This window comes from Marmota monax, unplaced genomic scaffold (assembly GCF_021218885.2).
Source record: "Marmota monax isolate L192 unplaced genomic scaffold, Marmota_monax_Labrador192_F-V1.1 WCK01_AAM20220418_F8-fsc00056, whole genome shotgun sequence".
Classification (NCBI taxonomy): domain Eukaryota; kingdom Metazoa; phylum Chordata; class Mammalia; order Rodentia; family Sciuridae; genus Marmota; species Marmota monax.
In genome coordinates, this window is record NW_026695212.1 from 6629605 (window position 1) to 6701693 (window position 72089).

The 72089-nt window shown below is 37.3% G+C and overlaps 1 protein-coding gene across 2 annotated transcripts; it reads right to left on the reverse strand.

Annotated features, from left to right (window-relative positions):
• Positions 1 to 1458: 1458 nt before the first annotated feature.
• Positions 1459 to 38097, reverse strand: Best3 (bestrophin 3). Of its 2 annotated transcripts, XM_046430656.2 has the most exons (9): positions 37946 to 38097; positions 34521 to 34615; positions 33832 to 34065; positions 24520 to 24674; positions 23155 to 23232; positions 22896 to 23048; positions 17554 to 17634; positions 16166 to 16317; positions 1459 to 3450 (listed from the first exon to the last, which is right to left on the reverse strand). In XM_046430656.2, exons 1-9 carry the CDS (start codon positions 38095 to 38097, stop codon positions 2538 to 2540), a joined length of 2013 nt encoding a protein of 670 aa, XP_046286612.1. In that variant the 3' UTR covers positions 1459 to 2537. The 2 variants fall into 2 exon arrangements, with proteins under 2 accessions (XP_046286612.1, XP_058430598.1); XM_058574615.1 differs by lacking the exons at positions 22896 to 23048; positions 33832 to 34065; positions 34521 to 34615; positions 37946 to 38097 and having other exon boundaries at positions 24520 to 24692.
• Positions 38098 to 72089: the final 33992 nt, after the last annotated feature.

The following is a 72089-nucleotide window of genomic DNA, read 5'->3' on the forward strand; positions in this document are numbered from 1 at the left end:
TGATTATATTTCAAAAGCAGCTAAGTGGAAATTTATTTGAATTTGAATACATGGAGCCAAAGAGAAGGAAAGGACATAAGTTAAAACACTCAAGAAAATTGCATGAAGAGGCTAATGACTGGAAGGAGCATAGGGTTCTGGCCTTTTAGAAGTCTCACATTGGGGCTTGATCCCATAGTTTGTAAGTAATGTTTTGGGAATGTCAGTGCTCTCTCAATGCTCTATCAACTGATATAGAGAACCATCAATGTGTAGCATTTCTTCTAATATTATTTCCATTAAGTGCTTTGAGAAAAGCTAGTTAAAGTAAAATCATTGCTCTCATGTAGCTTAAAAGGCCCACTGAGATTGGATGTCTTATGGAAACATGCTAATTATAACACTGCACATTAGGAGGAGTGGGGCAAGGGAAAGAAGGATCCTGCCAACTTTCTTCTGTCATGAAAAATGAAGAGGCCTGTGGCTAAGGTTCAAAATTGGAGTGTTGCTCTCCTCTTAGAATGCATGAAAAGATGCAGGTAGACTTAGGCAGGCAGGACCCACAGAGTCCTCCAAGGCTGGAGAGATTCAGCATGAACTGAATTTGGGCAAAGTTCCTGTTTTAGTCAGCTTTTCATTGCTGGGAACAAAAGACCTGACAGAACAATTTTAGAGGTGGAAAAGTTTATTTAGCGCTCATGATTCCAGAGATCTCAGTCCATAGAGGACTGACTCCATTTCTCTGTGTACAGGATGAGGCAGAACATCATGGTGAAGGGTGTGGTGGAGGAAAGCAAATCAAGAGGAAAGCAATCAGGAAGCAGAGAGTTCTCCACTCACCAGACAAATTATAAACCCCAAAGCCATGCCTCTAGTGACTACTTCCTCCAGCCACACCCTACCTACTTACAATTACCTCCCAATTAAGGGTTAATGTGTTGATAAGGTTAAGAGTCTCATAGCCCAATCATTTCACCTCTAAACTTTCTTACATTGTCTCACACATGAGCTCTTGGGGGATACCTCATATCTAAACCATAATAGCTCCCTTGGAGTAGAACACCAGGCAAACTGCAGGCAGATTCAGGGCTTTACAGACAGCACAGGGTAGTGAGGAAGCACAATGGTTAAGAGTGTGTGCTTTTGAGCCAGATCCTCCTGGATGTGAGATTTAGACACATTACTTCACTTCTTCAACCTCTTCTTCATCTTCAAAATGAATATAATAGTATATTGATCCCACAGGATTCCTATGGGGATTAGAGACATTATCTGTGAACTTTACATGCCACTGCCTGGAACACTGTGAGCACCCAGTAAGTTTCAGCTTAGGATGATTTTATTTCTTAAACCATAGGTAGCCAGGCTTTATCAGACAACAAATACTGAGAGTGGTAAGCCTCAGGAAGTCCTTGCAGATATGGGAGGTTCAACAAATGGTCACCTAAAAGAGGGACTCAGTCAATATCCAATCCCCATCATGCAGTCCTGGACCCCATTATCTACCCAGCTCCAATATCCTCTTTCATTTCAAATGACCTATTAGACACAGTAACTGGTCCCACATTGTAACACAATTGGGATTTTTGTTTCAGAGTTCAAGTTAAACAGATTTGAGCCATGTTATACTTTGGTTCCACAGCAATTGATTATGCAAGTTTCATATCCTCTTGGCTTTAGTTTCTCCAGTGTCCAAGATCAAAGAGTAGAAAAAGAAAGAAACAGCAATGGCTTTGAGAGAATGGTCACCATCAACTCCAACACCCCTTCTACAATGAGACTGGAAGAGTGGGAGATCTGTTAACATCATTGATTAATTGGTAGGATGTTTTGCCAGTTCCTCATATTTTGAATACCATAGCAAGAAGCAAGCAAGCAACAGAGCTGGAAAGAGAAAATACTATAAAATACTCTCACCTGTAAAACAGGTGAGTCACTGGAGAAGGAGCAAGACAAGGAAAAGGGAAAGGAAAAAACAGAATAACAGAATAAAAGGGAAAGAAAAAAAGGAAGATTGAAGAGAAATGAAGCTTTCTAACATGGATGGAGCTTAAGAATTGGAAAACGTTAATAATAACAGTTATAGAAAAGTGGGAGTGAGGTCAATGGAAAGCCCCAAAATATTGTAAATACAAAAGAGCCTTTGGCATTCTGATACATCTCCCATCTTTAAAGAAAAGAAGGGAAAAAAGGAAGAAAGAAAAAAGAAAGAGAAAAGAAAGAGAGAATCCTGCCTTGGATTTTGTATCTAGGGGATTGGACTGTGATCTATAAGGCCCTTCCAAAGATAATAATCTGTGAATTTCTAAGTCATATATATTTATACAAGACTCCTTATTGGTTAGGATAATTCAATATGGTGTGCATAACTTCCATGATAGCAATTTGGGGATGATGTGAATTTGTTTGATTTTCATGGTTTTCAAAAAGGATCCTAATGCCCTTCAATGTTCTAAGTAGCTTATTGTGTGATTAAAAAAAAAAAAAAAAAAGACCAGCCCCTTGGGTATTCTGGGACTAATGCTGAGCTTTTGGTAAAGTACGAATCTAGGCTAGAACTAGGTCCTAGAACTTTGTGGCATTCCCTCTGTTTGCTCGTTGTTAAATTCTAGGATATCAGTTTCCTGGGTGTCCAGGTTTTCCATCAAGTACAGCATATCAGGAGAGACTCCAGAGCCGACCCCATAGTTGGTTCCACTGGTCTCCGAGGACGTTTCCGTGTCGATCAACAGGGCGGGCACGGGGCTCAGGGGATCTGGACCTAGGTTTGCCAGGGAGGTGTGGTTAGACTCGCGGAACTCTGGGAGACTCCACCTTTTGGGGAACCTATCCTCAATTGGGTCTTCCTCGAACAGAAAAAGGTGTCTCTCGTCGCTGTCTGGACCAGTCTGAGGACTAGGCCCCAGAGGAGGTGTCCCCTTTTCGGAGGGGGCCAGGAGTCCCGCTGGGTCCTCCTGCTGCCCAGTCCTGCTGGGTTGAACCCCAGTGAACTCTAAGCTCAAGATGGAGGTAGCGGAGTCGTGGTGGTGGCCCTCGTAAGAGGGCTCTGGAGCTTCAGCATCGGTGACCAGTACCTCGGGGACCTGTGGCATTTTGGTGGGGGAGGCCCGCACACTGGACTGCGGGGTCAGGCTCTGCAGAGTGCTGGTCCGGCTGGTCTCCCTGATTGTGGACAGCTCTCCCATGCTGGAGTGCACCTTGGGACTGCTCTCGAGGGAGTGGGACTGTTTCCGAGTCGGCGAAGCTCTATGGGGGTTTCTTGAGGGCACGTCCAGCAGGTCGCGAGCTGGGCTGAGCGGGAATAACATGGAGCTGTCGCTGGCCTGCCTCCCAAAGCTCCTCCTCTTGGGGCTGGCGGGGTGCTCGTGGGTACTCAGGAACCGCTTGACTCTCCTGATCACCGAATGCCGTTGGCCGTGCTTCTCATAGTCCCACAGCCACTCCTCGCCAGGGAAGTCAGACTCAGAGTGCCTGAAACAATGACAGAAGGCATTGGGGGCAGAATCTGACGTTAGGAGATGGGTTTGACATTTTTGCATTACAGATTTTGGAGATAGGGAAGGGAGACTTTAACTTGAGATAGTCTAGCCAAGGTTCTCCAACTGTTTAGTCTGAGGCCCTTTCATTATTTTATCTATCTATCTATCTATTTATTTATTATTTATTTGTTGTTGGGTACTGGGGATTGGACTCAGGGACACTCGACCACTGAGCCACATCCCCAGCCCTATTTTGTATTTTATTTAGGGGGAGGGTCTCACTGAGTTGTCTAGCACCTCACTTTTGCTGAGGCTACCTTTGAACTCAAGATCCTCTTGCCTTAGCCTCCCAAGCTGCTGGAATTACAGGCCTGTGCCACTGCACCAGGCTCTGAGGACCCTTTAAACTTTCAAATATTATTGAGTACCCCAAAGAGACCTGTTTATTTAGGTTATGTCTATTGTTCTTTACTGTATCTGAAATTATAACTGAGGAATGTTAAAAACACAAGGAAGTAGAACACATGTTCTATTTAGTGGTTAAGTGATGACATCATCACCTATCTTATAGTTTCTGGAAAAATTCCACTTTATAGTAGCCCCACTCCCTTATCTGTGGAGACATATTCCAAGACCACCAGTGGATGCTGAAACTGCAGATACTGACCCATACACATACATTGTAATGCTTTTTCCATCTTACCTAAGCACTTGCACACTACGTCAGTAACTTTTGCAATGTGAAGTGTAAGAGCAAATCTAGCATGAAATTTCTTTTTCCTTCTTCACAATTTCATAAGTTCAAGATTCATTCTTATTGTAGATCTTAGAAACCTTATTGTAAATCAAAAACTTTCACCTTTCACTTAAAGGATGTACTTGGCAGTTTCTCTTTGGCATATCCAAATTGCCAACATCTCTATTCTTGTGTTCTGTGATCATTATTAAGTAAAATAAGAGTTACTTGAACACAATTACTGTAGTAGATACTGTACTATCTGATAACTGAGTTGGCTAATCTGTGACTAAAGGCAGGGACCACATACTGCTTGGATGGACAGGCTGGACAAAGGGATGATTCATGTCCCAGGAAAATTGGTGTGTGGTGCTCAGAATGGCATGCAATTTAAATTCTATAAATTGTCTATTTCTGGAATTTTCCATTTAATATTTTTGGACTACAGTTGACTGTGGGAAATTGAAACCTCAGAAAGTGAAATGGTGGATAAGTAGGGATTTCTATACACTTATGAAAGACTGAGAATGAGAAAAGGCAAATAACTTTTTGTTTTTTTGAGTGGGGGGAGAACGGTTACCAGGGATTAACTCAGTGGCATTCAACCACCGAGCCACATCCCCAGCCTTACTTTGTATTTTATTTAGAGACAGGGTTTCACTGAGTTGCTTAGTGCCTCGCTTTTTGCTAAGGCTGGCTTTGAACTTTCGAACCTCCTGCTTCAGCCTCCCAAGCTGCTGGGATTACAGGTGTGTGCCACCGTGCCTGGCTGGCAAATAACATTTTAGTGTTATTATGAAAATAGTTTTGATCTTAAGGACACCTTAAAAAGGTCTTGGTGAGGCTGGGGTTGTGGCTCAGTGGTGGAGCGCTCGCCTAGCATGTGTGAAGTTCTGGGTTCAATCCTCAGTACCACATAAAAATAAATAAATAAAATAAAGGTATTGTGTCCATCTTAAAAGAAAAAAAAAAAATATATATATATATTTACAAACCTTCAAAAGTAGAGTAGAAAAAGAAATATATATATATATATATATATATATATATATATATATATATATATATATGTCTTGGTGATCCCTAGGTGTCCCCAGAATATACTTTGAGAATCACTGATTTAGAGACTTGAATATATATTGCATAGATATATTTTAAATAAGGTCATGTTTCCCCAGGACTCATAAAACATACCAAAATAATTAATCATAGCCAAATTCAAGAGAGTAAAATTAAGAGCTGACATTCATTTAATTATCACAATAATCATGTGAGTTGTTATTGTTATTCACATTTTACAGAGGAGGAAACTGAGGCCCAGAGAGATTCATTAATGGTAACAGCCAGTAAGAGCCAAACAAGAAGTCTGACTCCAAAGCATTTGTTCCTATTTGATGAAAAGCCTGCCACACAGATGTCAAGGCATGAGCCAGAGCCCAGGGCAGTCCTTTCCCAAAAGTAATCCATAAACATTTCTGGTGAAGGCTTTGCATTTCTGTCTGTTCAACAAGGAAAAGTGTGGAAAGAAGCTCTTTATCAAGGTGATTGTGATTAGGTCCTTCTTTGGAGTGAGTTTGATGGTTTTTCTATGGTCAAGAATTTCTTGTTGAATTTTTAACATTTTAAAAAATAAAACAAACAATCCTACCATTCTTAGTCATGTTCAAGGCTGAAATAAAATGAGTAATTGAGATAATGATAAGCCTGTTTGGTACTAAGGTCTACTCCTGTCTTGGATTACATGGTTGTCTCACATCTCTGTGTGCATTTTTAGTCTTAGTGGGGCTCAAGGAACTACTTAAATCCTTGCCCTTAAAAGACAAACACTCATGCTGTCTCTGAGATCAACAGTAATCATGCTGTCCCAGTCCAGTGTTGGTATAGACAAGATGCTTTATGCCAGCTACATTTTATGTGACGTAACAGAAAAATATACCATGGTATAATGTAGGTATAACCTGAAAGGGCAAAAGGAGCAACCAAAGAAAATGTATTCCCTGTGTTTATGAATAAAAGATGGATGATTGAGATGATTAGCAGGGTAAGTGTCCTGGGATGGTGTTCGATTACAGCCTCGTGCTGTTACTCTAAAGCCCCAGCAGCGCTCTTGGCTACCAGATAGCCTCCTGACCCACCCTCTGCTGTGCAGATGCAGATTCTGTTACAGCGACTTGGGAAACGCAGACTCATGCTTCAGTGGCCCCGGTGACCCTATTCGTTGGATTTCATTAGGTCACATCTCCAGTCACACTTCACAGGAATCCATTTAGCTTTACAGGGCATCAGAGGAGGGACAGCACAGTTGGTTATGAAGATTGCCACATTGGATGTGCTCTGGGATTTGAGGTCAAGCTGGCAATCTCTCTTTATAGGACACACATCTGTCCTCCATTTGGGATCTTGACTACTTATTTGGGATTTATTTTCCTTAACTACTTCTTGTTTTTAAATTTAGGACAATCATATTTATTTTTTTAATTTTTATTTTTTTTTCAAATATTTATTTTTTGGTTAGACACAATGCCTTTGTTTATTTATTTTATGTGGTGTTGAGGATTGAACCCAGGGCCTTGTGCACGCTAGGCGAGCGCTGTACAGCTGAGCCAAAACCCAAGCCCAAGCATAATGTTTATACATAATGTGATGAGTTGGAGATTAAGTAATTGGAATATAAGACAGATAAATATACTAATTACACCAGTCCATCTGAGCCAAAACCCCAGCAAAGTGGTCTCTCAAGCATGGCAGACAGTGTTCTATGTTAAATTGGTGGGGAAACAGAGCAGTACTACTTTTATTCTTGACTGTGATCCTTAAACATTTTCTATGCTCTATGATATATATTGGCACCAGTCTCTCTAGTCACACTTGCCAAGAATCCAGAGTCTGTTGAAGATCTAAAATGCGCGGCAAGCAGAGCAGTGAGAACAATGTTTATACTGGGCCTAGACTAGAAGATTCTAATGTCTGCAGGTGATGGGAGTTCTGTTGCTTTTGAGATAACATTCATGAGTTCCTCCAATCTGTGTATACTTTGGGCTATCTCCCTTGCCAGGGTGTAGGCACATGATCCAGACTGGGTTTAGATCAAGTGCACCCATCATAGATCCAGTTACTCAGGAGGCTGAGGCAGGAGAATCACTTGAGCTCAGGAGTTTGAGGTCAGCCTCAACACATATGGCAATTCCACAGCTAACATCATACCGAGGTAAAGGGGAATATTTTTTCCTATAAGATCAGGAACAAGACAAGGTTGCCCACTCTTACTGGAGCAGTGGTCCACTTTGTGCTTTGAACATAGCCCTTCCATATTTATTTTTTAATTATAGGTGGACACAATATTTTATTTTATGTGGTGCTGAGGATTGAACCCAGTGCTTCATGCATGTTAGGCAAGTGATCTACCTCTGAGCCACAACTTCAGTCCTTCCTTAACTACTTAGACACAATCTTCTAGGAAAAATAATTTATATTATTACTACTTCAAAACTTTGTGACTCAAAAGGAAAAAAAACTTTCAAATTGGTATAGTGGATATGTACATTCAACTACAGTGAGAGAAATACTTTCCTAATTCATAGACTGAAGAAAAATTAAGTGCAATGGACAAATGGCAAAGAGGCTAGTGTTCTCGCTAATGATCTACTGATTGACATGGGGTAGACCTTCTAGGGAAAACCTCTTGCACCTTCCTGCCTCAGGAGAGTGTGCTGTGGATGCATGATATTTATCTGCTTATTTCACATCCCCCCTAATTTACTGATCATCTACCATCAACAATTTGTTGCACTAGATGCCTAGTGTGCTAGATACTAGATAATTATAATTTAAAAGGAGGCAGAAGGCATGCATATGAATTACATTTGGGGCAAAGTAAGTTTTTGAGCTGGACTTTGCCATTAAATCAGAATAGGATAAATGGAGAAGGAAGGACAGTGGACCAGGTGGAAGTGATGATGAGCAAATAAGGCAGGAATTAGCGTATTAGTAAGGAAGAAGAAGAAGAAGAAAAAGAAGTTTTTTGAGACACAGGGGACAGTATCAAGCATAGGCTGGAAAGATTGTCCTGGAGTGTGTTGTGAAGAGCCATCTGCCAGGCCGATGGATTTGGACTTTCTTCCAGAGGCAGTGGGTGGCCACGGATTGTCTTGGAGAATGGAGGGCACAGAGTTGCATGGTATTAGTGTCCAAACTGGAAAGGCTACATGAAAAGCATGTAGCTTGATTAATGCTTAGGATAAGAAATACGACTTGAAAACTTTCTATACTTTTAGTCTGGATCTTTGGAAGAACACTTGGTGTCCAATGTATCTCAAGAAGTGACAAGTGGTGTCCTTCAGGTATTTATGCCATGTGGGAGCAATAGTCAAACTCTCCAGCATGATGACCAAAGGACCTTTCTTTTTAATACTTCCCTGTAAGATCTCTAACACATCATGCCCACCTCTTAATTTTTCTAAAAGTTATGATTTTCACTATAACTGTGGTTGATAACAAAATGGTTTAAAGCTTAGAGCACATAATAGAATACTTTAAAAGAATCTTTATTTAGAGAGCAACTAAGAACAGAACAGGGAGGAAGAGCATGAGGAAAAGATTAACATTAAACAAAGACGAGTGGGGGGAGAGAAAGGGAGAGAGAAGGGAAAGCATATGGAAATGGTAGGAGACCCTCAATGTTACACAAAATTACATATAAGAGGTTGTGAGGGGAAAGGGGGGGAAACAAGGGAGAGAATTGAACAACAGCAGATGAGGTAGAGAGCGAAGATGGGAGGGGAGGGGAGGGGGGATAGTAGGGGATAGGAAAAGTAGCAGAATACAACAGTCACTAGTATGCCATTATGTAAAAATGTGAGTGTGTAACCGATGTGATTCTGCAATTTGTATTTGGGGTAAAAATGGGAGTTCATAACCCAATTGAGTCAAATGTATGAAAGATGATATATCATGAGCTTTGTAATGTTTTGAACAACCAATAATAAAATAAAATAAGAATCTTTATTTCATTAGGTATGGTGGCACATGCCTGTAATCCCATCTATTTGGGAGCCTGAGGTTGGAGGATAGCAAGTATGAGAAAACTCAGTGAGACCCTGTCTAAAAAATAAAAAGGGTTTGGGATGTAGCTCAGTGGCAAAGTGCCCCTGGGTTAAATCCTCAGTACTTGGCTGGGGGTCAGGGGCAGTCTTCATTTCCCATTTGAGGGGCTTGGGTGTGTCTTTTAGGTTTTTTTTATACTTTCTGCTTATTCTTATTTGATTTAAAAATGTACCCTTAGTTTATATAAAGGTTAGTTCAATTCTGAGATCCAAATATAATTCCATTTAAACAACTATAGCAGAAACATTATATGATGGAATGTAAGCACCCTCATTATATTACTATATACTATAGATGGTCAGCTAAAAAGGTGAGGTTTTATGTTTTGGAACTCATTTGGATTGAGATAGGTAGGTAATTAGAGATAGAAAGACAAATGGAAAATGCCTCGTAGCCATTGTGTTTTAGAGATGGAATAGGAAAATTGTCTCTGGTGAGACAGAAAGATTCATTTTGAGAGCTTAGGGAGCCAGGATCGCTGTTACCCTGGCTGACACTTACTGTGTAACCTTTGGAGACTCATGTAACCTCTCTGTGACTTAGTATTATAGTTTATAAACTGGTGATCATCGTACTTTATTTGCCTTTCAGGTTGTTTGGGAGTTTAAAGAGGGTAACCTCTGCCAAAAAGCTTTGGACAGTAGAAGATATAAAGAGGACTCTTGCCAATGACTGGCAAACTTTCAGAAGTGGTTTTTAAATCATTATTGACTTCTTGCAGGGTTGAAGGAAATGACAGTGTCTGCCTGAAGGTCACTCCATTTTCTCCGGTTAAAGTGTCCTTTAGCCAGGTGTGGTGGTGCGTGTCTGTAACTCCATGACTCAGGAGGCTTAGGCCAGAGAATCACAAGTTTGAGACCAGCCTGAGCAATTAATGAGGCTCTGTCTCAAAGTAAAAAATAAGAAAGGGCTGGAGATGTAGCTCAGTGACACAGCACCCCTGTGTTCAATCCTCAGTGCCCCCCAAAAAAATCACTGTACATTTAAAATCTTACAAGGGATGACTTAACAGCAATTTCATAGTAAGTTGGGGGCCCTGGGTAAATGGAGAGGAATATAAGGACTGGCAGAAGCTGAGATATTTGAGGAAAGGAAGATAGGGTTGACTAAATAGTGGACCTTCACCACTTGCCAGACATTGCCAACCCTGTTATGTACATTTATTGTACACTGTAAATCATCACTTCAGACATACAGGACACATGAGAATAAGAAAGGCTGTGTAATATATTGGGCTGTTTTTGAAAAGGAGGAGAAGAGTCAGAGAAGGAGAGAAAGAAAAGGTAATGTTAAGCCAGTCAGACTTGTTGCTTTGGGTTGGGTTTAGGAGGGACAGTGTGCATTATTTCTACAGGACAGATAGATGTCTAGATTGTATTTTTTTTTCCCCTGATGTTTAAGGAAAAACTCAAACCCAGCATTTCAAAATACACACTGAGCTCCCAATAAAACCGTCATCCCCACAGACCCCCTTGCCAGTGACAAACAGCTGAAGGCATAAGCAGCAGTGGTTTAGTGAAGGGCTCTTTAAGAAGTTTGGGCTGGTCAGGGTGCAGGAAATTTCCCACCGCAGAGATTGGCTCCTGAGGATATTCAGCACATTTCCACACTTCTTGGTGTGTGTCAGATACAGAAAGACCAAAATAGTACTGATGACTTAGAGAGTTAATGCATTTGTTTAGAGATTTTTTTTTTTTAGTTGTAGATGGTCATAATACCTTTATTCTACTTGTTTATTTTTATGCGGTTCCGGGAATCAAACCCAGTGCCTCACACATGCTAGGCAAGCTCTCTACTGCTAAATCACAACCCCAGCCCTCAAAGTGAGCCTTTTGCAAAACAACTTCCTTTTCTCTAGTGTGATTAGGTAAATATAGAGCTTCAAAAAGATTGAAGGTTTGATGAAACCTTATGATGCTTGCCTTTCTTTTTCTACTCTACTTTTGAAGGTTTGTTTTGACAATTTAAATTCAAACAATAATATTGAGGTCATTTTAAAAAAAGTGAAATGAGGAATTTAGGAAAAAGATATTTAATATGGTGAGTTCTCATATCAGGTTTATTATTTTAAAATTGCTAGTGTACTTAATATTGTGCAACTACATTAGAGAGAGAGCTGATAATTTTTGCCTGAGAATCTATCTGGGCAGAGACACAGGCAGAGGAGCATTTAAACACTGGCAAAGCAAAATGTACTCTTCAAACACATTAGAGGTGAACACTGTTATTTTTGACCTTCTGTAGTGCAGAATCACCATCAAAGCTGTTGTCTAGTATTTATCAAATGGTCAAGGTGAGGTGCTGAGGATCAACCCAGTGCCTCACGCATGCAAGGCAAGAGCTTTACCACTAAGCTATAACCCCAGCCCCCAATTGTGCTTTTGAAAAGGCATATCTAGCTTCATGCTACCACCTTGGTTATACTGTTCTGGCCCTTGCTGGCTGACAAACAAAGAAAAGTGGAGGTTTACTTACCCTCACCCTAATACTATTATATTCTATGGTAGTTTCATTAGAAAATGAAATAAAGCTATGTTCACCTCTGATTCCATTTAAAAAGTAAAAACTGAGCACCAGTGGTGACCCCAGATCAGCCTGGGAAAGACTCCGAGGAGTTCTACAATTGTGAGCCGAGTGCACATTCCTCTCTTTGGAAGGTGTCTCCTTCCTTTTTGGTGTGTTAAGGGGAAAAAAACCCAAATCAATTTTCTAAGAATACATTTTTGTTGAAGCTGGTGATTCAGAGTTTGAGATATTTTTAGTAGTTTATAACACAATCCTTCACTAATATATATCAGACTGTATTTTCTTATAAAGCTAAAATGTTTTAATATAGTTGGCTAAGAAAGGATTACTGAAGAAAAAAATCAACCTAAAAGTATATTAAACCAAATTTTAATATGATCTTTGCTTGCTGCAACATATATATTCATATATTTAAACCAATATCACCTACGGTACAATTCTAAAAACTCTGTGTACCCTAGGTACATCTATGTATAATTACAAGAAAGTAATTATACTACTGCTACATATGCTTAGAAGTTTTGGAATAAGCAGATAAGTAAATGACATTATTTCCAATAGTTATAGTTTTACAATAACAAGTAAGCTTTAAATAAATTCTTCAACTCCTAACTAGAAGGAACTCTTAAAATTTTGAATATTTCTTCTTTTTACTAACTAAGTGGATCCTTAATTGACCTCAAGGAGCCCTTCCATAAGATTACTGTAAATGTGAGGAGGTTTTGATATATATTTGAGTAGTGATTGAAAAGTTCAATAAAGCAATGTTCTTTAAATGGGATTGTAGTAAACAGACAGTTTACAGGCTTGAGCATGCTTTTAGATTAACAGGCAGTTAGTTACAGCAAGCACCTCAAGACACACTTAAGTGATCCATTTCATAAGCACCTCCCGCTGTCTTTTCTAGGATTTGGAATCCTCTGTTATGGATGGAGAGTTTGTTGGTGTTCTTCTAATGCTTTTTAGGGATTATTGCTCCTTTACTGTTGGCTGTTTTGAATTTCAAGACAGGATTAAAGGGAGTTATGAGAATTCAGGTCTTTAATTTCCACGTACTCTATTTCTCAGTGTTATATTAATGAGTAATTGCTAGTAAATAAAAAACTGTATGAATTTTGAAGTGACTTATGATGATCTGGATTAGATCCTGACTGTATTTTTTTAGCAATGATGGCTGAGGCTGGCCTGGGACTTGTGATCCTCCTGCCTCAGCCTCCGCAGTTGCTGGGATTATAGGCCTGTACCACCATGCCTAGCAAGAGGTGCTTTTTTCTGTTCTTTCATTTTTTTTAAGCCTATCTGTAGCATCTGGCATAAAACTTACCACAGAGTAGAACTCTGAAAAACAATTGAAGGTATGAGCAAAAACATATTTTAAATTTGTAATTAAGATTAGAAAAAGGGGGCATAACTTTATTTCAGTTACATATATCTATTAAATATATAGAAAATAGTGCCATGCTTTGAACATGTTCTTAATATTGAGAACAAAAGAATTTCCTTTTTAAGTAGAAATGGATAGTGTGCTGAATGTGAAAGTCACTTCTGAGTGTGCAGAATATGAGGCAGAATAACTTCTCAGGTTGTCCTTGGATAGTACTTTTGCTAGATTTTTGAAGGGCATTGCCTTGATTTTAGAATTTTTGGGTCATGGGAATTGTGACTACAAATCTGAAGTGTTGATATAAAAAGATAAAGGGACTTTGATTTCTGAATTAAGTATGTTGGGAAAATATACTCTAAACAGAATAATAAAATAAAAATTTACTCATCCAAAAATAAAAAAGAAGCAGGGGTGTTTTATATGCTTATCAAGTATGAACATATAACCAGCCTTGGCTAATCAGTTGTGCCTCCCTATCAGTAGTGGTTAGTTTGGGAATAGATATGTCAGCCAAACTCAGTAATCACAGCAAATTCAGTACTGCAGCTTTAAGAGTTGGAAGGAGTTGTGCCCTTTGCACAGGGTCTGCTGAACCACAAGCTTGGAGCTGCTGGCTACCATTTTGCTGTTTTGCCCCCTGAAGGGAAGAACCTGCCTGAGAACTGAGCCAGAGGAGAGAAATGCACAACTGAAAGACAGGAGTGGTCAGCTGGGTTACATTAGGGAGCCTCTGGATCCAGCTTTTTTTTTTTTACTGTATTTTTTTAGCAAAGCCCAAAGCGAGCCTGTCCTCTGAGTATGACCCCAAAAAACCCCTTTTTGCTTTTAAGTTAGTTTAAGGTTGGTTTTACTGTCACAGGTGATGAGAAAGTTTTCTTGAGTACCTGAATCATGAATTCAAAAGGCCTTTCTGGGAAGGCTTGGCTTTTCCTACTTGTGCTCCTGCAGGGCTTTCTCTGAAGTGTGAGCCTCCCTCCCATTTTATGTTCCTCATTCATAGAAAAATCAAGACCAACTGAGCTTTTGCCTAACTGCTTCTTTGGTCAGTTGGTTCTAGCAGAGTCCTGCTAGGCATCTCATACAAAACCTCTTCACAGACCCTGGCCTTCACCTGGGCTCTTCCCTGTCATCCTGGTAAATAGGCCTATCTCATAGCTAATGTATTTTTGCTGCAGTCTTAATGTATCTTCTGGTTCTGTCTCAACTGTTTTATTTTCTGTCCCAGATTTCCAGGTTACTTTAACATGAAAAAGCTTAGGTTTATTCAATCTTTCTATGCCTCAGTTTGAAATCAACAAATAAAAGACCTGAATAGCTGATAATAATAATGCTCTATGGTTATATTAGATTGTTTTATGTTTATAATATCGTTTAATCATCCCTGTAATTATTAAGAAATTGTAAATCTGTAATGTTGTGTTTCTGTGTTTACAAACAGGAGAAACATATATTTAAATATTTTATTTGCTATTATTTGGGGAAGTGGTTATTTGGGATTGAATCCAAGGGCACTTTGTCACTGAGCTACATCCCGGCTTTTTTTTTTTTTTTCTTTTCAGTTTTGAGACAGGATCTCACTTAATTGCTTAGGGCCTCACCAGGTCGCTGAGGTTGGCCTTGAACTTGTGATTCTCCTGTCTCAGCCTCCTGAGTTGCTGGGATTTTAGGCATGTCCCCAATGCCCCCTATTTTAATATTTTCTAAAGAACATGGATATTTAGTTAGGCATTGGAAATTATAATGATTAGTATAAATACGTAGACCAAAATAAAAATCTTGAGATTCCCTCAAAGTCATTTTAAACATTATATAAAATCAACTTAATGGACATTAGAAATGGAACATAGGGTGTCTAAATAGAATCACCACAATGACTCCCTGATTTTATCAATGGTGTTGGTCTCACTTCTTTTACAAGTTAGATCTTTAAATATTTTTGCATTCAGCAGTTGTGGGAGTAGGGGGAAGGATAAAGCATACTTAATTATTTAAAAACAAACTCAGAGAAAAAACATCTCTTATTAATTTTCAAAATTGAGAAGGTTGCCAGATGTCCATGAAGCTCTGCCACTGCAGAAGGAATTACACAGGTTGCCAAGTGTCAGCAACAGGAAATTGCTACTCACAGACTGAGCAATAAGCTGGGCTAAGGATAAGCAACCTGGCCTGGAAGGACCCTGGATGAAAAGGTTCAGTCTTAAAAGGCCATCTAGAAGCAGAAGCAAGTCTAGCCTGGCATGGGCAACCTTCTCTGAGGTGTACTTGGAAGACACCTGGTTCTTAAATCATTTTCCTCATTTGCTATCACTCCTGAAATTCCACTCTGTCACCCTTTGCTTTGGACTCTCAAGCAGACCCCTTTGGAACAGCATCATTATTTTTGAAGATTAGACATTTGGCTAAGAATGACACTTTATAGGGGTAGGACAGAAGCTAGATATCCTGTAAGTAGGGAAACAAGAAGCAGAACCCTGAGTGAGGAAAGGTGGTTACTTTGGCAACTAGACATGAATCTGCTCCACAATCTGCTTAGATTGACTTCAGGGAACAGCCAAAGTTTTGCCATTAACATTTTCCCTTTTTACAGTTTTTTTTTTTTTTTGAGTGAAGGGGCAGGGGGTTATTACTTTCTAAATTTTCTATGCTTACTTTAAGCTACTTAGAAACTGGCATCTGCTGTTAGCAAATATATATAAACTCCCCTCCCCCATTCACACATTTTTCCAAAATCAGATTTAATAGACTTATTCTAGAGCTGTGCATGAATTACTTCAGGCCTCAACCTGTTTATTTAAGGCTCATGGTACATAAGGATAGAGACTGACTTGTCTATTGAGCATGGTTAGAAAAGAATCCCCCCCTCGCCCCCCCACCAATGTCAAAAGATCAGTGATCACATTATTTTTTAAATACTGAAGATTTAAACACACACACACACACACACACACACACACTTACCCCATTTGGATTGTTGACCCTAGAAATGAGGGTATGCAATAATCAGCTGCTGCCAGCGTGTATGGTGGTCGAGCAGCAGAATCGTCCCAGTAAATGTCCTTCTTCATCTTGGGTAAGCTCATATGCATTTCATCCACAGCTAAAAGAGAGACCTAAAATCATTGTCATATTGTTAGGCTAAATCAGATGTGAATTATATAAAAAAAGAGAAGAATTTTCAGTAGGGGGACTGGAGTTTGAGAGCAACAGGACATAGTCCAAATGAATGGATGCACAGATGCCTACAGCATATATTTGCTGCAACCTGGGCTGCTGCAGAGTTGCACCTGTTGTTCACTACTGGAGAACACTGGTCAGTGGTATAAGTGAGACTGTCAAGCTGCCCACCCTCTGTCCTTATGCCCCAGGATGGAGCTGCATCTCATCTGGAGGGAGGCAAAGCACCTTTTCCTTTTTTGTTCACAGTTCTGGTATTATCTTAGTGCCTGCCCTGTCAGCAACCACCTAACTCCAGGTAGTGCAGCAAGGTGGAGAGCCTCAGTATTCATTCTGCTAACCCCATAAACACCTTTTTACTTGACATCACTTCTTACAATCCCTGGTTTCTTGTTTATTTAGAAAAGCACACCAGCAAGCCTATGCTGTTTGAAGCTATAATCATCTTTCCCCTTGGCTTTGACTGAGTGATACATAAATAAATTACTCTCTCAGAACCAATTTTTGACAGAGTGATTCAGGCATTGCACTTCTTACCCTAATAGACTGACAATGTAATCTCTGTGAAACGTTTGAACCTGTTTAAAAGCCAAGTTAGGCTTGAAACAAATGGACAAAGTGAAGGAGAGTTTTAGTCTGAGGAGAGTTTTGCCTAACATTGTCCTCATGCTGGTTCTTCATGGAAAACTCACTGAGAAGAGGGTCCATTTTATGCATGTCAGGCAGATTTGAGACACAGGCCTGTGTGGCCCAGGCTCCCAGTGTCCAGCTGCTGGACAACTGACTGTTGAGGTCTGTGAGCTGTGAGTTTGGAAAGTCACATCAGATTGTATCTGGATGCTATTTTATGTCACTGTTAATATCTTTGGGTGCCAATTAAAACAGATAAAAAAATGAATTAAAATACTGCTTTGTTCTAGATGGAAGAGGCTGGTTAAAACTGATAGAGAAACTTATAGAGAAAATTGATTTGAAATTCTACCTAAATTTCACTGGAACTGAGATCCAGGACCTGTGAGGCTCCAAAAGGATAATATACTGCATAGTCAAACTTTTTAATTTGTGACTAATGCTCTGAAGTCCAGGGGCCTGCATCCAGAATCTGTTTAAATGAGAAACATCACAGGTGATTTATTGTTAAGGTTTATAAAGGAAAGAAAAATTCTTCTAACCTGCAAATTTCTATCAATGCACCAGTTAGTTTCAAAATCATCATCATCTTCTCCAAAAGGGTTGATAAGCTGCTCAGCCACCTGCAGTTGGAAACACAGAACAAATCTATCATGATACTTGTGAAGACTAAGAACAGAGATTGAAGTTGATTCCTATTTTATTCTCGCCTTCTTTTGTCACTTTCATAATATGAAGCCTAGAGGGGAGTGGATTGTTTTCCAGACAGATACTTATTAGAATATGAGACTTGATTCTCTAGTCATAAATGATGCTCCTTTGTGGGCATGATCTCCAAGTGGATCTGTCTATTCAACTGGTGACAGTGTAGGCCCTATCACAGAGAAGCTTTGTGCTGTTTGGGCGCTCACTCAAACCAGTGCATATTGAAGAGTCATCAACATGTGAGTGGCATATAGCTTGTGCTTTCAAGGAATTTATAAGGGCTAGGATGATAAGACAAAGTTAAACAGCAGAGGAAGACTTAAGTCATAGTTAAAGAAAGTGCAAGGTGGTTTCACAGTTATTAGACATAACCGCTAAGTGAAAGAGCAGGCTAGTCAGTCATCAAGTTGGAATTTGAGGCTTACTTAGCTTTACCCTAGATTGGCTCTTGTCTATCTAGTAAGCTAGATTTCCTGTTGAAAAAACTTTAGGTGGTTTCTTATCACATTTAAAAATATTTGACAGATATTAAATATTCTTATCATATTCCTGAACTGAATAGCTTTTTTTTTTTTTTTTTTTAAGATGGGGTCTTGCTATGTTGCCTAGGCTAGTCTGAAAACTCCTGTGCTCAAGGGATCCTCCCATCTCAGCTTCCTGAGTGCTGGGACTATAGATGTGTGTTACCTTGCCTAGCTTCTATAGCCTCTTGATGAGAGGTTTTAAATGTCTAAAATGACTTGCTTGTCATTCACTTTTTTGAATAATTTACTTTGATTTGTGTGTGTGTGTGTGTTTTTATTTTTTTTTATTTATTTTTTAGTTCTCAGCGGACACAACATCTTTCTTTGTATGTGGTGCTGAGGATCGAACCCGGGCCGCACGCATGCCAGGCGAGCGCGCTACCGCTTGAGCCACATCCCCAGCCTGTGTGTGTGTTTTTACATTGAATCCTCTACATAGGAAAAACTTACAAGTATATAAAATATATTGTTTGACTAGTTATATACTTGTAATATCACCATATACTTAGAAGTATATAAAATTTTATTTACCTATTCCTTATTATATACTTAAAATATTACATACTTATACTTATTATGTACTTATAAACATATAAAATATATCATTTGATTAGTATCTAGATTTTTAGATTCTGAGACCATTGGTAGGAGCTTTACTTACTTAAGTTTTTAGTATTTAAGTCAAATCATTTACAGCAGTTATTTTCAACCTTAGCTATGCACTAAAATCACCTGGGGAGCTCTTAAAAAATAAACAATAATGCCTGAGTCCCTCCTCTCAATATTCTGACTTAACCAGTGTGATGCTGGGCCCAGGAATTGGTACTATGTAAAGCTCCTAGGAGATTTTAAAGCATAGGCAGGTTGAGATCCACTTATATAAAGAAGTGTATCTCCCTTGTTCTAAGGGACAGTCCTGGGCAGGGCAGTGTCCTGTGTCAGTAATTCTCTCAATGACAGCTGTGGTCAGAGTCCTTCATTGTGAGTTGTGAGGGTTGCCTGGGTTTTTTCTCAAATTAAATGAGTCACTGCTTATTCTTGAAAATATTTTTGTTATATATAAAATTTCAGTTTTATGGTGTTAGTCCTGTGTATATTATTATAATCTACAGTTATTAAAATGATACCTATGTTTGTGAATTTACAATCTCACAAAAATATTAGAGGCTCCATTTTCAGCAAGTAACTGAGTAATATACTGTCTAGAAGGTCCAGATGGTTTTCTACATTTTGGAAAGATTTATAAATATCTGAATTGTCAGGCTAGAACAGCTCTTTAGAAACTGAAATGTAACTCACTGGATTGGGAAAACTCACTCTGTTAAGTTTGCCTGTCTCTTAGCAGAGCTATGAATATACCTTTTCATATTTTTAAAAAATATTTTTAGGCAAAGGATGTTAATATTTTAGAAAGTGCATCAGAAGAAAGGAACCATTAATGCTTTATGGGCCAGCTGAACACCTTACATGGACATAAAGCAAATGTCTTCTTTGATATAAGGAGAGCAACTAAGAACAAAGTAGGGAGGAAGAGCATGAGAAGAAGATTACCATTAAACAGGGACGAGAGGTGGGAGGGAAAGGGAGAGAGAAGGGAAATTGCATGGAAATAGAAGGAGACCCTCATCGTTAGACAAAATTACATATAAGAGGAAATGAGGGAAAAGGGGAAAAAAGGGAGAGAAATGAATTACAGTAGATGGGGTAGAGAGAGAAGATGGGAGGGGAGGGAAGGGGAGTGGGGATAGTAGAGGATAGGAAAGGCAGCAGAATACAACATACACTAGTATGGCAGTATGTAAAAACGTGGATGTATAACCGATGTGATTCTGCAATCTGTACATGGGGTAAAAATGGGAGTTCATAACCCACTTGAATCAAATGTATGAAATATGATATGTCAAGAGCTATGTAATGGTGTGAAATATGATATATCAAGAACTATGTAATGTTTTGAACAACCAACAATAAAAAATTAAAAAAAAAAGAGCTATGTAATGTTTTGAACAACTAATAAAAAAATAAAAAAAAAAGAAGCTCAGCAAAACTCAGGGAAAGAACAACAACAACAACAAACAAAAAACACAAGAATGATTTACCTTTGGGCCACCTGTGTGAATTTTATGTTGATAAAGACAAAGTCTACTTTTTTCTTTAATGGGAAATGAGAGCCATTAACTCTCCTTCTCTTTCTTACTCGTGAGTAAAAATAATTAACAATCACTGTCATTTGGTTAAAAATATTTTTGCCATTTGTAAAGGACAGCCTTTAGTCCTTGGAGTATAATTTGAAATGCCAACATATTTATTTTTCCTGGGTAAAAGTCAAACTGGTGAAAAGACTTCTGCAGGGAAAAATCTGCTACAATCTGAAGGCATGACAATGTGGCTATTTGGAAGGCCAGACATTTGAAAATTCTATTTCATGAGTCATCTTTAAACTGTTGTTAGATTTCAGTTGACTTAATGATGCCATTATCTTTGACTTTCTTCCTATCACATACTTCCCATTTGGACATTCACCAAAGTGATGGAAGAATCAGGCCTCTGGTCCTTACACACATGTACCTGGGGAGGGTTGAGAGGAGCAGGGATAGTGGTGGAGGTGGTGAAACCAATAAAATTCTTCACTGATAATCAGACAAGCTGTTTTTACTGCTCTAACCTGTTTTTAAACTCCTGCAAACTCAATGTCATCATTAATCCTGGTGTTTCTGATTTTGATTCTGATGAGTTCTGAGTCTAAGTTCTGGTTTTGAAAATTGGATGCACTTAATGGTGTGGAACAGCTAGTAGGATTTCAAGCAATAATTTACAGAGTTGAGCCGAACTAAAACACTACTACACAATTAATGCTTAAATCTGATTGATATCCAAAGCTGCTTCTTTGCCCTTGCTTACTCTTCCTAGTTGCTTATTGTGGTATAAAAATGCAGGCACAGTTATTACTTTAATTACATTATTGTAATCCTAATGGGAACAAATAGACACTTAAAAAATCAATAGCTATGAAAAAAGTGTTCTTCTAATCTCTTTACATAACAAACTGTTTCAGACTGCTGCAACACAGTTGAACTACATCTCTGTCATTTTAATCCTTGATGGAAAAGTGATCTCATATCTGAGCTGTTACATGTTAAATCTGTCTTTGATTCACTGATTAATAATTTTCTAAAGACTCATTATAGGAGCAGTGTGGAGTTTGGAACGTGATAGATTAAGAGTGGATCTTAGCCAGCACTTGTTGTTGTTTGACTTCATAATGGCTGCCAATCTAACTGGAGTGAGATGGTATCTTAGGGTGGTTTTGATTTGCATTTCTCTGACTGCTAGAGATGGTGAGCATTTTTTCATGTACTTGTTGATTGATTGTATGTCCTCCTCTGAGAAGTGTCTGTTCAGGTCCTTGGCCCATTTGTTGATTGGGTTGTTTGTTCTCTTATTGTCTAATTTTTTGAGTTCTTTGTATACTCTGGATATTAGGGCTCTATCTGAAGTGTGAGGAGTAAAGATTTGTTCCCAGGACGTAGGCTCTCTATTTACCTCTCTTATTGTATCTTTTGCTGAGAAAAAACTTTTTAGTTTGAGTAAGTCCCACTTGTTGATTCTAGTTATTAACTTTTGTGCTATGGGTGTCCTATTGAGGAATTTGGAGCCCGACCCCACAGTATGTAGATCGTAGCCAACTTTTTCTTCTATCAGACGGCGTGTCTCTGATTTGATATCAAGCGGAAAAGGGTACACTTGTACATTGCTGGTGGGACTGCAAATTGGTGCAGCCAATTTGGAAAGCAGTATGGAGATTTCTTGGAAAGCTGGGAATGGAGCCACCATTTGACCCAGCTATTCCCCTTCTCGGTCTATTCCCTAAAGACCTAAAAAGAGCATGCTACAGGGACACTGCTACATCGATGTTCATAGCAGCACAATTCACAATAGCTAGACTGTGGAACCAACCTAGATGCCCTTCAATGGATGAATGGATAAAAAAATGTGGCATTTATACACAATGGAGTATTACTCTGCATTAAAAAATGACAAAATCATAGAATTTACAGGGAAATGGATGGCATTAGAGCAGATTATGCTAAGTAAAGCTAGCCAATCCCTAAAAAACAAATGCCAAATGTCTTCTTTGATATAAGGAGAGTAACTAAGAACAGAGTAGGGTCGAAGAGCATGAGAAGAAGATTAACATTAAACAAGGATGAGAGGTGGGAGGGAAAGGGAGAGAGAAGGGAAAATGCATGAAAATGGAAGGAGACCCTCAGAGTTATACAAAAGTACATACAAGAGGAAGTGAGGGGAAGGGGAAAAATAATATAAGGGGGACAAACGAATGTCAGTAGAGGGAGCAGAGAGAGAAGAGGGGAGGGGAGGGGAGAGGAGGGGAGGGGAGGGGAGGGGGGATAGTAGAGGATAGGAAAGGCAGCAGAATACAACAGACACTAGTATGGCAATATGTAAATCAATGGATGTGTAACTGATGTGATTCTGCAATCTGTATATGGGGTAAAAATGGGAGCTCATAACCCACTTGAATCAAATTGTGAAATATGATATATCAAGAACTATGTAATGTTTTGAACAGCCAACAATAAAAAATTAAAAAAAAAAAAAAGAGTGGATCTTAGGGCACCAAAACTGATGGCTACCTTGAGCCATCCTGCATAGAAGAAGAATTGTAGGAGAGTAAAGATTGGAATGTAAAGATCTAAGTCATGCCCCGCGTAGCCTTTGGTGGGATCCAAAAACTGGCGTCCAATCAGGCATGCAAAGAAGAAGGTGTAGACAGCAAGAGTGACAACCTGGAATAGAGAGAAACTGGAGTGAGAGGACAGTGCTAGCTGCCCACAGGGAGCTAGAGTGCCAAGGTGGGCAAATAGAAAATATCACATGCAAAGTGTTTGATACCTGGGTGTAAACCAGTGGAATCCCAACCCAGTCATAACCGAATAAGAGGCTGCACCAAGAGCGGTATCGATTCATTTCCTAAGCCAGAAACAAAACATGATTTAATATGATGATGAGTATGGTAATAAACATCAACTGGGATTCATAACATGGGCACGTCTTTTCCAAATGGGTTTGTAAAGTGATGGGATTGCCTTTGTGGCTCATAAGTTGGCTACCAAGACTACTACAAAAAGAAAGTTCTGAAAATGACAAGCAACGAGAATCACTGAACAATGTGCAAAAAGGGTGAGAACATCTGGACATACATATTCTTTAAAATATTAAAATAAGACAGGACTTTATAGAAATATCCCTTATTCTATAGGATCCATAATTTCCAACCCATATATTAGGTGAAAGTGGTGATAAGAAAGCCATGGTTGATATTTAAATTGTAATTTCTAGTTAGCAAATTTCGAGGGTATTTTTTCCCCTTCTTATTTAAAAACATGCTTAATATAGATCTTAGAAAAGAGATGCAAATATATCCTAAATCTTCCCCTTGCTACAAATGGAGACTTTTGAATGCTCATATAAAAATCCATCTTTGTGTGGCATAGGAATTGGCATAGAAAGGACTGTGTTTCATTGATTTCTTTCCTCTATTGAACATACATTATTATCTAAGACTGGGATGAAGAGTTCACCTTAATTTGAGAGCTGTTTTTAAACTATGGACTCCTTTCAGCCTAATCCAAGCAGGAGACAGTTGTGGCACAAATGTATCCAGTTCTTATGTAAATTTGTTCTCAGATGAACTCAGGGCTCTTTTGTGTAGTGAAAATACTGCTTTTTCATGTGAATATTTGGAACACCTGAAAAGCTAACTTAAGCTTGGGATAGTCCAGTTTTGGGGAAATGGCTTAGGAGGTTTACTTTTCCTCCAGATTTTATCCTAGGGGTGGCAAATATGCTGTGTGGGCACCAAATCTTTCAGGTCTCTTGGCAGCCCTTGGTTAACGAATCAAGGAACACTTTTGGGATGGGAGTGTGGTTCAGTGATAAAGCATTTGCCTACATGTATGAGACCCTGGGTTTGATTCCCAACACTTCGGGGTGGGTGGGGGAGCACTTTTTACAGAACCTATTACAAAGGATTCTGTTGAAACACAGCTTCCAAACAGCCACTAAAAGAATCTGAATTCAACATGTATACTATCTCTGTCCTGTACACTGTAGCTTCTGATACTACCCCAGTGTTTCTAATTTCATGGAACCAGGATTAAACAAAGCAGATTCTTTCTGGTATGACTTGTTATATCTAGGTTCTTTAGGGGATCTAAATGGCATTTTTTTTAACTTATGGGTTTATGATGTACTTACAGTCATCAATGATTGAAGATCAACACTGTCTCTGATTCTACCTTCATCTCGGGCTTTAGTTGCAAGATTACCAAACCAGATGAATGGAACCCAGTATTTCAGATGAGGAGATTTGAGGTGGTCAAATATTTTCCTTTCATCTGCTGTCATAAAACCTTTATGCAAAATAACAATAGTGAGATTATACAAACTTAGCACTTATGCATCAACATATTCTGATATTCAGCAATGTTTGAAAATCACTGTCCTAATAAATGAAGTTTCTGTTTATTCAGTATTTGGAATAAACAGAGTTATAATTACAAAGACAATATTTACCAACAGAAGACAAGTTTAATATTACACTCAAGTTATTCAGATTACCTTAGGAACATTCTGCCAATGCCTGGAAATTAGTACTCTCTCTGGAGGTAAAAATGAAAATAAGCTTGGAAATTCTTTTCTTTCTTAGTGCAGCTCAAAGTTGTTACATGATCCAGATAATCTACTTTTTTTTTTTAAGACTTGCAGAGCATGATTAAATGTTATTACAAGAGGTTAACAGCTAAATTTGACTGTCTTGGCTTAATGCTTTCTTTTTTTTTTTTTTTTTTTTTTTTTTTGTGGTGCTGGGTTTTGAACCCAGGGCCTCATAAATACTAGGAAGTCACTCTACCAATAAGCTACACCCCAATTTTTTAAAAAAATTTCATTTTGAGAGGCAGGATCTTGCTAAGTTGTTTAGGCAGGTCTTGAACTTGTGATCCCCCTGCCTCAGCCTCCTGAGTAGCTGGGGTTAATAGGCATGCATACCACACCTGGCCTGGCTTTATGTTGAAAGACTTGCTGCAGCAATTCTTCCTTTAACTGGAAGCCTATTCTCAGATATTCTATATCAATTTTCTAACAGATATATTCTTAGGATTTATAGTTTAATTTTCAAAAATGACCCTGCTTGTATGTTGGTTGCAATCTCTGTAATTTGACCAAAGAATTACTTTGTCTCTGGCTATTTTTTATTCAGGAGTATGGATCAAATTGTGCAAGCAAGCCCTTTCTTGGCTTCTAAGCATTAGGCAAATATGCAGAGTGAGGGTTTATTTAGTGCAAACAATAAGGCAAGAGTTAAGCCCTTCTCTCAATGTAGGACATCGGTTGATTGGAAGGGGTCATGTAGAGAGAAGAAAGCTAATGGTTTTGTTTTTGGCCTAAATTCTTGATTACTAAGAAAAATAGATTGTGAATCAGATGTTAATGTATCGCTCAAGAGTATGCAGGAAGAATTTGGTCATTCCCTGAAGGGTCAAACATCTTATCTAAAGTAATTCCATCTTTGGAAATCAAATTGTTGGTCAATTGAAAAAAGTCTCTAGATTGTCAAATCAATTCAAAGAACATTTGTTATGAAATGTAATGATATTTTCATCAGCACTTGAAGTCAATTAAACCAGAGACCAATGCTTTTTTTCCCCCCAGAACAGGGCCATTATCCAAGGCTGTTTAATTGCAGTTATTGATGTGCTACAGTTTGGCAGCATGATCAGTTGGCTGGTCTCCCACCACCCTGTCTCCTTCACATGTCTGTCTCCATGCCATGCTTCCTCAGGCCCTATCCACAGCCCTGGCTGGCATCGCTATTTTATCCTGCTACTGCACATGCCTAGATTTCTCTTGGTAGCTCTTTTCTTTCTGACTAGCTCAGCTCTGCTCAGTGATTTTCATGTTGCCTATCCCCCCAAAATATTTCTAACCAGAGTAAAATATTTATATCTGTCAATGTAGGTGTATGTTTGCATTGACTTGCAACTTGTAGTTTTATGGAGCAGGATCTGCTTGCTACTTTAAGGCAAATTTTATTGCCCTCAAGGCAGAAGACTAATTAAATACATTGACAAACAACATTCCAGTCATCATAGATTTTGTCTGCTGTACACTTGGCCTATTTTTCCTTGGTTGAAGCTGAGACAGATATCTTTTGCTTTTACAGCAGAGGCTCTGTTAGCAGAAGAACTAAAAGCTCTGCACCTCAAGACTTGAAAGCAGAATGGGTTCTTTTTGAAAAAGAAAGCTGTGCATTCAGCATCTGAGCCCTTCTCAGAGGGATGACTTGTTCAGGAAGATTTCAACGTGCCTGGCTCGTTTTCATCTCTGTTTTCCGAATGTATGCAACAAAGCCACCACTTCAATTATAGATCTCCTTTAAATATAATGGGAGAACTTTTGAAATGCCTGTTGACTGGGAAAATCAAAGAGAGGCAAAATAAGATTGAGATGGATGGAATCACATTACGACAGCATCCTGCAGGGCAGTGTATCAAAAGTTTTCCACCATAACCCACAATTATGTGTTCTTCCATTCCAATCCATTCCATTCCATTCCATTCCATTCATTTTAGTGTTCCCATTCAATCCCAATAAAAATGTTGGTTACAAACCATTAAGGTGGCCACAGGGCAGAAACATTATGCAAAAGTCAATTGATTTTACTTAGGGAGAGAAGAGAAGATCACAGATTAAATGACACAGTTATACCAGAAACTCAAATGGGGCTAGGCTTCCAGCCAATGAATCTGACTGAAGTCAGGACTTTAACTCAACAACCACTTAACAACTGGGGGGCTTGCTTGGTTGTATATGTCTGTTAACCATGACATTCACTAACAATTAACCCAACAATGAATTACAGCTCACAGCACAGAGAAATATAGCTTGGAGAATATAGAGGAAGAAAATCAGTTTCTGGGGTAGCAGTGCTGAATGGACACCAAGAGACTCCTTTATTTTTTCTGATATGTGCAAAATATCTCTAGTCATCCCTGTACTTAAATTAGTATCCCATTTTGTAGTTTACTGCCTTCTACACAATACACACAAGAAATAGCATGCACAAAATCAGTGTTTTTAACTCCTCACCTGTGCATTTGGCCCAGAATTTCATTTGCCCTGAGGCAATTGCAGATGAAACTGGAAGAATTAATTGGTATGCCCTAGTGCAGTAGTTCCTAAACTTTGCTACATATTAGAATGGTATTGAATCCCAATGTGCTAGGGTGGGAGCCAGATATCTGTGATTCCAATGTGCAGCAGAGTATGGGAACAATTGTTCTAGTGCTGAGCATTTCAACATCCTGCAGTGCTGCTGGAACTTGTTTAAAATGTGCATTCCTAGATTCCTAAACCCCAGAGATCCAGATTCCTTAGGCTGTCTAGGAACATGCAATTTAAATAAGCACTCTTAATAATGTAATGATTATGGTCTGTGATCATACTTTCAGAAACACTAGGTGAATAGACTGTCACTCCTAAAAGAGAACTGGATGGGGAAAACTCTATACACTGACTAAGTGAGACTGTCTATTCATGGCATGAATTCCAGGAGGGCTGGTTCTGCCTTGAGCTTTCTCTCCTGTGGGGAGCAAGTGCACAGAGGTGAGTCAAGTTTCACTCACAGGATGACATTCTGTCTGTTCGGGCTCATCATGTGAGACTATAGAGGTAACTGACTCAGCCTCTAAAAGTTCAGCCAACAGGAAAAACTGGCACAGCTGTGAATTCCACTGTCCCCTTGATCATCTCTTTCATGGCACAGAGCAGTTGAACATTTTAGAGACCCAGAAGTCCTGGGGCTATGGAGTGGAAGGGGGCAGCAGAATGGAGACAATGACAAACCACAGAGCAGAAATGTTCTGCAAAATTCAATTGATTTTACTTAGAGAAAATCACAGATTAAATGATGCATCTATGCCAAAAAATCAAATGGGGCTAGGCTTACAGCCAATGCAGCTAAAGTCAGGACTTTAATTCAACAACCACTTGACAACTGGGTGGCTTGCTTAGTTGTATGTCTGTTAATCATGAGAGTCATTAAAAATTCCAGTGGAGTCTCATCATGTTCCCTCGAGTTATAAAATAGCTCAAAGAACTTCATGTTAAGATTTTAGGACTTTAAGAAAAGGAAAGATATCTTTTTTTTTCTCAAAGTTTACTGTCTTCTAAACACTCTTATAAGCTACCAAGCATAGGTGGAAATCATCCATTTTAGAGGCAATAAAGCAATGTAGAGATGTAAAGAGTAGAGTCAGGTGTGGTGGCACAGGCCTGTAATCCCAGCAACTCAGGAGGCTGAAGCAGGAGGATGGTAAATTTGAGACCAGTCCCAGAAACTTAGGAAATCTTGTCTAAAAAAAATTATAAAATAAAAAGGGCTGGGATATAAATCAGTGGTAAAGTGCCTCTGGGTTTAATTGCCATAAATAAATATATAAAAGAGGAGAAATACAGTGTACCTGTAAATATATTTGTAAAATGATTAATATTATTAGACAAGATTTATGGTGTTTTTATTGAACTTGTAGACAGGGACCACACCTGTTTATGCCTGTATTCCCAGTGCTCAGTATGGTGCCTGACATATAGTATACATTCAGTAAAGTTTTGTTGAATGAGCAAATGCATGATAGATTTAACATCAGTTTTGCTAATGTTTCTTTTAGGGGAATGTATACAATTTCCTATTACCCATCTTTGTGCTTGTGGTGAGTAATTCTGAAGATAATTATTTTCTTTTCCTTATGCCTGTGCAATACTAGATAAAATGTTTTGGTCTGATACATGCACTCAGCTAAGGTCATCACTTGAATTAGCAGAAGTCTGGAATTGTGCACTTGACTTGGAATGAGTGACATTTTCCAAGGCAGGTGATCGAAATAGTTAGAATTTTCCAGAACAGGTTTGTAAACAATAGACAAAATAACAGAGACTATCTTGTAGTCCCTCTGATAAATAATTGGTAACATATTAGTTCAGGGACTTTTCAGCATAATAGACATTATTTTGAATTCAGTTGTTACATTTCTTTTGTATAAGCAAAAATTTTAAAGTTTCATTTTTTCATCTGAGAAATTTAACCTGTAAAATTTCACCTATAGGTAAATCGTATTTTCCTGGCAGCATGTGTTGTGGCCTTTTTACTTGCCAGAATAAATATAATTTGACTGTCCAACTTAAAAGCAAGGAAAGTTTGGGGACTAACAGGTAAGTGGCTGGGTTCTCTAGCTCCAATCAAGGAACTGCCAGATGATCCAAAAGAAGCTGCTAATACTCATTCTCCTGGCCCTCTTATTTACTTCCTCCTGGCTAGCAGTGAGTCTATATAGGCAAGAACCTTTCCTGAAGTAAGAAGGAGAAGAGGTTGAAGGGAAACTTGGATTGCTTTAGGGTCCATTGTTTCTCAGAGTGTGATCAAGGGACCACCTATCTCAGTCCCAAGGAGTTTGTTAGAAATACCAATTCCTGGATTCCACTTGAGAATCTTTGGGGGTGGCACCTTAGGATGTACATGTTTAAAAATATTGATTTTAACAATATTGATTTTAACAATATGTAATGCACACCAAAGTTTGAGAACACATATTTTTCCTGATATGTGAGTTTATATAAGGGAGTCAACTGATGAGGATTTTTGTGCTCCCAGCATTGACTCCTCTTTTGCCACACCCTATTGGGCCCCTGGTGATGTATTTGCCAATCCTCTCTGCCCTCAGGCAGGAGCAGGTGCCCTGGCTCTGGAGTCAGGCCATCTGCCAAACATTTTCCGCCATCCCCCAAACATTTTCCGCCATCCCTGAACTTCCTATTCTTCCCAGAAACCTTGGCACAGGCAAAGGGCAGTCAGGGAGTGGCAGAGGCATGTGCCCAGTTGGGAGAACTTGGAATAGACTCCATGTGCAGCCTCTGAGCCAGCCTCTCTGCAGGGGAAGGAGCAGCAAGTTTGGTGAGTCAGCGTTATCATGGGCAGAGGGTGCAGGCCCTGGAGCAGCTTGGAGGAACCTGGCTTCTGAAGTGTCTCTCCTAGCTTAGAGAGTAGTGGCTTGGAACATTTGCCCTACTCCCTAACACAAAAGCCTTGTATTCCTGTGGGCACAAGCTATGCCCTGTACCCCTTTTCAGGCTTTTGAGAAAACACTTAGGAGTTATAGCAGTAGAAGCTTTTTATAGAGGTCATTAGTGATGATCTCAAAGGGCACCTGGAAAAGCTTTGGCATCATATCATCTCCCTCAATTCTCTTCTTCCTTCAGTCAGTCCATCTCTAATTCAAATCCTCTGACCAGGTTGCTGCCCCCAAATCCCCTTTTTATAACTCTGGAGACACTAGCCAGGTTAAAATCTTAAATCTTTCTTAATTGTCGCTACTTTGCCATTAGAAATGAGTTTTTTTTTTTCTATGAAAAGCTGAAGTCTTGCACAAGGAGTGAGAAAGAGTTTTAAACATAAGCATCCCAGGGGCTGGGGTTGTGGCTCAGTAGTAGAGTGCTTGCCTAACATGTGTGAGGCACTGGGTTTGATCCTCAGCACCACATAAAATATAAACAAATAAAATAAAATTATAAATAATTAAAATTTATAATTTTTATTTATAATTTTTAAATATTTTAAAAATAAGCATCCCAGAAAAGATTCAGTACTTCTCTAACCTAAGTGGAAGTACATTTAAATGTAGGTATTTAGGTTCTACATCCAATAGTTCTGATCCAGCAGATCTGAAGTGGGGTCCAGGAAAATGTATTTTAAATAAATAACTCTGGTTAGTCAAGATGCAGGGGTCTGTGAGTCAGAGGATTAAATCTTGAGACACATGAATTTAAATATACATCAAGGAAAAAATGTATATCAAGGAGTGAATGACTCACTTCCAGATTCCTTGAAATAGTCTGGGTTTCTGTAGTTGGGGAAAAAGAAGTATTCCAATATTCCAGGCACCCTCAAAAGAGAAAAAGCCTGGATACAAGTCTGTGCAGACATCTATCCACGTTTGAAAAGGAGTAAACCTTGTTATTATAAAAAAAAATACACCAAAAGGAAGTGAAATTATGTCATTATCTAATTGCTGCCCTTTATCTACTTGCCCCTCAGACCAGGGCACAGCTCAGCTTTCTGAGTTCATGTCTGACTAGACCCCAGAGCTTTTCCATTGCCAGCCATCTTGGTTTCTTGAGGTGCTTTGTATATGAAGGTGACACTAAAAGGTTAAGATTTTCTTTGAGAAATGGGCCCAGTATCTGATTCCTGGCAGAATATACTCTCTTCGTTCCAAAGATGTGTCCAAACTAGAGAAATATCACCTTTATTCATCCAAGTACACTTATCAATTTGGATGGGTTAGACTTTTCTTATTTGTCTTTAGGTCTTTCTTTAAAGGTGATGTTGTTGTTTGTTTGTTTTTTTTTAATCCAGTATTGGGGGAGTTGAACCCGAGACCTTGCACAGGCTGGGTAAGTGCTCTACTACTAAGATACTACAGTTCTTTAATTTTTTTTTTTTTAATTTGAACATAGTTTCACTAAGTTGCCAAGGCTGGCCTCAAACTTGTGATCCTCTTATCTCAGCCTCCCAAATTGCCGGGATTACAGGTGTGCATCACCTGACCAAGCCCATATGTAATTTTTTAAAAAATATTTTTTTAGTTATAGATGGACACATATATTTTATTTTATTTTTTATGTGGTGCTGAGGATCAAACTCAGTGCCTCATGCATGTGAGGCAAGCACTCAACCACTGACCCCAACCCCATATGTAATTCTTAACATATTTGATTCTTTAGATATTAAGATAAAAAATTAAGTTGTCAAATAGCATTTTTAACTTGATCATTCTGAAGCAGATTTCTACTTTAAATGTGGAGGACAGGGGGAACTAACTTTTTAAAAGTTCCTCTAGTCATACATTATATATACCTATGCATTTGCCAGGCCATTCATCCCCACACTTAAATCCTTCATTAACTCCTTGCACCTTGTGACTTTCTTGCATCTCACTCTATATTCGAAAAAACATCATTTACACCCCTCCTTCTTTACTTCCATCTTGACTTTCACAACCTTCTGGTCAAAGTGGATCAAGAAGACTCAGGATGTCATATCCACAAATGACCAAGATGCTATTGTTTTAGATGATTTCAGTAAAGTAACAAGAAATGCAGCACTTATAAAATGACAGACTTTGTTCTGAACACTCTGCAAATATTAAGTTATTTAATTTTCATAATTAGCCTATACGGTACTTAAGGTAGGTGCTATTATAAGTTACTATAAGCCCATTTTATAGATGAGGAAACTGAGGCACAGGTAAGTTATAGAACTCACATAAGGTCATATAGCTAGCAAGATTCCAACACTGACACTATGATCTTGGTCACTACTTATGTTGCCCATCAAAAAAGACAAAATGAGCTGGGGCTGTGGCCTCAATGGTAGAGCGCTTGCCTGGCACACGTTGAGGGCACTCAGCACCACACAAAAAATAAAATAAAGGTATTGTGTCCACCTACAACAAAAAAATACATATTAAAAAATAAAGTATTTTGCCCATTTTAATTGTTTTTTAAAAAAGAAGACAAAACAATACAAGCCAATGCAAATATTATTCTTCATCCAAAAAATCTATTTTCAAGGACATTTCAGAAAAGAAAACTGGAGATTGCAATCTAATTTGAGACCATACTCAATGTATCAATCCTCTCATGGTTCTTATATTGTCTGTATATGCCAAGAATTATCTAATTTAATCCTCACCCTATTGAAGGCTGATTTAACAGAGCCTTTGCTAAATATTTACACGCCAAAGAGAATCATCCCTCAAACATAATTTGTTCTCAGCATACTGTATCCAGTATCCCAGATAGAATAAGTGTATCTACTTTGAAGATAGGAGAAAACAGATCTACACTGAAACAGCCTTTCACTGCCATTTCTTAGGATCTGCTTAGATGAAAACCCACATTGCTGATTCTTGCCAGGATCTACTTATGCTTTGGGAAAAGTATTAACTAGAATTCCGGCCTGAATTTTAATTCTGGCTCTTCCACTAATCAGCTGTGCAATTCAGGACAGTTGATAATCTCTCCAAATCTGTTTTCTAGAGGTCCAAATGAATAGCTATAAAAGGAAATAAGCTATAAAGTACTGGAAAATTGTATGGTAGCATTACAGGTTTTTTTAAAAATAAATTGATGATTGTTACATTTATTTTAAATTTATTTTAAAGCAGCCTCCTCCCCTCCCCCTCCCAAGTAAAGTTCTCGAGGGTAGGGCCCATGTCTCATTCATCTTTGTTTCTTAAGATTGCTATGAATGGATAATTATGATTGCAATGAATTCCACTATTGTCATGTATGTAAGAAATAAAAATAAATGAATTTTAAAAAATTGCTTCTGGTATATAATAGATAAACAATGAACGTTTCCTGAGTGAAAGAAAAAGAGATTTTCCCAGAGTTTTGGAGGACCCTAACTCAGTTGAGAAGTGCTGAGGAAGGTTAAGCCATTCACAATACCTGCTTCAACTACGTGGTCCATTGTTGGAAACCTTTTGTACACAGCCGTGCTCACAGAGCGGAAGATGAGCAGGGATGTGAGATTTACATAACGCATCAGTGTCCTTCTGAGAAGGCGTCCATGCTGGTCACTTCCGTGGACACTGCTGGAGATGAGGAACATCAGCCTGTCAGGCCAGGGCAGATTCACAAACTGGTTCCACCATCGGTTCACTACTAGAGTAACATAAAACCCTGTAAAACAAGAGGAAATAATAAAGCAATTTCTTAGCAGCAGACATATTGGTGACACTGATGCTTTTACAGAATTTTAGCCTTTTTAGGGGTTGGGAATACAAAAATATGTAGTTATCTATACCTTAAGATTTTGACCTCCAGAAAAAGATGTCACTTGTGCCTGGTAATGTCAGGCACCCAGTAAGTGGGTATTAGAACTATAATACTGATCACAAAAATGGAGAGTTAGTGAAGAGAAGGCTTACAATAGCAAATTATTACCTCAAACTTGCTTGGTGTTAATTTAGCGAAAGCAGCCCTGAAGGCAAACTTTATGGATGATTCTGGTTCTAGTGCAAGCATTGGCTTTTCAGGCATGCCTCTCAGCTTGGAAACACTCTCATGCAGAGTCATCCGTGTCATCCTAATGGAGACAGTTGTGTGGCTGCATTCTGCGTGTGACCTATACTTACCAAGCACAAAGGTTACTGGAATTTGTTCAGCATATCTGTCACAGTAAATTGATAATTTTTCAAAGTAACGTTTTTGGGCTCCTGTAAGTAACAATCTGGAGCAAAAATAAAATGCACAGCCCTTTATGATATTATACTTCTGCACCTGCTTTGCAAGTGACATTAAGTGCAAACAATTAAGCACAAATATTCTCAGTTTTTTAAGGAGCAGTAACTTTTTCCTTTTCCTTAAGCTGATATGCTCAAAAGCTTTTTAATTGCTTAATGTTTCAAGTACTAAAGTTTTTAGTACATAAACATTTTTGGCCATTAAATTGTGGTATTTATTAACCATTTTATTTTTAAAATTTTATATTTTTAAAGTTTTATATAATTGGCTGACTCAATTTGGAGCAAGGTACATTATAAAATAGCCCATCTTTCAATTATTCATCAGGAATACTTAAAAAAGAGAATATTGATTAAATGGATTAGTTATTAAATCATTATTAAGTAATAACATTTGATATCTTGACCTTACTTTCTCCTGAATATGCTACTTAGCACATTTTGGATTATATATATTGTAATTCAAGGGATCTGAAATTTGTTTATTTTAAAGCCTACAATTATTTGAAATATAAACAAAACAGATTTAGCAATCAGAGGTGAAAACTTTTATTATTACATTTAGTCAATGTCTTAACCTTGCTATTAAGGATCTGACCCAACCTGGCCAAACTCATTTTCTGGTATTGTTAACATAATTGCATCTAATAAAACCATTATTAATATTTATGCTGCAGGGAGGGGATTCAGAGTCAGAAGAAATGTCCAAAGGTAGGTTAATAATCAAAATACAGAAAGAGAAGCCACACACATGGTGAATTTGCATAAATCAGTGAATGCAGCTGTTTCAAAGGACAAAGGACCCCCAGGAAAAATCTATTATAACAACCGTCAAAGTCCCCTTTGGGTGAGTAGAAAAGAAAGCAGAGGGGTTTTGAAGTAACAGTGAGAAACCAATCAGATTGCAGGTGGAACACTGACAGAAGCTGTTATTGATGAAGAAATGTTTGAGATGGGCTTGGAGTTCCTGTCCTGGCTTTAGAGGAGGTGACAGAATTACTAAAGTAAGGTGAAGCTGACAAGAGAGGCATTTACTGATTGGACAGGCCTATCAGAGTCTTACTGATGACAAGTCACAATCAGATGATTTTCCAATATGTAAGTAGAAGTGGTCAAAGAGTATTTAAATATGGAAAGTATGGATCTTAGAGTCAGACAAAACCCAGTTTTAATCCCAGGTCTGCCATTTATAGATTTGGACTTTGAACATGTTTTAAAGTTTTTGTAAGCCTCAGTTTTCTCATTTGTAAATGGGGATAATAATACTACATATCAGGGATGTCATAAGAATTAAAAAATATTATATAAATAAATAACTTTTTAACATATGGCTTCATACTTAAAATAATTTGTATTATAGCTAACTGGCCAAAGAAAAATATTTATTATAATAGTCATATAGAAAATTTAAATAGCTAGAAAGTACTATAGAGATTATTTTGCCAATTTCCTCAGACAATAGGAAGTGGTAAAATCAAATCAATGAATCCTGGTTCTTCCTTATAATTTTTGTCAAGTGTAACTATTTGCTTATAACAGGATTCATAAAAAACTGAAGTCATTAGTAGACATGAGAATGAAACTATGTTTACATTTTTCTACAGATATGTTTGATTTTCTTGACAAACTCATCCTATAGTTCTTGGTAAACTTTTGATTAAGATAAAACAATCTACTTTAACAAACTTTTACAGTTGAACTTTAAAAATGAAGGGTAATCATTGAACTAATGGTTAATAAATGTAACTGCTCTTTGGCCTTTGGAAAAATATATGCATACAATTTTGAGGGGAATAGGTATGCTATGGGGGAGAGGCTGAGGGCCCAAGGAACATTTCTGGTGACATTGCAACTGTTCTAAGGACTTTTCTATTCTAAGCAGCAGCAGCAGCAATAAACTCACATTAGTAAAAATAAACTAATGAGATAATTATCTTGGAACATCATTGTGTCTTCCACCATTTCATATTCTGAAGGCTTAAATGTCATAAATAAATTGTCAAAATAGTATCATGTAAAACATATCTGAAAAAATTATTAGGGGTTTTTAGTAAGACTTTCCCTCTAAAGATATTCTGCCAACATGTACATAAATATGTACACCTGCTTGGAATGGTAGTTTTGATACACAGCAAAATAGCTCTTCACATTTTACTTTTTATAATAGTCAACCAGATAAATTAATGTCCTCTTCTCCAAACGGAGTCTTATTGCTGTAAGGAAGAATGTAGATAAGAGCAATGATACACAAATTTGTCTATCTGTATGCAGAGGAAAAATAGACTGATGTATATGGAAAAGGTGGAAATACAGCCTCAAAAATCTTTAGCTTTCTCATTTCAAGTTTTAGCTTCCTCCAGAGAAGAAAGGTATACATTCAATTTTTAATTAAAAAAGACTCATAAAGCTTCCCCTTATCATTCTGATAAAATTTTATTAATGCTATAATTTTTAGTCATAAAAGCATTTCTTAGACATGACATTGTTTAAATTTTCTGTCAATATGACAGACATAGGTTGTGATGTTACAAAGAATAAATACCTCCTTTTGTGAACATAACATGCCCTGAAATCAGAAGGTATAAAGAAGATAAATTAGGGGAGGGGCTGTAGCTCACTGGCAGAGCACTTGCCTACCATAGTGTGAGGCACTGAGTTCAATCCTTATCACCACATAAAAAAATAAATAAAATAAAGGCATGATGTCCATCTACAACTACAATTTTTTTTAAAAGAAGATAAATTAGTGTTTAGGCCTTAATTCTTTAGTTGGGGCAGTGGTAAGATTGAAGGGCACGATCCTGGTTAAGATTTCATCTTTCCAGGCAAAAGGAAGGAAAGTTGCCTGATATGCACAATCACAGACATGTTAATTACATGTGGAACTGCAGCAAGCTGTCAAATCACACTGTCAAACTATGAATGACATCATTGAGAGAAGTATACATAATTATACCTCTGTGGACTTTGCCTATTCAAAATCATCACATAGTAAGGATCTAAGTATAAATCTTCCAGTTTATGTCTATAATAATATTCTTGAAGTGCAACTAATACCACATCACATCATGACCAATTAATGTCGGGCTGGAATGGGAGCCCCTTGACCCTGACAGGTACAGTTTGTTTAACATCCTAAAAAATGGTTAGGTATTGGATTAAAATACCCTTTCCTGCAGAGAAGACAACAAAGACGTTCATGCAAAGGAAGAGGTTACATAATGCAAAAGTCAGCAGCAATTAAAGGGTTTGGATTTTTGAGACTGTATTCTTACATAATATTTGATGGCCATAAGGAGACATGCAAGGCAAAGTACCTGTACACCAAACTTATTGCTGTGTAAAGAACAGCAAAAACAATAAATTCCCTGTATAGGAGTTTGTAGATGCTGCCTCTCCACTTGAGAAGTAACCTATGAAATCCAAAAAAGGTCGCATTTGCTACTCTACTGGAGTAAGTGACAGTCATCTTGGATAGTTTTTTTCTAGAAGAGCAAGAAGACAAAAGACAAGTGAAAAGTTAAGTTTAAGATTAGGCATAAATCTGTGTATCAAAGGAAACTCAAGCCAGTAGCCAGCCAGTTATATCCTTTTTTTTTCCCCCTCCACCTTTCTCAGTTTGTACAATTTGAAACTTGGGGATAAACAACAGCTCAGAGATAGGTCTTTTAGAGGAGAAGGGGAGGAAAGGAGTCTCTGGGAAGAATAGTGTTAAAAAATTTTTAAATTGCCTTTCTAAATATTATTTTCAGACTATATAGCTATTGCTCAATAAATATGGCATATGAGATATGTTGTAAAATTACCAACATAGTTTCCTAATCCATAGGAGGATTTAGGGTATTGATATGCTAAATTAACTGACATCTTCAAAACTCGTGGCAAAACTTATTGTTTGGGCTTTATCTGGTAAAGTATGTAAAGAGCTACTTATTTCACCTTAAACTTTGTACAGGGTTGTTATGGCTCTCTTAGAAATCAGGATATATTTTTGAAAAGAAGCAAGGCCCTCATGGGAACTTAATTGATGGGTCACTTTTGGTGGCTTTATTTGCAAGTCAGTATCTCTCTGGTGGTGTTTTCAGTGCATAGCACTCTGCTTACTTCAAAGGTAGCCCAAAGAATGCATTTTTGGGCTGAGGTTGTGGCTCAGCGGTAGAGCGCTCACCTTGCACACGTGAGGCACTCGATCCTCAGTACCACATAACGATAAAGTAAAGGTTATTGTGTCCACCTACAATTAAAAAACAAATTAAAAAAAAAAAGAGAATGCATTTTCCCCATGAAAATTCTCACAAAATGCTTAGGGATGGTTGAATTTCTGTTTGGAGCTGAAAAAAATGAGGCTATTATGGAATTCTTTCTACCTGGATCTGTTGCATGGATGTGGACTGGATGAAAATGGGGCTCCAAAGCCTAGTTTTCAGCGAGTTCTTTGGCATTCAATCACTTATCACTGTTAAATATTTAGGGTTTGAGATAGATGGTCAAAAGCTAATCTTTGAAAATCCTGCTCAACTACTGGCTAAATGGATACCCTGCAGATAAAATGAAATTTCTCTAAAATCTTGGCTTTCTTAGGAGAATCTATGAAGAGAGTGTTACAGAGCTTCTTACACTGACATCATAGAGCAATCAGGTAGAAGTATAGTAGACGCACACACACACATACACACACACAAATTCTGTAATAGTTTATCATATAAAGCAACTTGCATTGTATATTTCAACATAAACAAGGAAATTTTGTCTTTATCTTGACGTGGGAAAACAACTCTAATTCACCCATTTTCTCTATAAATGACACAGCACTTTAAAAAAATTACAAATATTTCCAACATTACTGATTTTAATAAAGAAACCAGGGTCTAAATATGTGGCATTATGAAAGGATAGGACTCATGCCACAAAACTGGTTTCATTTTTCCATCTCTGCCTTGTCTATTTGTATAAAGTGAACACAGCCAACATTGAGAAAGGAGCATAAAAAACATTAAGCTCATTTCATAATTTGTTCTCATAGCTATGGTAGTTTTAAATGTTTCTTTCATTTAATAGTTCAGCTTTCTATTTAGGCTCTAAGATCACACAGAGTAGAGATCAGAGTTAAAATGCATAGGTTGATCTGTGCACTAACCTATTTATTTGGAGTCTCCAACAGGAAAGAAAATCTTCAAATTTCAGGCTCCGCCTGAAGAGATGCCTTCAGGTTGGTGCTGCACTCTTGGTTTTACCCTTCGCTCATGGACAGTAAGATTTTCTTTCTGTTTTCTGGCTACTGAGAGGATCCAGAGTGTAACAAGCAGAAGGGTTAAATGTCTTTCCACTTGTGGAGGCCTGTTTATGCCAGTTTGCCCACTGATGACAGTGATAGCTGGAACAAACAGAAGTGACAGCTGCTGATGGTGCTTTTTTTCTATCTATAATTATAACTCCACCTGCCGCCCAAAATACTCCTTTGAATGAGAAGTCTGGGGTGATGTGAAGGATGTTGGGTTTTTTAAGTCTGTTAGATTCACTTCAACTCCATCCTGGGATCAAGGAAGAAAGGTTCATTTTCCCCCAAAGTGTTCTGAAGAGATTCTACCAACCAAAAGGGGAATTAGAACGGTCTTTTTGTACTTGAAATGAAGAATACATTCTTATGTAGCCATTAACTGGGGAAAACAAGAATATAAACAGGATTTTCATTAATTTGAGAGGTATTGAGAATGTTCCTCCATAAAAAGCAATAAGTATATGAGAGAAAGAGAAAGAGAGAGAGAGAGAGAGAGAGAGAGAGAATAAGAGAATGTGTCTGTGTCTTGAAAGACCATAGAGAATTATGATATGTGATGGCTTAGTGTAATGGAAACGAGTAACACACTGATTCATTATGCTTATTATCTTTCCATGGTTAGCCAGGAAAATTTTAAATTATTCAAAATGTTTTCTACTAGATTGATTATACATGCCTATCTTCCTTCTTTTCTTTTCTTTTTTTGGTACCAGAGATTGAACTCAGGGATGTTTAATCACTGAGCCATATCCCCAGCCCCTTTTTGTATTTTATTTAGAGTCAGAGTCTCACTGAGTTGCTTATTGCCTCGCTAAGTTGCTGAGGCTGGCTTTGAACTCTCAATCTTCCTGCCTCAGCCTCCCAAGCTACTGGGATTACAGGCCCAGCCTCTATTTTCCTTCTTAAAAGAGACAGTTCAGCAGCATTCTTTAAATAATAGATTAATTAATTTTAGGGCCAATTCCTGAGACCTTTTCAACTTTCTAAAGTAGTGTGTACCAATCATTGTACATAAGTGAAAAGAAAATGACTTTAAAATAACATCTATTGTCATGGAGAAAGATTTGGAATAAAATGTTGGTTTTAAAGTCAAGAATACATATAATTATTTTTCTATTACTAAGTTTTATATGCATTTGGCTGGTTTCTTTGTTAAACTGAAGTACATTAGATCAATGACAGAGTAGTAGGGGTCTGATTTCTTGCCCCATCTCTGTTTATGGTTTCAGTATGAGGCCTATAAATAATGGATATTCAATATGTATTTGCTATTTATCATCACATCCTCACTATATTCCTTCTGTTAGTACATTTGGGAGAATTTTTGAAAGTATATACACAGTGCTGCACATCCTCTATTTGGGTTGCCATGAAAAGTATGGATCTGGATGGATCTGATGTTACATTTACAAAGGCTTTTAAGACTGATCAATATTGGGGACTTTGAGCAAATGTAAGCTTCAGTGATTACAAAATAGCTGGAAGTATTTTGTAAAATTCCAATTCCAATGTTGGAAGTATTCTGTAAGATATTTCCTTCTCCTGCATTCCCTATTGGATGTGTGGTAGCCCCGAAACACCTCCTCTGTGGGGCGCCATAAGCCACTGTAGTCAATCTCATTTTTAAACGAACATAATTAGGTTCATTTCTACTATCAGGTTGTTTTTCTGGAATGACTAATTAATGGTTGAAAAGAGCATTCTGAATGCAAATTAGTCAATAATAATTAAACTGAATGGACAAACTCCCATTGTTTAGCTTTACTCTTGTGGCTATTTCTAACAGATATGGAATTATGCCATTTAAAAATTAACTCCTTAGAGGAGGCAAGCCACTATAGATCTTTTCAAAATATCTAACAACACATCAAATTGTAGTTTATCTTATGTAACTTTTGAAGAAAACTTTAAACTTTTTTATTTAAAATGAACTTTTCTTCAAGATTCTAAATGTAACCTCATTATAAAAAGTAAAAAGTAAAGAAACATATAAAAAAACAGAATGATACTCTCTCATGCCACTATAGAGGGGTGTTATCATTTTGCCTAAGGTTCATCCTTCTAGATTTTTGTGGAAAATATTTTATCTCTATAGTTAACAGCAAATGACATGATAAACCCTGAGGCAATCTCAAAGCTCTGTGGAATAACGATACCAAGATTTTCTCTTGACAGCAAGCATCAGGTTATGTGATCTCTTGGGTTTTTCTGTTTACTGACTGCCATGATGCGTATTTTTTTTAACAACCACATCACAAGCAGCTAGTTGGGATAAGTCATGTGGGACCCCAGGTGTATGGAGGTTTCTGATACATGTTGTTGGATATAGAATTCTGCCCCATATCAAACCAAACAGGATAGAACACCTCTGCAATTAATATTCTCTCTTTGATTTCAGGGGAGAAATAGCAAACCCCTAGGACTAGAGGAATTATTGAGTTTTATAGCTTCAGCTCTAAACCCATAAGAGACTGCATATTTGAGGAGTCATCATTGCTTTTCTTGCATAGAGTAACTGCCAACTCAACAAAACAGCAATGCATTAGTTCAAATTCTGAAGGTTATGTTTTTCTAATGGAAGCTATGGAAACTTTGTTCTATTTTAGTGATAAAAGCTTAGAGCCTAGAGAGTTATTACTAGCTGAAAGTGTATCCTGCACTCTATAATCAATGACATTTCTTAAATGGATGGTACTGCTTGGCTCAAATACATTCCAAATTGCTGAAGAAAAAATATTACAACATAGAACAGATTACATATAAATTCAAGTTCACAGAAGAAGCTTGTAAACTAAATACATTGTGTAAAATAGCTGTGAAATTCTACTTTGCCACCAACGGTAGATGGTGATAGAAATTATATCATTGTGTGGGTAAAGGGAAGACATAGGTACATAAAATTTTTATGCGTAAACATGGATGTCTTTACATGTTTTCTTATGCAGTGAAATGCATGTGAAAATGAAGAAAACACTTATTGACTCTAGTTCTCTAATATGATAGATTGAACATTCTTCAGACAACTTTTTAGGTTCATAACACATAATAGCTCCTTAAGAGTGATACTGATGGACAGAGCAGTGGGTTTGGAGTAAGGGAATGAAAGAGAAACTTCAGTTTTTGCTTCACATAATTTTATATTATTAAAATAATATATTTGCATATTTAATAATATGAAATAATTTTTTATTTTATTGATTTTTTAAAAATAAATGACAGTGGAATGCATTACAATTCATATTACACATATAGAGTCCAAGTTTTCATATCTCTGGTTGTATACAAAGTATATTCACACCAATTTATGTTTTCATACATGAACTTTGGATAATGATGTCCATCACATTACACATCATAGCTAACCCCCTGCTCCCTCCCTTCCCTTTCCACTTCTCTGGCCTATCTACAGTTTGTCTATTCTTCCCAGGCTCCCTCTCCCTATCCCACTATGAATCAGTCTCCTTATATCAGAGAAAACATTTGGCATTTGGCTTTTTGGGATTGGCTAACTTCACTTAGCATTATCTTCTCCAACTCCATCCATTTACCTGCAAATGCCATGATTTTATTCTCTTTTATTGCTGAGTAATATTGCATTGTGTATATATGCCACTTTTTAAAATCCATTCATCTACTGAAGGGCATCTAGATTGGTTCCATAGTTTAGCTATTGTGAATTGTGCTGCTATAAAGATTGATTTGGCTCTCTCCCTGTAGTATGCTGTTTTTAAGTCCTTTGGGTATAGACTGAGGAGAGGGATAGCTGGGTCAATGGTGGTTCTATTCCCAGTTTTCTAAGGAATCTCCATACTAATTTCCATATTGGCTGCACCAGCAATAAAAATTTTGATTTGACATAACTTCCAAATTTATACCTCCAGCCTGGATCTTTCACTTAACTCCATGAATACCTCAAACCCAGCAGGTCCCAAATTGAACTGATCCTTTTCCTCAAACATGCCTGCAACTATTCCCATCTGAGTTGATGAAAACTTTTTCCTTCCAAAAGGCTGAAAACCTCATGGTCATCCTCACTTCCTCTCTTCCTTTCATACCACAACCCAATCTTTCAGCAACTCTGTTGGCTCCACTTTCAAAACGCACTGTCTCCTCACCAACCCTTCTCCCTAGCTCCCTTACCCTTCCCTCTTCAGAGCCACCATTATTGTTCTCCTGGGTTACTCTAGTAGCTTCCTGACAGGTCTTCCTTCTCCTCCACCTGCGCTTTTCAATTTGTTCTAACATGAAAGCAGAGGGATCTTATCAAAAGGTAAGCCAGGAAAGCCATGTCATTCCTCTGATAGAAACCCCTCAATGGCTTCCTGTTTTTCTCAGAGTACTAGTCCAAGTCCTTCAATGGCCTGCAAGTCTCATGTGACTTGCTCCCATTTCCTCCCTGGTCTCATTTTCTATTTTTCTTACCTGCGGATTAATCTCTTCTACACTTGTGTCCTTTTCTTTTTTTTTCACAAACACATCAGACATAGTCGCAGCTTAAAGGCTTGGTGATGGTGGGTGTTCCTGCTTGAAATGTTCTTCCTCTAGATATCCGAGGGTCTCCTTTACTTCTTCCAAGCTTGTTCACCTGTCTTCTCAATAGCTGATCACCCTACTTAAAACTGCATACTGCCCCTGCCCGCCACCCTCCCAACAGCACTCCAGATCCCCTTACCCTGCTTGGCTTTTGCATTTTCTCTACACCACTGATGGGGTTTGAATATACCCCGTGATTAGCACATTTATCGTGTTTACTATCTGCCTATTCTATTCTACTAGGATAGAAGTTCCATGAGGGTAGAGAGCTGTCAGTTTTGTTTGCTGATGAAAATAAAGTACTTCAAATAGTGCCTCATTGAGTGAATAAATTTTAAAAGAGTCCAGAGAGGCTCCCACTGTTTCTCATAAATGTGAATTTCATGAGGACACATGCCATGGTTATTATGGTTTATATCCAGTGTCCAGCAAAGTGCTTAGCATCTAGAGACACTCGAAATATCTGGGGAATCAGTAAGTGAACATATATTTTTATTCAGACGTTAAACCTATCTTTTTCATATAAATTGTTTTCATATAATAGTTTTTAAAAGGCAATGTTTTCCCTATGAGGTATGGGTTTTTTAGCACTCTGGAAAAACTAAAAGACAGACAGACCCTTGAGTACTGAGTTCACATTCTTTCCATACTGTGGAATGCTTTATCTGCATTCTGTGATACATTTCTTCTGAGTTTCTGCATCCTTTGCTAATTCAAATAGGGAATACAGGGTAGGGGTATGAGTGCCCTCTCCTGCCAATCCACCTGAAATGCTGCCTCTCACCTTCTTTCTTTTCTTTTTTTTTCCTTTCCTTTTCTCCATCTTCTTCTTTTACTGTCCTTAGGAGACTAAGACTAGGAGATTACTGCATTAGAAACAGCAATATAATATCTGAAAATGGATAGAAACAGAAATAAATTGATTCCTTCCACTTCCTCTTCACTACTCCATTGCATCACTATATTACAGATGTAAGACTGAGCACTCCATATGATGCTTCACAAAAGCACCCAACACCCCTTTTAAGATAACATTAAATAATGTCAACGGAAGAATGACACAGTAAATGATGATGGTTTACAGGTAGTAGTGACTTTCTTATGGCTCATAAGGTACCTCAGAGTTCTTGACCTTGAATGCTTTTCTAGCAGAGGGGATAAGAGAGTTGGTAAAGATTAAATTATAAAGGTCCTTTAGTGGAATTTTAATGACCAACTTCCAGCAGCAAAGTAATAGTATAGATGTGCAGATGTTCATATTTACTGCTTGATGGTATCTCAGAACACATTCTGATATATTTTAATATATCTCTGAGAGAAAAATGGAAGTAAATGAAGAATTATGTATACTTCCTTTTGTTACTTTTTACTACCCTCTACGTACTCTGATAGTTTGGGGATGACTTGTGTTCTCCTTCATCCTGTTTTCCTCATAGATGACTAGATTAACTTAAAACAACAACAACAACAACAACAGAAATGAGTTGCATGAAGCACACACAGAGGATTCAGCTTGAAGTACACCTTACACCGTCCTATAAAAACATAAAATCCTGCTTTTAGAAACATAAGATGCTGTTGAGTAATGACAAGGCTACTTTATCATTTAAAACATTCCCTTGTCTTAAAAAGGTAAAAAAAAAAAGTAAGTTTTACACAAGTTTCTTTTCCTCATAGTAAAAATCCAGGTGGTTGTTTCTTTCTCTTAGGCTTCTCTTTGAAAACCCTTTTAAGAACTTTTTCCATATTTTTATTTATCATTACATTATTTAAGAGAATCAGAATTCTTCCTTGCTAACTTCATTAATATGCAGCAAAATTACATATAAAGTGATCTTTTAACCCAGTAGTTTCATTTCTAGGAATACAACTCATGTACACCTCCAAAAACAACAACAGAAAACCAACCCACATATGTGCCAATACATTAATTGCAACCATGCTTGTCATCTCAAAATGTTGGAAACAACACAAATGTCTGTACTTAGGAGAGTGGCTAAATCAACTATGGTACATCCACAAAATGGAGTACTATGCAGCTACAAAAAGAAACAAGAAAAACCCTTATGAATTGATAGGGAGTGACTTCTAGGATATATTAATGGTGAAAAAAGTGCAAAAAACTACTCATAGTAAATAAACACATGAAAATATGCTCAACAATATTAGTTACTAAGTTAATACAAATCAGAGTGACAATAATATGTGACATCACACTCAGAATAGCTATAAAAACAAGCAAAACAGAAAATTACAATTGTTGGTAAGGATATGAAGAACTGAAACCCTTTCACACTGCTAGTAAGAATTTAAAATGGTGCAGCCACCGTGGAAAATGGTTTAGTGTTTATTCAAAAAATGAAGTATAAAATTGCCATATAATCCATCAAATCTACTCCTACGTATATATCCAAACATACTGAAAAATATTCAAACCAATACTTGTACATGAGTGTTCATAGCAGTACTACTCACAATAGCCAAAAGCTGGAAACAATCCAGATGTCCATTAACTGATGGATGGAAACAAATTGTGATATGTCCATATGATAAAAGTTATTCAACTACAGAAAAGAAATGAGGTATTTATACATGCTATAGTGTAGATGAACCTTAAAAACATTATGATAAGTGAAAGAAACCAGATATAAAAAGTCACATATATCATGATTCCACTGATATTAAATATCTAGAATAGGTACATCCATAGAGACAGGAAACAGATTAGTCACTACTGGAGGCTCTGGGTAGGGGGAAATGAGGAGTAACTGCTTGATGGGCTTTAAAGTTCCTCTTGGGATGATGAAAATGTTGTGGAACTAGACTGATGTTGTGCCACATTGTGAATATGTTAAATGCTATTTTGGAGACATTTAAAGTGCTGGATTGTACACTTTTAAATGGTTAAGTTAATGTAAATTGAACGTTAATTTAAAAAAGAGTGAGGGCCTATAGTGTGCTACTTTTCAGGAAAGAAAAGGGACACAAAATATACTTATATCTGATTACTTGTGCAAAAGAAATTTGGTTATTTGGGAAACAGGTGGAAAGAACGAGGAAGTGGGAATGGGGTAGGGTGTGACATTGACTTAATATACTTTTTGTACAGCTCTGACTCTTAGAATGACAGAAATACTTTACATACTCAGTCCCCTAAAATAGTTAAAAACAATCAGGATGCAGAAGGAGCCTAACTAGAACACAAACAGTAACAAATTGATTTAACTCTATTACAAATGAATATCATAACCATACTTAAGGAGTTGGAGAAGAACCAACTAACTTTGGAAAGCAGTATTTTGACTATATAAACACAAAGCTAAAGACATAAAGAACTGGACCCAAATAGTATACTCTAGTTAGTGAATTTGCTTTCCCCAGAGGTATGGGTTAGCAATTCTGAAACTACTTTATATGCATAATAGTATTGAGCAAATAAGGGTTTTTCAGAGAATTGATGATTCTAGAAAAAATAAGAAGAGCCTGAACATTTTGTCATGCCAGAAAGTAGGTGTCTTAGTCATTTTTCTGTTGTTATTATAGAGATCACAGATTGAGTAATTTATAAAGACAGATTTACTTGGCTCATAATCCTGGAGGGTGGGAAATTCAAGAGGATGGCACTGGCATCTGACAAGGGTCTTCGTACTGTGTCAACATCAAGTGAGCGGCCCGAGAGAGCCAGCATGAGGAGCCAGGCTTGCTTTTGCAGCAACTCGCATTCATGATAACTAATCTACTCCCACTAGGACAGCTCCATTCACAAGGCTCTGCCACCCACCTACTCTTACTAGGCCCTACCTCCTGATGCTCTTACAGAGGGGATTAAGTTTCCAACTTGTGAATTTGGGGGGACACATTCAAACCATAATTGTAAGAAAATACTAAAAAATGATGGGGTATGTCCGACTGACACAGAAGTCAAACAAAAGGAGCTCCCAAGGAAATTTGGGGCAAGTTGAGCTCAATAATAAGTAATGATAGTAATGGCTTATAGTCAGATAATAAAGTAAATATTTTTGAGTCTATGCTGATGTGAACAAATAAACGGAGAGAAGGATCAGCTTTTATTTAATAAATACAGAAAGACTTATGGATATTTTAAAAAAATCACCATTTGGAATCATAATAAATATTAAAAAGTAGTGAGAGAAAGTTCTGCTGAGAAATGGGACAGTCACATAGTCTCAAAGTTATCTCCCCACAAGATACATGTAGTTACAAAGAGAAAAATAGAAACATTACAGAGATGAAACTTGTCCAGTCCCACATAATCAAGCAACCGAAGCTAACTTTTCCAGTTGTAAGTCATATTGATGTTATGGACCCTTAACCTGACACACTAAGCAGGCACATCACTACTGTGATATTGTTGCCCAAAATGCATAGTCTCAATCAAGTCACGAGCAAACACCAGACAAACATGAACTGAGAGGCTACAAAATGACGAATCAATACTTTTTAAAAGGGTCAAGGCAATGAAAGGCAAAGGGAGAGGACTGTCACAGATTGGAGGAGACTAAAGGGACATGACAACTGTATGTTGGATCAGTTAGGAAATTCATAGGACAACTGGTAAAATTTGGATAATTAGTAATACTGTATCAGTGTTGGGGTTATAGCTCTGTGGTAGATCACTTGCCTAGCATGGGTGAGGCCCTAGGTTTGCCAAACAAACAAAAAAGTGGTAGTGTGTCAATGCTAACTTCCTGGCTTTGATGGTGGTACTAAGGTTAGGTGAGATATTAACATTAGAAGAAGCTAGGCGAGGGTATATGGAAACTCTACTATTTTTCCAACATTTTTGTCTAAAATTTTTCAAAATAAAAGTAAAAGTGTAACAAGGGGTTCCACTAAAATTTTTTGTTTATTTTATTTGCATTGATACTTGACTGGGCCAAGATTCTGAAACTATATTTACAGTGACATTACTAACTGTTTCTTTCAAAAAAATTTAAGGGCTTAAGGAAGGACTTTGAGAATGTGGAGCTGCCTGTGGTCCTTCCCCATTCGTAGAGAAAAGATAAACAGGGAAATGGCAGGACTGGAAGTGCATGGGAGGATCCAGTATGGATTCACTGGGGTGGAATTATCTGAAAAAATGTTACCACCCCATGTCTGAATGGGAGAGGGGAGTGAGAAATTACCGAAACCCAGAAAGGGCAGTTGAGTGAAAAGAATGCCAGACAGGCTCTGTGACTTCAGTGACAGGACATTACTAATCCACAGTATCCAAGCAAGGGAGCTAGTTAATAAATAGTTCAATTTTATTCCCCTTCTGCCTTCTAAGCTCTTGCCGGGGACTCCGTGATTGAGTATACCTAATCAGAAGCCAGAGATCAAGGGAGCCTGTTATTGTAGTTTAAACATATTCACTTGTATGGGTCTAGTGTAGGGTGGGGAATTTTAGTAGATCTGGAGGAGTGAAGGAAAAGTATTCAGCATGGAGATCACCTACTCCACCCCTCTTATTTTGTAAATGAGAAAAATAAGGCTCTAAGAAGTAAAATTATTTAACACAAGGTCACAATAGAAGTATGGTAGAGTTGAAAACTCATTGGTTTGCAAGTTGGAAGACCTAGGCTCTAGTCTTGCCTGGGTCACTACACTAGGCTTCAGTTTCCATATCTGTGAGGAATGGGGGTGACTAAAACAATGCTCTTCAAATTTGTGTACACATATCTCTGGGTAAGCATAGAAGGTATATGAGTATGGATAATTTTAAGAGAATAAGTTTCCAGACCCATAACTTCCTTTTACATGCTCTCTCCTAGAATTAATCTGCTTTTGCCATTCATAATTGTCCTTCTCTTACTTGACAAAAGAAAGGTACGCCTTGCATTCAACTTACCTAACTCAGGGCATCAAACTTTTGGGGCACCAAACAAAGGAGCCTTTTGAAAATGCAGAAGGTTTTTTTTTTTTTTAAGTTGTAGATGGACACAATGTCTTTATTTTTATTTTCTTATTTTATGTGGTGCTTAGGATCGAACCCAGGGCCTCACGTGTTCAAGGCAAGTACTCTACCACTGAGTACAACCCCAGCCCCAAAATGCAGTTTTTGAGGCAGATTCCTTTGATAGCACACCAGAGAGCTTCCATTAAGAGATATAGAAAGAGTAGCACTTCTCCTGGCAAATGTATGTGTACATAATCTTTCTCAGAAGGGTATGGATTCCTTGAATGAACATTTCACATTTTAAACATAAGGTGGAAAGTGGGGTTTTGTCCACTTAAGGAGAAAGAAGATTTTAATCTGATTTAGATGATGAGCCTTAAGCTTTTCCAGGAACTGGTTGTGCTGCATACCAGGCTGACTGGCACAACCACGAGTGATAATATGCAATTATCTCTATCTACCTCTTAGACATGTGGTTTTATTCTTGTACAGACCTCTGCATCTTCACAGACAAACTAATTCACAATGAGCTAGATGGAGCCAGAAGCTTCCAAGACCAGTTATCACTTTCCTTTGAACATGTTTAAACTAGGACACAGGAATTGCTACTCTGGGTCAGCCTTATTTAGGATTCCTCCCACTCTGTTGTCTAGTTGGAGAGCTGCAGCGCCTTCATGATGCCAACCTCAAGGTTAATAACTTTCAAGTTACTATTCATTGCCAGTTATGGTTCTGCCTTCCATAAAGTTCTCTAAATACTATTATTTAGATTATTGAAAACACTATCTCATTGAAACTAGATCTCCATCTCTCACCCTGTGTGAAACTCAACTCAACATGGATCAAAGACATAGGAATTAGGCAAGAAACTTTGAAACTGCTACATGAAAACATAAAGTCAATATTCTATCATATTAGTGCTGGCACCAACTTCCTCAATAAGACCCCTAAAGCTCAAGAAATAAAACCAAAAATCAATAAGTGTGATACCATCAAATTAAAAAGCTTCTGCACAGCAAAGGAAATAATTAAGGGTATGAAGAAAGAGTCTACAGAACGGAAGAAAATCTTTGCCAGCTGCTTCTCTAACAGGGGATTACTATCCAGAATAAACAACAACAACAACAACAAAAAAACACCTGAAAAACCTTAACACCAAAAAACTAAATAACCCAATCAATAAATGGACAAAAGAATTAAACAGATGTTTCTCAAAAGAAGAAACACAAATGGCCAACAAAAATATGAAAAAATGTTCATCATCTCTAGTAATCAGGGAAATACAAATCAAAACTATACTAAGATTCATCTCATTCCAGTTAGAATGATAATTACCAAGAACACAAACAATAAATGCTGGCAAGGATGTGGGGAAAAGAGAACACTTCTACATTGCTGGTGGGACTGAAGACTTGTACAACTACTTGGGAAAGCAGTAAAGAGATTCCTCAAAAAACTAAGAATGGAACCACCATTCTGACCCAGTTTTCTAACTCCTTGGTATTTATCCATATTTATAGTATGCTGACCTAAAATCAGCATACTATAGCCATGATACCGTCAGTTACCAGTAACAAGTCCTGCTTCCCCACATGTTGAAGCGTAACATTAGAGAAGCACACTGAGGCAAGCATATAAAGCAGGGTTTATTTAAAAAGGGGTAACATAGACTTCTCCTGGGAGGGAGAAGGGGGCCATAGCTGGTATCCTGGTGTCCCATAAAGTGAGCACGTTCTGTCTTTTTATATGTCCTAGGCATCCTTTGTTCTCCTGCTCTGTTTACCCTCTCTCTCTCCTTCCTGCTGGTGGGATGGGCAAAAGGTGAGAAGCTGATGGGCCAGAGGGGCCAACGCGGAGTGATCCAGGCAGGAAGGGGAACCCGGTGCATTAATTAACAACTTTTACAACTCCCTGTAGGGAAGGACAATTCCTGGGACAGATTACCTTAGCAACAGGTTGGAGTAGGGGCAGGTTATTTTGATAAGGGTGGAGGAAGGGCTCTGAAGGAATTAGTGTTTCAATTCCTCCATTCTCTGGATCTGACCCTTACCTATCTGCCTGTCTAATTCTGGCTTCATTTATACAGCCATCTCAATGTTTATAGTAGCACAATTCACAACAGACAAATTATGAATGGATAAATAGATAGATGGATGGATTAAGAAACTGTGGTTTATATATACAATGCAGTGTTACTCAGCCATCAAGAAAAATGAAATTATGGCATTTGTGGGTAAATGGATGAAAATGGAGAACACCACGCTAAGTGAAATAAGCTAGTCATAGAAAATCAAGGGTCAAATATTTTCTCTCATATATGAAAACTAGAGCAAAATAAAGCAAATGAGGAGGAAGGACTGGATATCATAAATAGATAGGGAAAATTGGTAGAATAGAAGGAGATCAAGAGAGAGAGAGGAGGGATAGGATAGGAAAGGAAATGCAGAATAAATTTTTAAAAATCATGCTATGTACATATATAAATATATCACAGGAAATTTTGCCTTTATATGTAAGTAGAAAGAACCAATCAGAAATGAATAAATAAATGAACAAAAAGGAAGCCTAGAATAGTGGAAGAAGGAGAACAGGGAAGGGGAAGGAGAAGGGAGGGAAAAGAGGGGGAACGTGAACAAGAACAGAATTCCATGCATGTACAAATTTGTCAAGATGAACCCAACCACTATGTATAACTATAATGTTCTAATAAAAAATTTAAAAAGAAAATATTATTTTAAAAAATGACAACATGCCCACTGTAAAAATTCGAACAAATTAAAAATTCTAAAAAGGAAAGACAAACATCCCAAATTCCTCACATGACAATAAGTTTTTTTGTGTGTGGTATTGGGGATTAAACCCAGATCTTTTTCTTTGCACATGCTAGGTAAGCATTCTGCCACTGAGCTATATCTCCAGTCCTTGACAATATTTGTTAACATTTGGTCTATATTCTATGCCTAGAAATACATGCATATTATTTCCATAAACAATACACATACAGTATGACAGCCTGTTTTTTACTCAAAAATATGTTATACATGTTATATATTATATGTGTTTTATATACGTGCTCAATACTCCCAATGACATTCTTCATAGAAATAGAAAAAACAATTTTGGAAACTCATTTGAAAAAATAAAAGACTCCGAATAGCCAAAGCAATCCTTAGCAAGAAGAGTGAAGCAGGAGGCCTTACAATACCAGGCCTTACACTATACTACAGAGCAATAGTGAAAAAAAAAAAAGGCATGGTATTGGCACCAAAATAGACATGTAGACCAATGGTACAGAATAGAAGACACAGAGACAAACCCACATACATAAGTTATACTAGACAAAGGTGCCCAAAACATAACATTGGAAAAAGAGCCTCTTCAACAAATGGTGCTGAGAAAACTGGAAATCCATATGTAGCAAAATGAAATTAAACCTCTATCTCTCACCCTGCAAAAAATTAACTTAAAGTGGATCAAAGACTTAGGCACTAGAAAAGAGACCTTGCACCTAATAGAAGAAAAAGTAGGCCCAAATCTCCACCATGTTAGCTTAGAGACTGATTTCCTCAGCAAGACTCCTAAAGTGCAAGAAATAAAAATCAAGACCCAATAAATGAGATGGAATCAAACTAAAAAAGGTTCTTCACAGCAAAGGAAACAATCAATAATGTGAAGACAAAGCCTACAGAATGGGAAAAAAATCTTTATCACATGCAACTCAGATAGAGCGTTAATCTCCAGGATAATATAAAGAACTCAAAAAAACTTAACACTAAAAAAATCAAATAACCCAATCAATAAATGGGCAAAGGAACTGAACAGATACTTCACAGAGGAAATACAATGGATCAACAAATATATGAAAAAATGTTTGTCATCTTTAGTAATTAGAGAAATGCAAATTAAAACTACACTGAGATTCTATCTCACTCCAGTCAGAATGACAATCATCAATACTCCCTATTGAAATCTTTTTGTGTTATTTCCCATTTTTTACTCTCTTTAACATACGGATGTTAATGCTTTGATTAACATCCGTATGCATATTTCTTTTCATGCTTCTGCAACCATCACCTTTTTGGAGTTATATGTCTCATTACTGTTAGATTTTAAACCCCTAAATCTAATGAGAGGTATAAATCATCTCCCTTTCAAAATGCACATATTCATATACCCCATGTTTGTGGTTCATAGATATGCCCCCCGCCTTGCCCCAAGTTCATCCTTGAACCTGCTAAAGATCCATGCAACTTTATCTTATTTTATTTGTGGTGCTAAGGCTCAAACCCAAGCCAGGCAACACTCTACCATTGAATTTATACCCTCAGCCTCTAGGGACCCATGGATTCTATATTAAGATTCTCTACTTTAGGGTAAGTTCCAAAATTTTAAAGACATTTACATTAATTTATCATTTGTGCAAAGCACCCCTATGTCTCTCTGCCTTTTTCAGTTGTTGGTCCATCCTCCAGTCTATGTCAAGATCTGGAGGTTTGTTGACTAACAATCAGATTACATAAATTTCCATTGACTACTCAGGGGCTGAAGGGATTGTGAGCACAAAATTATGGATTCTTACTTTGGAGCCTTTAAGAAAGTTTCATAAGTCAAAAGTTTTTATTAGGTAACAAGTTTCATTAGATAAAACAAAACAAAACAACATCACACCCCCCAGAACCCCCCCCCCCAAAAAAAAAAAACCACCCATTTGGCTCATTAAATAAAAAGATATTGAGAAATAGCTATGTACCAGGTCCCATGCTAGGATATAGGGATACACAGATGAATGATATTTGATCCCTGTCTTCAAGGAATTCACTGTTTAGATGAGAAGACAGACATATAAACAAATCATTGTCAAAAAGGGTGAGATAACAGTCTCCTCTAATGAGCAGCATTAACCCAAAGATGTCAAACAGCGTGATTTGAAGGGTTAGGAATAAAGAGACATCCTCTCAAAAAAAAAAAAAAAGCCATCTTCTTGAGCAATATTAGCAAATCTTCTCCCTTCACATGGTCCATTCGCTGTCCCTACCCATCTGAATTTTCTTTCCCTATTATGCAATGTTTATTTCACCTCTTAGGCAGACTCAATATTAACTTGAAATGTGTTTATCTCTAAAATGGCTAATAGTAATCTAGGAAGCAAAAGGGTACCAAAAATACTCAGAACACATCCAGTCATGTAGCCAGGATGTTTGATGATAACATTGATTTCTGCAGATTTGCAAATATATATGACAAGCAGACGACTCACAGTTCAGGTTTATATATGTAAATATTGCTTGATGATCATTGTGTGTAATTATTATAATCACAAAGCAAAAGACTATCTAAGAAGATTTTATATCTGTTTTTTAATTTCATTTTTTTGTACCATATTTTATACTTTTCAACTCACACTAACAGTTCAATGTCCTTAAAAATAAGACATTTCCTTTATACCACAGCAGGAGATCTCTTTAATAGTTTGATTTCCTTTTGAGATAGGTGAGTTTAACCTATCTGTTGTAATTTTCATGTCATTTTGGTCTACTACCTGAATCCATTCCTTTCATTACCCCTATTTCTGTATTTTTTTCCTTGCTGTCCTTCATCTCCTCTTTCTCTAAAATAATCATATTTAGACTGCCAGTTCACTGATAAATTTTCCTAGGTCTCAACATTTGCACTAAAATTTGACCTCTGCCTACATGTTTTTGGATCAAGGCCCTTGGGTTCCAAAGACCCAGCAGGAGATTGTCTTCCCTATATCTGGGAAAGAGAGGAAGAAGATGCATATAACTTGTTTCCCCTAATGGTTTATTTCTTGTAAACAATACTCAGAAATATTTTAGTTAAATTGACTTTTCCTAGGATTTTGATGCAAGGTTCTCAAGAAGGATTGATTTTTAAAAGAAAAATGTTTGGAGTATGTGCATTTTTCATTCAAAATGAAAGTGTATATTGGTACATAAAATATTTTTAATATGTGTATTAATTACTTATGAATATGAATCACAGGCATTTGAAACCAACCATTCAAGCCTATCAATAGGCTAAGTGGCATTTAAGTAATACAAAGAGAATGACTATAAAATCTGTCAGCATTTCTGTCATTCCTCTATGTTAGAGATAGTCTTTTTCTAAGGTTTCTTTGGGATTCAAATAAAGCCATTTAAAATCTTTATATCTGCTAATTCATTGTTGCCAAAAATCTTCTTTAGCGTCTAATGTTACTTAATTTTGTTTTTTATGCAAACTGTAACTTATATCCCTTAACTTTTTATATTTCATTATATATTGTGTTTTTTTGGCTCTGGTTCACATCTGTAGCCAGAGATCCTTTTTCTTTTGTTTTGAATAGGTATTATGCTTTTATAATTAGTATAATTTCTGTTTTATCATCAGATTAGTAAAAGGAGGATTACAGTAGGGTTGTCATAGAATCAAAAGTGTCATGAGGTTAAATGAATTAATACACATAAATAGCAGCAACAACTAACATTACTTGAGTAGGCAGCCCTTCATGTGATTTACAGTATTGGTTCATTTGCTCTTTCCTCCAACTCTATGTGTAAGTACTGTGATTATCATCCCCTTTTTATCATAGATGAGGAACCTAAGGGAACAGAGCATTTGAGTCACACTGTTAGGTTAAAAAGGAGCAAATGTCAAAGCTGGGATTAAAATTCAGGCAGATGGATTTCCAAGGCTGCACTCTCATCCACTGTGCTATATTGCCTTTCAGGTAAAATATTACCTAAAAGAACCAGGCTTGGATAAGTAGAACATTTATAAAAAATTATAAAGTGAAATCCACAGCAATGAAATAAATGCTTTTATGTTACTGGAGCTCAGTGCAGTCTGCTAAGGCATAACTAAAACTTAATGGCAACCATTTTTCAGCTCCCTTGTTTCCTCCTTTGCCTGAATACCTTATCTGTATGAGTTCAGGAAAAAACAGTAGTGGAAGGAACATGAGGTTTTCAAATAAGGAAGGGTTCAACTTCTTACTACTCTTGAGCAAGTCAAATGTCTCTGTGAACCTGTTTTCTCATCTGTAAAGATGGTAGTAACATCTGCTTCAGGTTCTATAACAGGAGGCATGAGATAACATTAAAACACAGAGGAGGGGATTCAGGAAACTCACACTATGAATACAGAATATGACACATGCCGACCAGGACTGAGAACTCTGCCTTAGTTGCCTCAATACTTAGGGTTTTACCTTTGCTCTATGAGTGTGGAAATTAATATCAGATCTCTCAAATGTCAATACTTTGTTGCTTATATACTTATGTTTGAAGTTCTCTCTGTGAAAAAATGTATATTGGGGGCTGGGGTTATGGCTCAGCAGTAGAGCGCTTGTTCGCCTAGCACATGTAAGACCCTGGGTTCGATCCTCAGCACCACACACACAAAATAAATAAATAAAATAAATAAAGGTACTGGGTCCAACTACAACTAAAAGATACATATTTTTAAAAAATGTATATTGTTTTCATTCCATGTAATAATTCTTAGTGGGCGTATTTGTTTTTGTCAAGTTGGAATATAAGGAATTGTTTCAGGTATGTTATAGATACTTGTAATTTGTACATTTAGTAACAAATCCTATGTACAATTGATATGAAGATTTGTGCAATAGAAAATATTGATAGCTAGCCATTATATGGGAACAGCTAAGCTTCTCTAGATAAATCAAGAAATGCAAAACAAAACCCCCCAAAAAAAACCATATATCATGTTTCTATGCAAATATTCAGTTCTAACAAGGGTCATTTTCCTTGTTGATAGATATGTAAACTGTATTAAAAAACTTGTTGGGGGAGTTCATAATCCGCTTGAATCAAATGTATGAAATATGATATGTCAAGAGCTTTGTAATGTTTTGAACAACCAATAATAAAAAAAACAAAGAAATAAAAAAAACTTGTTGGAAGGCAATTTTAATATGTAACAGGTACGTTAAATATGTTCATATATTTTAAGAGAAATTTCAGTTTTTGCCACCTAGCTTCAAGAAACAATATGAGCTGGGCTGGGGATGTGGCTCAAGCGGTAGCGTGCTCGCCTGGCATGTGCGGGGCGCTGGGTTCGATCCTCAGCACCACATAAAAATAAAAATAAAGATGTTGTGTCCACCGAAAACTAAAAAATAAATATTTAAAAGTTTTCTCTCTCTCTCTTTAAAAAAAAAGAAACAATATGAGCTACAGAAAATGCTTTTAGAACAAAGTGTTCATTGTGACACTGTTTGTAATAATAAGAATGTGAAAACAACCTAACTGCCCTATAAACTAGGGAATAGTTGTTAAGTAGACAAGATGTTTCCCACACAGTATATTACATGCAGTTATTTAAAACGACGCTTATAAATAATTTATAATGGTATGGGGAAATACATGTAATATAATTTAAATTTATAAGTAGTATGATTATAATCAAGTATAAAATAGTTATACCAAATTTTAAATTAAACTCATTAACAAAAAAACATAGTTATACCAATACAACTATTTGGAAAAACAAATAAACCAGAATCCTAATGATGGTTATTGGTGAGGTGATTATGGTTTTTTCCCTTGTTTTTTACTTTTCTATATTTTTTCAGGCTTTTTCTTCACAATGAGCATATGTTGTTTTACAAATGATAAAAAACAAAACAACCTTGATATGAATAAAGACTAATATTCAATGCTGCTAGTGTGGGCATTTCTATCTATTCTAGTAAGATACCTTAATGGGGCAGATGCCATCTGGGTGTGCTCCATATTTTAACCCTTCACGGGGTTTCTACAATAATTAGATGTTCTACTCTATGTAACAGTGGCCAATGTTATATTGCCATTTAAAAGAAAGCATTACAGAAAATTTATATTTTACAATCTCACATAAGAGAGGGGAAGGTGTTTTGTGACAAGATTTCTTTCTTTTCTTTCTTTCTCTCTCTCCTTTTACATGTCCTTAGCTTTCTTTATGCAGTTTCCTTAGCTAACTCTGTATCTGAAATGTTATTTACATAACAAGCAACTTTTTGGGATTTCTTTTGTGTGAAGTAGGATACATTTGTACATGCTGACAACTTGATCTAGAGTGCACCAAGAAAGATAACAAAGTACAATTCAGCTTTTTCATTTTTTTCAATTTTCATCTTTTATTTTGGTGGTCATAAGAAGGGTTCTGGTTTATTTGGGACTGTTTTGGTTTACACCTGTTATCCTGGTATAGTTATTAAAAGTGCCACCCTTTTTTCTTTCAGATTTGATCTGGTTCAGTCAATAAATTATATGGTCACCCTACCAATATCAGGAGCCAGTGGTAGGATCTGGAAGTTCACTCTTGAGCGGAGGTGTGACTAGGAGTGGGGCAGGGTGGGGTCAGCCAACAGGCAGACAGAAGGAGCTAGCAGCTGCACTGAAAGGGACAGAAAGTACCCTGGCTGCCCATAAACACAGGTCTGTGGGCTGTTTTACTTGATCTAATCAGTCACATATCTATTACTTGATAATGATTCTAGAAGCATTGGCTCTTCCTGAAGGGGAAAAAGAGAGCTATCCAGTTAATTTAAGATACCCAAGGCACATCTGCCCAGGAGATCTTTTCTTTTCCTTTTTTAAAAAATATATGCATGTAGTTTTATATATAATGCAGCATCACCCCATGTAGGGCATTTACTCTTATTTTGTACATTCAGATATGTTTGAAACACTTTTTAAGGCTACAAAATAGAACATAGAAAAATAAACAGGAATCTATTAAACACTTACAAGAAGTGATATGATAAAGAATATAAGGTACTATTTTCCTTTCAACCTTCAAAAGATATGTGTATGTACTTTTTTTTTAAAAAAATAAGTACATCACAAATTATCACATCTTCAGGGGGTGGGGAGGAGAAAATTCCAGGAGATCTTTTCTACCAGCCTTCTCTGGAGCCCAGGATTTCCATCACAACTGTTATTAGAATTAAATGTTCTGAAAATAAATTAAAATTGAACACAGTGAGCAAGTCTTGAGAAAATGACACCAACTGATGGTTATGAGGAGAACTGGACTGAAGCAGGTTTGTTGATCATCAGACTCATCTGGAGAGCTTTTGAGAAAAAAATGGAGATTCAGTTGACCACACACATGGTACAGAGTAAGTCATTTGGGGAGGGATGTAAAGGGAAGGTGCTAAATACAATGCAAAAGGAACCAGAGGGAGCTAAAAAGAATGATGGGGGAAGAAAATGACAGAACTCTATTGCTTTGACAAGTTTTTTCAGAGATGGCCCTGCTGGAAAATTAAGGGATAAAATGATTTTCTGATATTTTTGGTTACTATTTCTCCCAACCCACTCCTCCCCAATTCTAGAAAATAAACTCCATGTGGGAGAAGATTTTTGTCTCTTTATTTCACTACTGAATTTCTAGCACTTAGAACATTTTTGGTACATAATACCAGGATAATAAATATTGCACAAATACATACCATTTGCCTATGTCAACTCTTTTCCTCCTTCACACTTGCAATAAAAGTTGGCTAAGTTTTGTTATTCTGATTCTGAACTACTTAAGGGGAGAGTTAGACAAGTTTAGAATACAAGGCTTTGTTCTAGGTCACAAAATAGTGGCTTTCACTTGTAGCAAATGCAACTTCTACCACCACCACTTGACAATTCTTTGTTGGTGGACTTGTTAAATTCTGGTGACAAGCTTTAATTATCTTGTTGGTACTCTTCTTTTCAAGCAGTAGGATTTCCCTACCAAGAACAGAATTATTTTTTAAGTCATGTTTAATTGGTTATATCTAGAAATAATATGGTAATAGGAGAATCTTTCAATTCTCACTCCAATTTGTTTCTATTCCTTGGACACTGCAATATGATAATGATTTACTGACAGCCTTAAGCTTTTGGGTGAGAGATAATTCAGACTGTATTTTGTGTTTTTTTCCACCCCTATTACTTAACCTCTTACCAGATATGTAATATATGAATTTCAAATTGAGATGAATGAACCTAATCAGTTCAAGAAATGTTTGCTGAGCTCCTACTATGTGCTAATATTTATGAAATAAATATTATCTCTTAGTCTCTGGTGACCTACATGACATCAGAAATCTGTATGCATGCATGCATGTATATACTAGTATACTGTGTTGCCAGAGGCATGGCACCTTGGCTGCCAAGCCTACTGGTCCCTGTCAAGAAGCAGCAGTAGAGCAGCAGAATGGAAGCTCCAACCAACAACCTCACTTCCTGACATACAAGGAGAAAATGGAAGTAAGGCAAACCTGAATGGGATTCAGGGATAATCAAAAGTATTATTGCTTTTCTAAACCCTAATTTAGCATAAGCTTGAACCAACAGCTTTGGTACTTCTTCCGGATCCTAATTAGCATAAATTTGGACCAATCATAGTGACCCAAGCACTATTTAAACCCACAGACTCCACACTGGATGGAGAAAACCTGCTATTGTGTCCCCTTTTGCATTGCAAGAGTTCTGGTCCTGTTTCTCCTCTTTAATAAATCCTACTCATAACATTCATTATCCTTGTCTGTGGATTTCATTCTTTGAATTAATGAGATAAGAACCCTGAAAGAAGAAGAAAGTGACAGTGAGCTGCTGGGGTCTATTGCAACACTGGAGGGCATGGCCCACCATTAAGAGCTGCAACACTTCTCAGCGGCAGAGGCCTATAGCTTGTTCAGACTCTACCTGCCACTAGAAGCAGTGAATCGAGTTTTATCTCAAAACTCCAGTTTCACCAGGCTGCTTTTGGAGGCAATTAATGAAGTGCCTAATTTACAGTGTAAGCATATTTATTATCTCATAAGCCAAAAATTTTGGAGGTAAGAGTCCCTGTGGTTGCCTAACAGACTAATTTGGAGATATTACGGTGATTATTTGGTGATATTATGACATCTGCTAGTAAAAAGTGTGAGTGTGTGTGTGTGTGTGTGTTAGTATGTGTGTATACATGTGCAAATACTGGGGATAAGACTGATTTTGCCCTAGAAATGCAATGATTTAGTGATAAACCAGAGCCTGCAAAGGTGTAAAGTAGGAAAACTTGGTATGATTTTTACAATATTAAGTTATTGTTTAGTTAAATATACAAAACTAAAGCATATTTGTTTAAAAATAAAAGCAGCAGAGGCAAACCATATTAAGGTGCATTGGGTATCCTCCCATTTCTAAGCATTTACAAACAAAGTCTTACATGTCTGTGCATATGTACATTCATCAACAGTTTATATATAACCTCAGTATTTAATTTGCTGTGGTCTCAGCCTGGGTCCTCTAGACAGGAGAACTAGAGAGAAGGATTAATGTGTGCTGCTTTATTTGGGAAATAAATAAAGACTGGTGAGGGGAAGTTGGAAAATGGAAGTGAGGCAAGAAGTATGCAAAGCTATGCACTTGATATGTAACTACTTTCTTTTACAACAGGTCTTGCAAAGACGTAGCAGATGCTTGGCACATGTGTCCACTAGTATACAGGATTTCTGTGGAAAAGCTGCAAAAAGAAACCCCACTACATAGCAGTCAACCCCAAGGTGAGAGGGGAGAGGATTTTTCTCAGATCCCTTCTGCCTCTCCTTTCCCATTGGCCAAGTTTCACCCCATAGGGAGGTAACTTCTCATATCTACAGCCCTTTGCAGCCACTTAGGAAGCCAGATTCTCGGCTCCAGGTTGTAGCATTGCATCCAAATCTAGAAATGAGAGTGGGGTTGGTAGATCAGTAGTGGAGCGCTTGCTCCTAACATGTGCAAGGGCCTGGGTTCAATCCCCAGGGTGGTGGGTGGGGAAAGATTAGAAATGAGAGTAACACCTTGATGCTGCTCTCAGCATGCAGGCCCAGGGATCCAATTCAATTCCAGCCAGCTCAGGGAGCTCAGCAAAGGCACCAGTTGTGGTAGGGGTACAATAGGAGTGTTGGGGTTACCATCAGAACAAAAGAGACAATAGAGGAAACTTGAGAAAGTGCACACAGATTGCATCCAATACATTTGTTTTGCAAAATTTCTGCTTTGTAAAAATGGCATGTGCGCGCATACACACGCACGCACACACACACACACACACACCTTTGTTTTTGCAATACTGGGACTGAACCCAGGTGTGCCCTACCATTGAGTTATATCTCCAGTCCTTTCAAATTTTTTCCTTTTGAAACAGGGTCTCACTAAATTGCCCAAGCTGGTCTTGAAATTGGGATCCTCCTGCCTCTCAGCCTCCTGAGTAGCTGAGATTATAGGCATGTGCCACTGCACCTGACAAAAATGAAAAGTTGTACACATTGTTCTATTTACTTTTGTTAAAAAAATCATAGCTGTTTTTCTGTGTTTTTTAAAAATTTTTTTAGTTGTAGATGGACACAATATCTTTATTTTATTTATTTATTTTTATGTGGTGCTGAGGATCAAACCCAGGGCCTCACACATGCGAGGCGAGCGCTCTACTGCTGAGCCATAACCCCAGCCCCATGTGTCAATATTTTGAGATCAAACTCATTCTTTCTGACAAATGCCCAAGAATCCAAAGACTAAATATGTCAAAATTTGTCATTTCCATATTGATGCACTTTCAGGTTGTTCCCCAAATTCACAGTATAGTACAAAACTTTTGGAAGGACAAATTTAAATTAATAAGAGTAATTCTAAAAGAAAGATATTATTTAAAATCAGTCACCACACCTGCTGGAGATTTACTGATCTGATCCTGTGATTGAATTAATCATGTCCCATTGCATTTTGCCTGGGGTCTGGCAGTTTGAGTTTAGTTTGTTCCTGACTGGGATCTGATGACTTTTCAAATGGATGTTTGTGACCTTGATGAGGTTTGCTACTCTCCTAAGAGGCTCCCAACTCTGAAAGGAGATAATTTTTCATTTTTGCATATGCCCAAAGCCTTTCCATTTGAGTTATTTTGCCAGTGAATAACTTCATCTTGAATAAAGAAAGAAATGAACTTCCATGAATTCTTACTTTTCTCAGTATGGGTTTTTCGAGTCCTATTAGTCAGGCAATGGCTAAGGGTAAGACACTGGGGAGACACGTGACACCATGCTTTCCTTGACAAATGTTCATTGGTAAGAAAAATCTATCAAAGGGAATTTTGCATGTCTTCTACATCAAAAAACACCATCGGTTTCAGGCACATTTTTGGAGGAAAATACTTTAATCTTGTGTTTTTATCTTGTTAATGCCTGGATGATTTGATAGTTTTGTACTTAATGACCCTAGGGAACAACAGGAATTTTATCTGCTTTTCCTCTTTTCTAGGTAACTCTCAGTCTCCAAAGCTATGCTAAGCTTTGGAAGATCACTTTGGTACCTTTTCTCCATTTACTCTAAAATGGTGGACTATGACATTTTTGAAATCTGACAGTTTTTCTGACTTTAAGAAACCCTCTTACTTTATTCTGAAAACCTAGTAACCTCATCCAGTAATTTTATTACAAATAAAAAAATTGTTTTAGTGTCCTTTTGGTTTCTGTCTCAGAGAAGCTTAATAACATAGACCTTCTACAAAACACAAAGTAAATTCTCCATTAAACCATTTAAAAATTGATCAAATAAATAGAAAAAAACAAAATTAGAAATGTAACCTAGCTCTTAAAGACTCATGACAACTTATGTTGAGTAAATCAAGGAGTACTTTTTGAATCTTAAAAAAAAAAAAAAATCTAACCTGATAACTGAAGCTTAATTTAGGTGAGCAAACTGCAAATTTCAGCAATTATCTTAAGGTATGATAGTTTAGTACTGGGCTATGTTTTGTGAATTTTAGTGGTAAAACAATCGCACAAATTATAAACTGTACTTCCTGAATTCAGTAACTGTCTAAAATGGAGAAAGACCCAGAACTTTCATTTTTTTAGAATATGCACTTTGGGCTGTTTGTATCTTCAAAATGCTGTTCCTTTATTTATTAATCAGTTGTATAAAACCATCTATTCCAATTCTGATCAGTATGAGTTCAGTTTGCTTATACAGTCTGATAAAGGATAGATGTACAATTTCTATGGGATATTGTTTTAGTCAGCTTTTTTTTTTTTTTTTTTTGCTGCTAAAAGACTAAAGACTCAACCAGAACAATTGTAGAGGAGGAAAAGTTTTTTTAGGGGCTCATGGTTTCAGAGCTCTCCGTCCACAGATAACATGCTCCATTCCTCAGGGCTGAAGGTAAGGCAAGACATGATGGTGGAAGAGTGCAACATAGGGAAGCAGCTCTCACGATCAGAATGCAGAGAGACTCCACTAGCCACATACAAAATATATATCCCAAGCCATGCCCTCAATGAACCACTTCGCCAGTTACACCCCACCCGTCTCCAGTTACCACTCGGTTAATTCTATCACGGATTAATTAATTGATTAGGTTAAGGCTATAAACCAATCATTTCTCCTCCAAGCCTTACATTGTCTCACACATGGGCTTTTGAGGGATACTATATCTAAAATAACAGATATGTTTTCTAAAATGTTGAAAAGTATTCATTGAGCCCCATCTCTACTTTTGAGATCCCTGAAAAACCCAGAGAGTCATAGATTAGGAACTGGTTCCATAGGCAGGAATTCTCAGATGATACTCGTATTGTGAGATTATACCCTGTTTAATCATAGGAGCTGTTTGATACCTACATCTTAACAAACTGGCCTAAAAATGACAATTTGATAATTAGTATTCAATTTCTAAATCGCTAGCAAAAAACAGGAGAGAGTGATAGAGGAGAGGCTGGATGTTTATTTCTGTGGTTCCTCCATTTGCTGAATCACCACAGGCTGGCTGCATCCTGCCTGAAGGTGACAACTCCTTTCAGGCAGCCCTCTCCGTACAGTTTTTTATTCTCTGGTTCAAGTAACTGTTCCTTTCGTTAACTACTTTTTTTTTTAAACTAGGACTTTAAAGTTTATATTTGGTTGTTTCCAATATTCTTCTATCAAGAACAATGCTGCAATGAATAACTTTGTACATATCAACCCCCGACCCTTGGTTAGGGCTCTAGGGTCATTGGGAGATCAAATGAAATAAGTTGGGAAGACAGGATATGAATTTTCATGAAATAGAACAATGAAACTAAACTTGTAAAGTTATTAATAATAACAAAATATGGAGTATGAACATAGGGATGAGTGAGGAATCGTTGAGAACATGGTCATTTGAGCAAAGTTAAAAAAAACTGAGACTATGTTGTTGGAAGGACACCTACAATATTTATTGAAATCAATAAAAATTAAGTTACAGAGAGAGATTATCAGACTAGAACTAATTATCGCTTAGAAATGAGAAGGCCTGACCCAGGCATCAATAGATAGAACATTTTTTAATGACTTAAACTGATAAAATCAGATTCAAAGCTAGAGAAGTTTAGGAAGAGGAGAAAATCTGAAGGTAAGTAAGCACTGGGTATATGGTCCCAAGTATACAAGAACTGTGGGAGAAAAATTGTCATAATTTATACTGTCTAGAGGTGAGACAGTATCCTCAGGGCAGAGCCACTCCACTGGAGTGAAGAGGTGAATGAAAGGTTCAGAGAAGAGGATATAGGGTATTTGGCTGATGATATATGGATTATAGGGGAAGGGGTACAAAGGAAGGATTTCATTAGTTAATGACAGAATGTTCACTAGGAATCCTTTTGCCATAGTTTCTCCACTTACTTTTTGCTGCCTAAAGTTCATCTAAAGTTTTCCTAAGGGCTAATGGGAACAACGCCACCTGGGTTTTTTGCATATTTAAAACTCTGTAGTCTTTATACTTGGAAGACAATTTATCTAGATATAAAAGCTTTGTGTCTTACTTCTTCTACTTGAGTATCTCTTGTGTATGTTGCTCTGTTTTAGTTAGCTTTTTCATTCAAAAGACTCAACAAGAACAACTGAAAGGAGGAAAAGTTTATTTTCTCAGGGTTTCCAAGCATCAGTCCATGGTCAGTTGACTCCATAGCTCTGGGCCCAAGGTGAGGCAGAACGTCATGGTGGAAGGGCAAGGAAGAGGAAAGGAGTTCAGAACATGGCAACCAGGAAGCAGAGAAGAGAGCTGTGCTTACCAGAGAGAAAATACAAACCCTAAAGGCATATATTACCAGTGACCTACCTCCTTCAACCACACCCTACCTGCCTGCAGTTACTGCCCAGTTAATCCATATCAGTGGATTAATCCACCAATTAGATTAGGCTAAAGCCCTGATAATATAATAATTTATCTCTGAAAAATTCTTGCATTGTTTCACACATGAGCTCTTGGAGGATACTTTTTTGAATAAGAAAGGCCCCAGTGGTAGGAAAATGGAAGAGTGAGGCAGATCCAAATGGAGGTTACAGAAAAGTTCAGATTCAGGGGCTAATAAATAGCACTGGTAATTTTCCAGGACCTGATGAGCATAATTTTGGACCAACAGTGTTGGACCAAGAGCTATATAAATCCGTAGACTAGTGCACTCAATGGCAACTCCTATTGGGTTCTCCCTCTTCTCACTTGATTAACTCCTACTCCTTTTATTCTTGCCTTCCGTTACTGTCCACGGATTTTATTCTTCAAATTTGTGAGACAATAACTCAAAAATAAACTGGCAGTGAGTTGCTGGGGTCTGTTGTGACAATAGAAGGCACAGCCCACTATTAAGAGCTGCAACACACCACTTGATAGTAGTGAATAGTTTGGCTTTGCTGGCTGTACCCCTCAGAGCTGATGCTGACAGACATCCCCTGCCTTGATTAGCTGCTAACATTAAAACAGGTTTTCTTGGCACCACAGGCCTGCAGCTTACACAGACCCACTCCCCAGCAGAAGCAGAGAATCAAGTTTCACCTCAAACTCCAATTTCAATATTTAAGCCATTATATGCTCCAGTCTCTTTTAGGAATGAATATTGCTGTGCAGAAATCTGAGACCAGCTTGATATTTCTACTTTATAACTGATTTGATTATTTTCAATCTCTCTAAAGGATTATTATTTTCTGTTTGTAGTCAGTAGCTATACTAAGGAAAATGTTCCTCACATGTGATATCTCCTTTCAATTAAGATATGTACTTTTTTTTGAGGAAAGTTTCATTTAATTATATCTTTAAATATTTATTTGTTCCATTATTTTGGATCTTTTCCTTGGGGATACTGCTTATAAATTTAAAAAACTCTTTGGCTTATTTTCTATATATATTATTTTGTTTCTAATCCTTCCTGACTCCATTTTTCATTTTATTTTGCTTGTTTTCCTCATCTGTTTTCTATATTTCTTATGTATTCTTTTCTTTTGCAATTCCCTTCTAGTTTTGTTTTCAGTGATTTTTTTTCTACAACTGCTTTTCTGAATTCTTTCATCTTACATTTAATCACCTCCTGTTATCTTACTATATCTTCTTTTCATTCCTACATTTCTGATTTATGGTTTTATTTTTTCAGAGAGGTGATTGCCTCATTTTTTTCCTAATTCAGGGAAATATATTTTTTAAAAATTTTACTGGTATTCTTTCTGTTGTTTTGTTTCTTTTTCCAAAAATTTTGTTATAGTTTATATACTGGTTATATGCTACTTCCTTTCTTGTTCCTTTCTCACCATCTTCTTGGACAAGCAAATAGCAAGAGTTTCCACTATGGGTGAGAGTATGGATAAGAAAGAATAATTTGTAGTTAAGTATAGACTCACTCCTCTACTGCCACAAAAATAGATTGCTTCATGTAAACATGTCTTACTACGTGATTCTTTGTACAACCTCACTTGTACTGTTTTTCTGAATCAACTTGGTACAGGTAAATTTTCTTGCCAACATGACTTACCAGTTTCCTATCTCCTTTTTAAAAAAAAAAAAAAAAGAAGAAGAAGAATGTGCTGGTATGGTGGAACATACCTGTAATCCCAGCAACTAAGAGGCTGAGGCAGGAAAACTGCAAGTTCAAGGCCAGACTCAGCAACCTGGTGACACCCTAAGCAACTTAGAGAGACCCTGTCTAAAAATAAGGAATAAAAAGGGCTGAGGATATGGCTTAGGTGATGAAGTGCACCTGGGTTCAATCTCTAGTTTAAAAAAATGATAATGTTTCAGTAACTCAAAATCTGTTCATTACCTTCATGGGCAATATTTCTTTAAAAAATTTAAAAAAATATTTTTTAGTTGTTGATGTACCTTTTTTATTTATTTACATGTGGTGTTGAGGAACGAACCCAGTGCCTCACACATGCTAGACAAGTGCTCTGCCACTGAGCCACAACCCCAGCCCCAATGCGCAATATTTCTTTAGGTACTATCTAGCTCTGCTGAGAGCTGTTTTTCCTCCCACTGCTTTCCACACAATTCCTGCTCAGTTTGTTTTTGTCAACTTTTACATATGTTTGGGAATCTAGGCAGTATATTTGTGTACTAGTTAGCAAAAGAACAACAACAAAAAATGGGTTTGTGGATTTTGGGACACAGGGTTTTTTTTTTTACTTTTTAAGTTCCTTTTTTTTTTGGTACCTGGGATTGAATCTAGAAGTGCTTAACCACTGAGCCATACCCCCAGTCTTTAAAAAAAAGAAAAAAATATATATATGTTGTAGTTGGACATAATACCTTTATTTTATTTATTTATTTTTATGTGGTGCTGAGGATCGAACCCAGCACCTTGCATGTGCTAAGCGAGCACTCTACTGCTGAGCCACAACCCCAGACCTTTTTAAAAAATGTTTTATTTTACTTAGAGACAGGGTCTCACTGAGTTTCTTACGGCCTCACTAAGTTGCTGAGGCTGGCTTTGAACTCGTGATCCTCCTACTTCAGCCTTCTGAGCTGCTAGGATTACACGCTTGCACCACTGTACCCAGAATCCTTAGTTCTTGAATTGTAAGGATAGAAAGAGAAAATATTAATATACCCAGTTATGTTCAAATCAGAAGTCCTTCTTTAGAATAGTGATATCTACATTCTAGGGGTAGTTAGAAATCTATAACATGTGGCATGAATTCTCTCCTAATGACATTCAAAATTATGGATTTTTAGAATAATATAAGGAGTCCTTCAAAATTGTTTAGTCAACTCTGTTTATATAAATGCAATAATATAACCTACCTAAACTAGGGATGACTCATATCTTTTGGCTGGGTCTTATTTGAAGCCTCATAATTATAACATGCTGGAAATTTTAGAACCCCAAGAAACAGAACAATATAAACAATTAAGTTTATATTATTCATTTACTCCTTATAAAACACCATATATTTCTGAGGACCAATATTCAGATATTTCTTATATAGGATCTAGTTCTTTCCTAAGGTCAGATTCTAGAATTATCTGAATCATCTGGGCCCCTGTGCTGGAATTGCTTGCACTGAATTGGGGCAGATGCTTATTTTTTGCAGCCAAAAGGGTCTGCTTGTCTGGCAAGAATTATTTCACACAGGGATGATGGCAGAGTATTTTTGATCTGGAAAAATATTTACTTAAAACAGAAACTTGTTGATTAATTTTGATTATAGTTAGGTATTTGACTAAATAATTTTTGGGATGTCAGACACTATATACTTGAATTTCTACTCCAAATTTTTGTTACTGATGATATGGTTACTATCAGCCTGGATTGCAACAGTTTCATGACAGAAAGCCATGCAGTGTGAAATTTAGGACAATTTTGTGATTCATATGCCATTTCTCAAATTCTAATTAAGTTTGTCTTTTTGATAGTCTATTTCCCTTTCAGGTGTGTGAAATTTAATTCCTTTTGCAACCAAGTTGCACAGACAGGAGAGATACTTGGTAATTTAAACACATCTTGAGGTTTACTCACCAAAAGCAGCTGTAGGAACTTAACATATGATTCATGTTCATCATGTCTTCTGAAATTTGGACTTCATTTCTACCAAAATAGCACAGCAACTCCTCAAAAGTCTATGTAATTTTAATTCATATGCCTGGCTTAAATCTGAGATTTAAGTTTGTCTGTGAAACAAAAGCCCTTCCTTTTCCCTGTGGTTTCAGTAGGTAGTTCAGTATTTTCAAAGGTTTTGTCAGAATAAGAAGAAAGCCCAATCTCTTGGGCCCCTGCTTATTAGTACCTTGGGCCTCTGAGAGCCCTTTATTTCCCCAAGTCTTTGACCTTAAAACATCTCATTAACAAGTTTCCATAATCTACCTTCTGACTGCATTAAAATAAACCCAAACTGCATACACTGCTTTGTCTATGTCCAGATGGTTGATGGTTAAGAGCAAGGCATGAAGAATGTTGACAACCATGATAATTTCTATTCTTACATCAGGAAAAGCTTTCTTACAAAGCTTAAATCACAAACACACCCAATGAAAGAAGCAAGATCAGTCCACTGTTTTTTTTTTTGAATTAGTATTGAAAAATTTCCCCCTTCTTTCACTGCTGGTTCAGTAAAGGATCCAGTCAAATCTGTATTAAGCAAAAAAAGGGGGGGGGGTTATTTTAAGGACATAATGATTTCTCACTGAACATGTGGGAAGGAATGAAGGAAGATTAGGAATAGGTTGAGGCCTGGGACTGAAACACTTTGGAGAAGCTGGGATGTGCTCTCATTGTGTTTCATCTCTTCTCTTCCTCCTACTGCAGATTATTTATATATCTGGCACAGAGAAACAATAAATAAACATTTGCTTAATGGATGGCAATTTGAGTGTGTGTGATAAACCAGATCTGAAGTCAATTCCCAAAACATTTTCTTGTATATTTGGAGTTTGTTAAAGTGATTTTTTAAAAGAGAAACTCTTTATAGTCTAACCTCTCAACCCTTTCTGTCAGCCTCTAAATTTTCCCCACTCCGTTTATTTTAAC

Coding starts and splice junctions, on each gene's coding strand:
- Best3 (XM_046430656.2), bottom strand. CDS start 38,097: ATGACTGTCACTTACTCCAGTAGAGTAGCAAATGCGACCTTTTTTGGA. Junction 17,635..22,895: donor TCTATGCAGGATGGCTCAAG/GTAGCCATCAGT, acceptor TTCCAACTGCAG/GTGGCTGAGCAGCTTATCAA. Junction 3,451..16,165: donor GGGTCAACAATCCAAATGGG/GTAAGTGTGTGT, acceptor TCATTGTTTCAG/GCACTCTGAGTCTGACTTCC.